Source organism: Setaria italica, chromosome IV (genome assembly GCF_000263155.2).
Source record: "Setaria italica strain Yugu1 chromosome IV, Setaria_italica_v2.0, whole genome shotgun sequence".
Classification (NCBI taxonomy): domain Eukaryota; kingdom Viridiplantae; phylum Streptophyta; class Magnoliopsida; order Poales; family Poaceae; genus Setaria; species Setaria italica.
In genome coordinates this window covers 38,363,691-38,435,209 of record NC_028453.1, presented here as the reverse complement: position 1 = coordinate 38,435,209, position 71,519 = coordinate 38,363,691, and the positions used below count along the sequence as shown (strand labels likewise).

The window sequence follows — 71,519 nt, the reverse complement described above, 5'->3', positions numbered from 1 at the left end:
CTTAAATATATGCTGCACGAGGGGTTCGTCATCGTGTTCAGCCAAACTCTCAACACATATATATCGCAGAAGCTAGAACTTGAGACAAGCAGCTTGCTGGGAGTAATAGAGGTGAAGAAGGCGCTCCAGGCCGGAGAGAAGCATAGGGAGAATGAGAGGGTTCGAGAGGAAAGGAGTCCGGCAGTACAACCGGTCGGAGGTGCCGCGGATGCGGTGGACGGAGGAGCTTCACCGGCAGTTCGTCGAGGCCGTCGAGTGCCTCGGTGGCCAGGACGGTGAGTCTCGAGATACCTTTCTGCGATCTCCTCCACACACGCGTGCATGTACCCATGAAACATGCTTCTTGAGAGCTACAGTAGCTAATAAAATTACTTGCACGCATGGGCGAGTTTTGAGTTTGATCCCATACTTTCTTTCATCTTCTGGAAGGGTGAACAACAGATTAAGGCAGAGATTTTTCTTAATATGATCCATTCATTTCGTGGTTCTTGAGGCTATTAATTTCGAGATCTCCTTAGTTACTCTGTAGGTTGTTAGGCGGGATTTGTCGTTGGTGGACTCCACTGGGCAAAGGAAAAGGAAAACACGTGATATGCGTGCTTGCACCATGAGCATCCATGAGATTATTGTTCTCCATTTATCCCGTAGATATCTTTTAAATCCTGTATATGCAATAATAGCTTTTTGTGAGCAAGAGAGTAGCCAGCGAATAATCTTTAGGATCATTGCAAAAAATATAACTACATACATGTGTGTGTGTGTGTAAACAAAAATGCCAAATACTTTATTTTTCATCTCGTGCCATCCTTTAGTTCTCGATATCGATCTACTGACATGTTGATAACTCTAGGTAGCTGTATAAGTATAACCAACCAAACGAAAACTGATGACGATATTCAATTCATGAAATACATGCACAGTCAACTCAAGTAGTAATTTTCAGATCATATGATCATGTGATCTATGGAATCACAACATTTAATGATCTTGTCATGATTTGTTAGTTCAGAGAGATCATGCATCAAAATCAGTCGAACTGTGTATTGATCTCGTTTTCTTTTGTCATGCAGAAGCAACTCCGAAGCGAATTCTTCAGTTGATGGGCGTGAAAGGAGTCAGCATATCTCATATCAAGAGCCATCTTCAGGTACTTTATTAATTTGACATGATTTTGTTTGTATATGCCAGAATATCGACTAGCATATACAGTGAATGAACCCTTTTCAGCTTCTTTTATGCTAATTCTAGCTATTTGAACAATAACACAACGTTGTTCTTCCAAAAATGAAACGATCAGATGTACAGAAGCTCTAGCAACAGCAGTACCCATCAGTCCAGCCTCCATAAGTCGACATCAACCAGTGATAGCAAGCGCGTCTTCCTGAACCGTGAAGATCACTGCATCTACGCGTCACCGGATGGAAACACACCAGCTTCAGACAGGAACATTTACGCCATGTTCCGTGGTTGCAGTCATTCGTCACCGTACCAAATGTAAGCGTGAAGCACAGATCAATCACTTCGTAATTCTCTAATTGACAGCATCTAGTTTGTAATTCAGTTTTGAAACTAAGTTTGATTTATACTTGCAGACCGTCGCTACAAGAAGTATTCAGAAGCTGGGAACAAAGTAGAGGGCGTGTTCCTTGGGACTCCAACGTGCTGACAATAGAGCAGGTAATGTGAGATAGATGCAGACAAAATTTTACTTAAACAAATGCATCATTGTGTCTTACATGCATGTGCACATTCCCTAGACGAAGGTCCATCTATCGGCTGTATATGCATTAGGTGGCAGGCTGCCGAACTGCCAAACTCTCCATACTGCCGTGTATTGACTGTTAATGCCCTACTTCCTGGTCCGAAGCCCTTGATCTAGATAAAAATGTCTCTGAGCGAATGCTTCCAAAATTGTGATAGTATTAAGTAGCAGGTTAACCTTGATGCCTTGATACTTAACTGTTACACCTCAACTTCTTGCGTTTCAGGCGGTTAGGCCAAGAAGTCACACTACTTGCAACATGATGAAGCCTGAGAAGCAAACGGGCTGCGACCTCACGCTGTCGATCGGCCTGTGGGAGGACGCGAGCAGCGACGCCGACGGCTCGAGCACGATCAGCGAGGAGCTCCCGGCTCCGGCAGCCGGCGCTCGCTGCGTCGCCACCGTGAAGGAGGAGGAGAGCAAGCCGGCTCTGAACCTGGACCTGACCATTTCGTCGTCTTGGCTGGCCTGACGCCGCCGGCCGGCCGGCGCTACACGTGACGACACGCTTACGTACATACGCTCGTGTATAGTTGTACGGACACATGCATGCAGAGGTAGCAGCAGACTGCGTGATCTCAGGCTTCACTAGACTGTATATGGCGTGGTACTGTCTTGATAGGCCGCCCGGATTTTCGTGTCCTTGATCTCCTTTGCCACTCTGTTCTAGTCTTTTCTTTTCTTTTTCTATAGATTTGTAAATTTTTCAGATCCGTTCGATTAGCAATCAGGACTTCAGACGACGATGGGTGAGGAATTTCTGCTATCTTTTTCCTTCTTGGGAGAAGGCGCTGTATACCTGAACTCCTCACCTGTCATCGTCTGAAATGTTCTATTTCTGATCGTGCGATTTGTCTAGACTCTTAGAAAAGGAGTATGCACGTTGTTATTATTGCTAGCTATTTCAGTGAATGACAGAGGACAGATATATATCTTGAATTTACTATTTTCAGTTGCGGCAAATGTCTCCATCCCCCCAATCTTGTGGTGAGGCTGTGACTGTTCCTATTGTGAGATTATGGCTATATCTCATTTGGTGTCTGTTTCTATTGTTTGCTTGAATAATGCTTAATGAACTGTGTGTTCTGACGAAGATTTGGCATGAATTGTGGTGGAAACCAATTAAACACAGAACTGAAGAGACCACAACCAAATTGTCAGTCTCTTATGTTTTCTTCAGCAACTCCGGTTTGCATTTTTTTGAACTTTTGGATCCATGATAGAGAACAAATGTTGGAATAAGATCGACATATAAAAAATAGTAATGACATAATTTTTTTAACACGGTACAAAACAAACACATGCACTCACGCACACTCTACCTCATACAACGCATAATTCTCACTTTGTTTATATAAACATTGTTCATGTTAAACACACCTGTAGATACATATAGCCATTCTAGTATGGATCAATTACTTGCATATATGACGTTAAAGATGGAGGGCATCTAACACCTAACTTATAAGAAAATCAATGAGTAATCACTTCAAAGTATTTCTAGAACTTCCATGTAAGAGAATCAAGGGTTTTATGATACATAGAAGTCTCACTATCGTGGATGTGCTAGCGTGGCGTGCATCTATGGTGGTGTACTGGTGATGTATCATCCTCGTAATAAAAAAGATGACTTCAAAATATTTTGAGCTCCTCATAATAATAAGGACCATTTTTAATTGCTCATGGGAAAGATATAAGAGTCAAACAGATACCGAGACCCTCTCTCAAAGAAGTTCACGAAGGTATGATGCATGTGTTATACGTTCTTAGGAGTGAGTATGCGTACGTATACGTAAGCATCTATATTTGTATTCCAGAAATACAAGTGCAACTATGGACAGCACGAAGGCGACGAGAGTACAAGTGTTGTTGTTCCCATGAATGGCAACTAGACGTACATATAGACTACTGCTCTTGAGTTCCGTCCTAAAATTCAAAAAGTTAAAGGGTGCTTAGTTTGAGAAATCGTCTCATACCAAATGAGCTTAGCTTGAGAAATCGTCTCATCCCAAATGAGGTGACCATTATGGGCTAAATTTTGGTGAGCTGACAAGATTTCTCATGTTGATATTAGTTGCGTCAATTGTGTGGATGGGGCCAAATGCTTTTGCGGGAGCAAGGTAGCCTTTTCGTCTGCATGCATGGGTGTATTAGCCCATATTATTCTCTTTACCTACCGATGGGCTAAATCTCTCTTATCCGTTGCACATGGCCCAGTCACACACATACTCACTGGCGGCTGTGCAGACAAATTCCAGCAGCCCATGGAGCTTAACAAAAATGCAAACGAGCACGGTCAGAGATGCCGCCTACAGAGTAGAGAGTCCTCCGCAAGGAGCTGCGCCCGACTTTTTTTTGTATTTTGGCTCTTTTTCGGAAAAAATCTCACAAATAGGTCCCTGGCGAAACCAATTCCGAAAATGGACCCTCAGCTTGGCGCCAGGTATAACGTCTTGGCGCCAGCCGTCCTGGCGCCAAGGTCCCTACGCTGTGCCTCCGACGTGGCGCCAGGCCCGCTGACGTGGCGCGGAGGCTTGGCGCCAGCCTCAAGCCTCTTAACACAGTACCCGTGCCCTTTTCCTTTTGCGCGACCGTTTGCATTACCCTCGTTTTGAATCGCGCCGCCGCCGCTCTCGGATACCGCCGCCACCGCCGCCGCCGCCCGCCACCTCGGAGTCCACCGCCGCCGCCGGCACCCGCTGCCGGTGCCCGCCCGCCCGCCCGAAGACGCGCGCCCCGTCGCCCGGCGGCCGCTCGCCCGAAGGTCCCCGCGGCCGGCCGAAGGACGCCCGGCGCCGGCCCGCTGCCGCCGCCCTCGCCCGGTGACCGACCGCCCGCCCTCGCCCGAAGGCCGCCCGGCGCCCGCCCGCCGCCGCCACCCTCGCCCGGTGAGCGCCCGCCCGAGGCCGCCCAGCGGTCGGAGCCGCCCCGGCCGGCGCCCCCGCGCGGCCGGGCCCCCGCGGTCGCGCCCCCCCTGCCCTCGTTCGGTGGGCCTTGCCCGCGGCCGCCGGCGCCCGGAGCCACCCGGCCCGACGCCCCCCGCCCGGGCTCCCAAGGCCGCCCCGCGGCCGCCATTGCCCACGGCCGCACCTGCCGGTGGCCCACGCCCAATCGCCCGCATCATCCACGACCGGTCCCCCCGCCCCCACGCCTTGCCGCCGGTGTTCACCGGTGAGGTAAAACTCTAAGAAGAGTTATAGTTAACTAGATAAAATAGTTAGATAGATGAATTAGAATTATATTGTTAGGTAGAATTTAGATAGGTAAGTAGAATTGGTAGATGAAATAGTTAGATACGTAAATTAGAATAGGTAGGTAGAATTGTTAGATATGAAAATTTATCTTTATGAATTGCAATGATAGAAAGACTAGAGGATACTCATGACACTATTTAACTAGATGCATGTCCAATTTTCTTTACGTAGTTAGATGTACAGCTAGTTACATAGTAAACTAGTTATGTGTTAAGCAGTTGTATAGGTACGTACCTAACTAACTATTAGGTTAGTTAGTTGTATGACACAGTTAGTTAGATGTATTTGGTAGTTAGTAGGCAATTGATACTATCTTATTACATACTAGAGATCTTGTACTTAGAATGTTTAATTTATTATGGACTAAATGAATTGTGCGTCGTTATATTGATATACTAGATGGAGAACATAGTGAGCATATATTACGGAGGCACTGTGGAAAGGGATGAATATGGATGTGTTAAGTTTGTTGGCATGCAGTGCGAGGTTGTCATATTTGATGAGAAACCATCGTTTAGTGAGTTGGTTGCAAAGGCTCGGGAGGAGTTACATTGTCATGAAAATGATGAAATCACAGTCGAGGGCATACTTCACCTAGGTTCCCCTCTCAACATTCAAAGGAAGATGGTCCCAATTCGGTGTGCAGGTCAGTGGGAGAAATATGTGAGGACGGTTATGAATGGTCATTCCCCAAGTGTTGAAGTGGTTGTTCGTCCGGTGGGAGTTGATCGAGATCCTCGTCGATTTTCCCGACCAATGGGTCAACGGGCACATTTCGATCCTCCCGTCCCAGAACCTGTTATGGACGTGGATGTTGCACCTACTATTCCCGATGCTGAATCTGCCCCTAATGAAGTAGTTGGACATGGTTGTCAGATTGTTGATGATGTGACGGACTCTCCTAATGAGTTCCTTTTCACTCAGAATGATCCGAGTAAGTGTCTCACCGGTTTCTATTGATAAGAGATAATCCATTCGTTTCCACTTATTCTTTACTCATTTTTGTACTTGATGGCGCAGGAGATATTCCAGAAAATGTGGATATGCCTCTAGTTGATGCGCAAGTGCAATGTGGAGATGGATTGCGTGGCTCTAATAGTGTTGAAATTTTGAATGATGAAGATGCATACGAGATGGGAGTGGATCTTGATTCTGATGATGATCGTCCTGTTGGAGAGATGACAGAGAGTGATATTGAGATGTTCAGGCGTATATTCCCTGGACGTCGTGATCCGATAGTTCACGAGTTTAGCGACATGACTCTTTCCGATCAGGCGTGTGCAGAAGGACGCGATGATGAGCTCCTAGAAGCTCCTGAAGCTGGTCCTAGTATGGTTATTGAGGAGGGTAGGGTATTTAAGGACCTTCCCGCATTGAAGAGATGGTTGCAAACTTTTGCGGTGATACGGAAGAGACCGTACAAAGTGTTGCATTCATATGCGGAGCGCCGTTACACAGTTGTGTGTGACAAGGAACGGTGTCCATGGAGGGTTTGTGCAAGGAAGCATAATATAACCGGGAAGTGGAAGATCACAAAAGTTCTCGGTCCACATAATTGTGCTGACCATGAGCTTACAGTGAGACATCCGTAGCTAACATCTACCCTCATTGCGAAGCGGTTGATGGGAATATTGAAGGAACAACCCAACATGAAAGTGAGAACAATTATAAGAACTGTTGAGGAGATTTACGGAGGATATGTGATAACTTATGGTAAAGCTTGGAGGGCTAAGCAGCGAGCGTGGAGGATGATTTATGGGGATTGGGAGACGGGTACGAGCAGCTGCCAGTGCTTTTTAATGCAATTAAAGCGGTGAATCGAGGTATGCATTATGAGTACATCCCAAAGCCAAATGCTTGGAAGGACGGGAGGCAGATATTCGGGCGTGCGTTCTGGTGCTTCCCCCAGTCTGTGGAAGCCTTTAGGCACTGTCGTCCTATTTTCTCTATTGATGGTACGTTTTTGATTGGCAAATATAGAGGCACACTTCTTATAGCCATATCTTGTGACGCGAACAATATGTTGGTTCCTTTGGCATTTGCATTGGTTGAGAGGGAGAACAACGACAGTTGGGGGTGGTTCTTAAGACTAGTCCGGATACATGTGGTTGGTCCTGGTAGGGAGGTTGGCGTCATATCTGATAGGGACGAGGCATAACATGACTATGGATCAGGTATCCGGAAGAACGAGGCGTGGTAGAGCAACACCATTTCTTGCCGATCCAGAACAGAACGAGTGCGGCAAGTGCGGCAGATTGGGTCATAATTCACGCACTTGCCGTTGGCAGATTAGTGAGGTGCGACTAGTAGCTCTTTTATGTGTTTTATTCATAAAGTTTGTGTTTCTACATTTCTAACTTCATGATTTATTGTTTACTAATCTTATTTCTTTTTGCCTTTTTTGTAGGATGGCGCACTTCCACCTTCTAGACCAGGTGTACGACCAGACCCACCGAGGTCGTCTCATAGCGGCAGGGCAGGTAATAATCTACAATTCATGATTAAAGATTTGCAAGCGTCCACGTCTTGTGTCCTAAGAAATCTTTGACTCGGTTTATTTGCATGCAGGTCCTTCCGCTCCTTCGTTCTAGAGCCCATGATGGGTTTTTGGCGCTGCAGTACGACGACCGCTACACTCCTTTGCTACAGATGGCTGGCCTAGATGTCATCTCGTATCAGGTTCGTCGTGGGATGCCCAAGTTCAATTCAGCGGCTATAACGGCGTTGGTTGACAGGTACTATTACCACTAATCATATTCATTTTGTTATGTCTTTACATGTTATCAAACAATAATCCGGCGAAATGTAGGTGGCGACCCGAGACTCACAGCTTTCACCTCCCGTTCAGAGAGATGACAGTGACCCTACAGGACTGTCAGAAGATGCTGGGTCTGTCGATTCGGGGCCAGCCAGTCACTGGGCCGTGCGTTTCAGAGGGTTGGAGAGCACGAGTCGCAGCCTTCCTGGGGCGAGAGGTTGAGGAGCAGGGGACTCGCACATCTGGAGTGCTAATCTCATGGCTGCGGGAACACTTCGGCTAGTGCCCCCAGGACGCGGATGCTGAGACAGTTGGGCACTACTGCAGGGCGTGGATACTACACCTCTTTGCCTGCGTTCTTTTTCCAGACGCTACAGGTGACACTGCGTCTTGGATGTGGATCCACTGCCTCACTGACTGGCACCAGGCTGGTTTTTACAGCTGGGGATCAGCTGTGTTGTGCTTCCTATACCGACAGCTGTGCGAGGCGTGCCATCGGACTTCGGGCTCCCCGTTAGTTGGTGGGTGTGTCTACCTGTTGCAATTATGGATGTGGTCCCGTCTTCCTGTTGGTCGGCCCGATATTATGCCGCGTCGACCGTTGTTCCCAGGTGAGCCGCCGAGACGACAGCCAACATGGGCATATATTTGGGATCAGGTTAAGGTTAGCCATACGAGGTTGGACCGCGCGTACCTTGATTACATCAACGAGATAGACGCGCTCACTGCTCATAGTGTAAGTGAATTTTTTTTAAACATGCTTTGTAATCTTTTAGTATAACAACTAACGTTTTTTATTCAAATTGTGCAGGTAAATTGGTAGCCTTACGACGGAGACGACCCACTTCCTTTTCCCCTTAGCTTTATGTGTGCGACGGACGATGATGTTTATAGGATGGTGTGCCCTCTTATTTGCTTCTATGCTGTCGAGTACCACCTGCCACATCGAGTAGCACGTCAATTTGGGATGAGGCAGATTTGGCCACCACAGGCGACCTCGACTAGTATGGAGTTACACGAGTAAGTCTTTTCCTATTTCATATATTTCAATACTATTAACTAAATTTTGGCTAACAGTAACGTGTAATGTGACGTGCAGCGTGGATCGAAAGAAGAAAAGGAAGGTCTCCGAGTGGGCCGCGTTCCACCACGCGTACATTCAGGAATGGGACCAGTTTGACGAGAACGTGGACGAGAACAACGAGCTGCACACAAACAGTGCGTACAGGCAATTCCAGAGCTGGTACCAAGGTGCGCCGCGGCACAGGCTGAGGGCAGCGTGGACAGAAGATGACTATGCCGATATCCACTCATCCGACGATGAAGACACGGTGTACGATCAGAGTACTCGTGCAGGAAGGCAGGTGGAGGCAGGACCAATCCTGGATAGGATGGTAAGACAATTGCTTCACTTTCTATGTTCTATGTTAAGTTACTTAGAGATTTAGTTAGTTAGATAAGGACTTAGTGATCATCTGACTTAATCATTTAGTCATTTAGTGACTTAGTCATTTATTGCTTTAGTGACTTAGTCATTTGTTGCAGGGACGTACCCTACAAAGCTCGGTTAGAGATATAGAGCATATCCGTCCACGAGTTAGGGACCCCGAGATTGGGAGCTTCCTAGAGGTAAGTCTCAAATTATTCTTTCTAATACTTTATTAATACGTTACATTCTTCATTTGTGTAACTTGTTTTTACTACTGCAGCGATTGTCAAATCGGCTTCGCCGTGCCGCTGCTCGTTGTGGTTGCAAGACTGCCACGACGCGAGACGTGCACGTTCCATCCCTGCGCGAAGGAGGCGTCGGTACGTCCAGCCAAGGCCCCTCAGGTTCGAAATCAATTGCATCCGAGGAAGTCGATGACGACGACGATGACGACGACGATGAGCAGAGGGCCGAGGAGATTGGCCCGTCTCAGCTCCAGGAGGCTCCCTTGACTCAGCCTACACAGGTTGTAGGGGGCACTAGACTACGTCGTCCACGTTCTCCTTACACTCCAGGCACCGACGCCCTTGGTCACAAGGGTAAGGGTAAGACTAGGAGGCAGTGACGATTCTGATTGCGAACTTTGTATCATATGGACTATTTGTATATATATGGACTTTCATTCTGAACTATTGAGGATTCTATTCTGAATGTGTCATATGCTTGTGTCATATGCTTCTATGCTTCTATGCTTGTATTTATATTCACTATTCATCTCGTAATTTTTTATGGATTGCATCAACAAGTAGGGGAAATTCTGTCGAAATTTCGCTAACAAGTACCATTTTATTTTCTACGGATATTTCAGTAGACTACGAATTCGAAATGCATTACATCGCAAAATGAACATATGTCGTCATTATTACATGACAACATAATAAAAGTCTCACAGTAGAAAATATTGTTCATAAATAAACCATAAAACTAGAACCTAAATATGGCTACTGAGTGCAACGAGGCCACTTTCCCTTCCTTAAGGCATCGGGATTCTCCTCAACCGCTACTTTCGCTCGGCGTGCCCGCTCAAGCTTCTTCTCTCTCTCCTCCCTATTCGCAGCAACCCGCCTCCTTTCCTCCTCTTCTTTGTGCTCCTTTTCCGCAGCCTCCTCTACGAGCCTCTTCTCGTACACCTCCTTCCTCTCTGCATCCCAGCGCATCATATACTCTAAAAACTCCTTGTCTTCAGGATTGATCTCAGTGTCGATCCACTGCTCAAAATCACATAGCAGTGGAGGGGTCTACAACAAATGCAATTGTTATAAAACAAAAAAATTATGGACAATAATTATAAGACAACAACATTTCCTTACCAACATGTTAATGCGACGCTGACGAAGTGTAGGTTCAAACGCAAAGTTGGAACACATCCAATACCTCTGCCTATACGTGGCATGTTCTTCAGACTTGGCTACCTTGCAAGGATTGCCGCAAAAGCACATCGGCACTGGAACACCACTAGGCAGAGGCAATGGATCGAACGCATTTCCGGTCTTCTTTGCGCCATAACTACAATTTTGTTTATTTGGTTCTATGAATCAAACGCACTTAAGAATAAACCTACAATTAAGGTTTTTTCATTTGATCCACAACAATGAGTATATAACATAACTACGGGCGTTGAGATTACCTTAGTTTCTTAGCTTTTCCACGCCTCGGCATCCTACATTTGCATGAAACCCTAAGTTCAAAAATGCAAGAAATATATAGCGAATCGATGTGAAAAAAAGGTACGACGGAGAGAGGATACCTTGCTCTTCAGGATCCACGGATCAAATGAAAGTTTCCTAAGCTACAATGTCGATTCGTAGTCTAGGGCAAAGTAGGGAGAGTAAAAATCCGAGAGAGTGGAGAATAATGAGGAGGAACTCTCGGGCAGGAAGAAGGGGCGGCATATATGGCAGGGGGCTTGGCGCCAGCGGCGGTGGCGCCGAGCCTTGGCGCCACAGATCTTGGCGCCGAGGCTTGGCGCCATGGATCTTGGCGCCGAGCCTCCGCGCCACGTCAGCGGGCCGGCGCCACGTCGGAGGCACTGCGTAGGGACCTTGGCGCCAGGACGGCTGGCGCCAAGACGTTATACCTTGGCGCCAGCCAGCCTGGCGCCAAGCTGAGGATCCATTTTCGGAATTGGTTTCGCCAGAGGCCTATTTGTGAGATTGTTTCGCAAAAAGGGCCAAAATACAAAAAAGTCGGGGAGCTGCGCCGTCCTTCACGTATTGATATTTGTCTACTCACCTGTGTATTTAATCCCTTGAAATATTTAATACCATTTAAGTAACCTCTTGGACAGATTTAAAGGTGGTTTTTGCCACCGTGGCACATTATATGGATGATGATGTGGCTCTAACCCCACGTCATTTTCATATCCCTTCTTTCTCCTCCCTACCTCTCTTAGGTGTAGCACATTCAAGCATGAACCGATAGATGCGTTTGTTAGGTACAAAGAGTAGAGCAATGAGCCATGGGAGCTTGCTACATGCATGGGCTTGTCCATGTGCAAGGTGAGCTGAGGGATGGTGGCAATGAGCTCAGCCGACCATGGCAGTTTGCTCTGGTGTGTGATTTATAAAGACAAAGAAAATCCTTTCTTCTCTCTTTCACAATATGACCCACATGCCATTGCTAGTCACCATCCACATCGCTGCACCGGAGTGGTGAAAACCACCTCCAAAAACCGGCTAGGGCCCGTGGGGTTAGGCCCTATTTGGTTTGCCCTACTAAACTTTAGGGACTAAGTTAGTCCCTTTTATTGGAGGTATGCCCTAGAGGCAATCATAGAGATGATGATATTCCATTTGTATCCATGATTTGTATATTGTGTTCATTGAATATCCATTAAAGGCTACTTGAATTGATTTGCAATTATGTGAATTGTATGTGAAACTCTTTACTTGTATGGTTATTCTAAAGTTGTCCCTAGTCGGTGTTCATGTGAGGACACACATGAATATTAGACTAGCACATGTATTAGTTGATGACTATGTTTCACAAGTCATGGACATGGAGATGTTGAACTAATAATGTGGACACATGTGGAGACATGTGTTAGGACTGACCCAACACGAGAAGTAGTTCTCTCTTTAAACAACATATACGCTTTGTCCTTAGACCTGAGATTGTCGCATGTATTCTAGATGTGGATTGACCTACTTAGGGGCTATCAAACGCTGCACCGTAACAGGGTAGTTATAAAGGTAGCTTTCGGGTTTGTCAAGAAGCATGCTATGAGACATGGTCAATCAAGATGGGATTTGCCCCTCTCTGATTGAGAGTGATATCTCTGGGCCCCTCGAGTGATTGGATCCGAAAATGCATGGCCATGCTACGTACGGTTAGAGTTAACCTACAAAGGGATTCCGAATCACAGGATCGAGAAAGAGCGGTCGGCTTGAAGCTAGACCAAATATCGTGAGGCAAAGGGAATAGCATGTATATTATGTTGTGATGGTTCGTCTGATATGATCTTCGTATGCGTATAGGAGTTGGCACGTCTTGCTAGAGGCCGCTACCGACTATTGGGCCGAGTAAGAGTACTCGGGCCATGTCTATACGTATCCGAACCCATAGGGTCACACACTTAAGGGGCTGGAAGCCCAATTCGGATCTGATCCGAGTTGGATTAGGTTTAGGAGTACTAATGGGCCTCGGATCCAGAGGCCCATCAGGAACCCCTATAAATAGAGGGGTGGGGGCGCCCTAGGGTTACACACCTTTTGGCTGAACACACTTGCCGCGCCTCCCACGCCCTCGCCTGTTGCAACTCGCGGATCTAGCAATCCGGCTTGCGACGCTTCCTCCCTGCACGTGTGGATACCTTGGAGGTGTTGCGCCTGCAGCACTTGGACGAGCCATCGACGAGCCGCCGACGAGCCACGACGAGCCGACGACGAGCCGCGGCACCGGAGGCGATCTTGCTGTGCACGTGGACGAGCTGCTGAGGAGCCGCTGGACGTGATCGACTACGTACGACTACGTTGTTCGACTACGTACGACTACGTGATCGTCTTCACTGCACCGACGCATATCTACATCTTCCGCACCAGTAGTGCGTCGAGTGGTAATCCCGTGATCCTTATACAGCAGTTCTTCCTGGTTATACGCGGTAGAAATTTTGATTTGCGCTAGCGTAGCCTACCTCGTATCCCAACAGTGGTATCAAGAGCCTTAGCTGCTTAGTTTTGGATTCGGGATGTGTGCATATGGAGATATGCGAGTTTTCTGTTTGATCTATGTCCTGATTTCGTGCCCTTGCTGCAATGGTAGTGTAACGACATACTCCTACCGGTCGGTTTCCGCCATCGGAGTTAAGTGATACACGTAAATCCAGTTGCAGTGAGGGAAGATCAATATGATTGGTCGAATCGAGATCCAGGGTCATACGCCAGGCGCATTAGATGTGCAATGGTAGATGGGATCTACTGCCGGGGTCGGGATTTTGCCGTATGCGCATGCTTCGGTAAATCAGCCGTAACTTTTCGGTACGATCTCGGATCGAGGCGATTTCTATACGAAAATTGATCTACAGAAAAAGTTACACGTGAATTTCAACCGCTTTGCCGTTTTCGGCGAAATTAGATTTGCCAAATTCGGCTTGGAAGATGGAGTTTCGGGCCTCCGAAGTTTGGAACGTTAGGACGCCTAACTCTCTTTTGCAGGATGTATCTTGTGATCAGTATGGCCCCCTTGTGTATGTGATGCATGTGTGTAACTAATTCGTGACCTGCGTGTCGCGCGTACGGCAACACGGCAGGAGCCATATGTGTTGTCACTTTATTGTATTTAATGGTCTGCGTACCAATCTGTGATGATCCAAGCAACTATGTAATCTTCATTACTAGATTCTTTACTAGCTATTAGGCGTAATAGCATGCTCTAGTTCTTGGAGGACTCATCACCAGGAGGATGGCGCACATGGAACATGGAGATGGAGATCACCATGGTGAACAGGTTCTATGGAGATGGAGATCACCATAAGAAAAACGGGCCATACTGTGTCACAACTGTGTGAATGCTATTCTGTTTTATGTTTTACTTTCTGCATGCTGTGATGTTAGAAGTAGAACGATCCCTCACAAAGTTTAAGTTAGTATGCCCTCCCAACTAAAACTTGCGCCGTCCCATGTCTTGTACAATCAGTGGTGGGTCTATGAAATTAGGGTGCCACTAGTTTTCCTTGGCTAGACGGGTTTGTGTCGGACACTTACACGCATAAGGGTTGGTTTGCTTAACAAGGTTATCTTAACGGTTAAGGACCTTGGGGCATAAAGGTTGGGCGCCGAGACATAGAGATGTCACCCAACAACAGGAGTCATATGTGACATGATTAGCAAAAGTTGCTTACCGATCTACCTCGTTTGCTAGCGGTGATGCTAAAGCTCACTAGTAGACTTGTTAGTTGTGGATCCTGAATCACTAAGTTTCAATAGAGGGATATTGATTTTAGTGGGAGTAGATTCTGTTAAAATAGTTTAATGTAATTTGCTCTATCATGGATACATTTGTCTTAGTGTATTTTGCATTACTTTTGTTGTAGATTAAATGGCACCTAGCAACACCACCGCATCGTTTGCTTTGCGTTCGGTCCTTGAGAAGGACAAGTTGAATGGAACAAACTACTCGGATTGGATCCGTAACCTGAGAATTGTTCTCAGGGCTGAGAAAAAGGAAGATGTTCTAGACACCCCACTACCACCAGTACCTGCTGATGATGCATCTGCTGCCGTTAAGGCTGCTTACAAGAAGGCATTTGATGCTAATCTTGAGGTAAGCTGCCTTATGCTTGCTTGCATGGAACCCGAGCTGCAGATGCAGTTCGAAACAAATCATGAGGCTTACGATATGATCGTGGCGCTCAAGGACATGTTCCAGACACAGGCTAGGACCGAAAGGTTCAATGTGTCCAAAGCCTTTCTGGAGTGCAAGTTAGCAGAAGGCGCAGCAGTAGGACCACATGTAATCAAGATGGTTGGTTACACTCAGCGATTGGAGAAGCTGGGCTTCCCAATGGGCAAAGAGTTGGCTACTGACTTCATTCTCTCATCTCTTCCGCCTAGCTATGGGAACTTCATCTCGAACTACCATATGCATGGGACGGAGAAGGGTCTGAATGAGCTGTGTGGTATGCTCAAGACAGCAGAGGTAGACATTAAGAAAAGCGCTAGTACCAGCCATGTGATGGCTGTACAGAACAAGCCTACCTTCAAGAAGAAGGGCAATTCTTGGAAGAAGAAGGGTAAGGCTGGAGTGTCCAAGCCAAACCCAGCGCCCAAGGCTAAAGCTGGACCTGCTCCAGATAAAGAGTGCTTTTACTGTCATGAACTTGGTCACTGGAATAGAAACTGCAAGCAGTACCTAGCTTCGTTGAAGAACGGCGGAAGTAAGAGTACTTCTACCTCAGGTACGCTTGTTGTTAATGTTATAGACAACATATTTCTCGCTGATACAGTTATTAATTCTTGGGTATTTGATACCGGATCGGTTGCTCATATTTGCAATTCGATGCAGGGAATGATAAGAAGTAGAAGCGTAGAAAGAGGAGAAGTTGATTTCCGCGTGGGCAATAATGCAAGAGTTGCTGCTTTGACCGTCGGGACGATGCAACTCCACCTCCCGTCAGGATTTATTATGGAGTTGAATAATTGTTATTTTGTTCCTAGTTTAAGTCGAAACATTTTGTCTCCTTCATGTTTGATGAGGGATGGTTATTCATTTGCGAGTGAAAACAATGGTTGTGTGATCTCTAAGAATAATATGTTTATGGCTTTTGCACCCATTGTGAATGGATTATTTGTTTTAAATCTTGATGGTTCACCTGTCTGTAATGTAAGTGCTAAAAGGCCTCGGCCTAATGATTTGAGTCCTACCTACTTGTGGCATTGTCGTTTGGGTCATATAAGTGAAAAGCGCATGAAGAAGCTCCATTCTGATGGACTTCTAACTTCGTTTGATTTTGAATCATACGAGACATGTGAGGCTTGCTTGCTAGGCAAGATGACCAAGACGCCTTTCACAGGATTTCCTGAGAGAGCAGTAGACTTGTTGGAACTCGTACATAGTGATGTATGCGGACCAATGAGCACGACGGCTAGAGGAGGATTCCAATACTTCATAACTTTTACTGATGATTTTAGTAGATATGGCTATGTCTACTTAATGAGGCACAAGTCCGAAACCTTTGAAAAGTTCAAAGAATTTCAGAATGAAGTTGAAAATCAGCGTGGCAAGAAAATTAAGGCCTTACGATCTGATCGTGGAGGCGAGTATTTAAGCCACGAGTTTAGCAATCATCTAAAGAGTTGCGGAATTGTTCCACAACTTACGCCGCCTGGAACACCTCAGAGAAACGGTGTGTCCGAGCGACGTAATCGAACTTTGTTAGACATGGTTCGATCAATGATGAGCCAGTCGGACCTACCGTTGTCATTTTGGGGATACGCTCTAGAAACAGCAGCTTTCACACTAAATAGGGTACCATCTAAATCCGTAGTTAAGACACCATATGAGATATGGACTGGAAAGGTTCCTAGTCTGTCTTTTCTAAAGATTTGGGGATGTGAAGTGTTTGTCAAGCGACTTCAGTCGGACAAGATCACACCCAAGTCGGATAAGTGCATTTTCGTGGGATATCCAAAGGAAACTTTGGGATATTATTTCTACAACCGATCAGAAGGCAAAGTGTTTGTCGCTCGGAACGGGGTTTTTCTAGAGAAAGAGTTTCTCAAAGGAGAAAAGAGTGGAAAGATAGTGCATCTTGAAGAAGTTCAAGATGAGCCAATCGGGCAAGAATCAATGAGTGATGCTAACGTAGCAGAACAAGTTGAGATACCCATGGCAAGAGAAGCACCGCCACAACCACGAAGGTCGGCAAGGCTCCGTGAAATGCGGGAAATATTATTGTTGGACAATGATGAGCCTGCGACATATGCAGAAGCAATGATGGACCCAGACTCCGAAAAATGGCAGAGTGCCATGCAATCCGAAATAGAGTCCATGGGAGACAATCAAGTTTGGAACTTGGTTGACCCGCCTGATGGTGTTAAAGCCATAGAGTGCAAGTGGATCTATAAGAAGAAAAAGGACATGGATGGAAATGTTCACATCTATAAAGCACGACTTGTCGCAAAAGGTTTTCGACAAGTTCAAGGAGTTGACTACGACGAGACCTTCTCGCCCGTAGTGATGCTTAAGTCCATTCGGATTATTCTAGCTATAGCTGCATATTTCGATTATGAGATATGGCAGATGGATGTCAAGACAGCTTTCCTGAATGGAAACCTAGCTGAGGACGTGTATATGATACAGCCCGAGGGTTTTGTCGATCCAAAGAATGCTGGAAAGGTATGCAAGCTTCAGAGATCCATTTATGGATTGAAGCAAGCATCTAGGAGTTGGAACATTCGTTTTGATGAAGTGGTCAAAGGGTTTGACTTCACCAAGAACGAAGAAGAGTCTTGTGTTACAAGAAGGTTAGTGGGAGCTCTGTAGTATTTCTAATCTTATATGTGGATGACATATTGCTGATTGGAAATAACATTCCTATGCTTGAGTCCGTAAAGACTTCACTGAAAAATAGTTTTTCGATGAAGGACTTAGGGGAAGCGGCATATATTCTGGGTATTAAGATCTATAGAGATAGATCGAGAAGGCTTATAGGTTTAAGCCAAGATACTTACATTGACAAAGTGTTGAAGCGGTTCAGCATGGAAGAGGCAAAGAAAGGGTTCTTGCCTATGTCACATGGCATACATCTCAGCAAGACTCAGTGTCCTTCGACTGCTGATGAGCGGGATCGCATGAGTAGAGTACCATATGCCTCGGCTATTGGATCTATCATGTATGCAATGATAAGTACTCGCCCAGATGTTTCATATGCGCTAAGTATGACAAGCAGACACCAATCTGATCCAGGTGAGAGTCACTGGACAGCGGTGAAAAACATTCTTAAGTACTTGAGAAGGACTAAAGATATGTTCCTCGTCTATGGAGGTCAGGAGGAGCTCGTTGTAACAGGTTACACCGATGCTAGTTTCCAAACCGACAGAGATGATTCAAAGTCACAATCAGGATTTGTGTTCACACTGAATGGTGGTGCTGTTAGTTGGAAGAGTTCCAAGCAGGAGACGGTGGCCGATTCTACGACGGAAGCCGAGTACATCGCGGCTTCGGAAGCCGCGAAGGAAGGTGTTTGGATTAGGAATTTCCTCATTGAGCTTGGTGTGTTCCCGAATGCGTCCAGCCCATTGAATCTCTACTGTGATAACAATGGGGCAATTGCGCAAGCAAAGGAGCCAAGGAACCACCAGAAGAACAAACACGTAATGCGGCGATTTCATCTCATTCGAGACTTCATTAACCGGGGTGAGATCAAGATATGCAAAATACACACGGATCTGAACATTTCTGATCCGTTGACAAAACCACTCCCGCAGGCTAAGCATGATGCGCATGTAAGAGCTATGGGTATTAGGTACCTTCTAGATTGATTCTAGTGCAAGTGGGAGACTGTTGGAGGTATGCCCTAGAGGCAATCATAGAGATGATGATATTCCATTTGTATCCATGATTTGTATATTGTGTTCATTGAATATCCATTAAAGGCTACTTGAATTGATTTGCAATTATGTGAATTGTATGTGAAACTCTTTACTTGTATGGTTATTCTAAAGTTGTCCCTAGTCGGTGTTCATGTGAGGACACACATGAATATTAGACTAGCACATGTATTAGTTGATGACTATGTTTCACAAGTCATGGACATGGAGATGTTGAACTAATAATGTGGACACATGTGGAGACATGTGTTAGGACTGACCCAACACGAGAAGTAGTTCTCTCTTTAAACAACATATACGCTTTGTCCTTAGACCTGAGATTGTCGCATGTATTCTAGATGTGGATTGACCTACTTAGGGGCTATCAAACGCTGCACCGTAACAGGGTAGTTATAAAGGTAGCTTTCGGGTTTGTCAAGAAGCATGCTATGAGACATGGTCAATCAAGATGGGATTTGCCCCTCTCTGATTGAGAGTGATATCTCTGGGCCCCTCGAGTGATTGGATCCGAAAATGCATGGCCATGCTACGTACGGTTAAGAGTTAACCTACAAAGGGATTCCGAATCACAGGATCGAGAAAGAGCGGTCGGCTTGAAGCTAGACCAAATATCGTGAGGCAAAGGGAATAGCATGTATATTATGTTGTGATGGTTCGTCTGATATGATCTTCGTATGCGTATAGGAGTTGGCACGTCTTGCTAGAGACCGCTACCGACTATTGGGCCGAGTAAGAGTACTCGGGCCATGTCTATACGTATCCGAACCCATAGGGTCACACACTTAATGGGCTGGAAGCCCAATTCGGATCTGATCCGAGTTGGATTAGGTTTAGGAGTACTAATGGGCCTCGGATCCAGAGGCCCATCAGGAACCCCTATAAATAGAAGGGGTGGGGGGCGCCCTAGGGTTACACACCTTTTGGCTAAACACACTTGCCGCGCCTCCCACGCCCTCGCCTGTTGCAACTCGCGGATCTAGCAATCCGGCTTGCGACGCTTCCTCCCTGCACGTGTGGATACCTTGGAGGTGTTGCGCCTGCAGCACTTGGACGAGCCATCGACGAGCCGCCGACGAGCCACGACGAGCCGACGACGAGCCGCGGCACCGGAGGCGATCTTGCTGTGCACGTGGACGAGCTGCTGAGGAGCCGCTGGACGTGATCGACTACGTACGACTACGTGATCGTCTTCACTGCACCGACGCATATCTACATCTTCCGCACCAGTAGTGCGTCGAGTGGTAATCCCGTGATCCTTATACAGCAGTTCTTCCTGGTTATACGCGGTAGAAATTTTGATTTGCGCTAGCGTAGCCTACCTCGTATCCCAACACCTTTTAGTCCCTAAATTACCAAACAGAGTGACTAAAAGTTACGAAATTTTAGTCCCTAAAGTTTAGCCTTTTAGTCCTTAAGGGGTTGCTTATAGGAACTAAAAGAGACTTTGGATAGAGTGTACCCCTCATTAATGCCCCGTGCTTCCCTCCCCCACCCTACCCCACCCGCCCCGCCGGCCCCCGCCCTCCCCGGCACCCACTGCCCCCGGCCACCCGCCCGCCGTCGCTCCCGGCCCATGCTAAATTTAGTCATGGACTAAAGTTTAATTTAGTACCTAAAGGAACCAAAAATGACCTTAGTTGAATGGTATTGAATACGGTGCATAATACCTTGTTTTATATGTGGGCGTGTTAAGTAGACAGACTTCAATACTCAAGGGAGTCAAGCAGACTTATTCCATTTATATTTTATAAGGATATCTAGTTAGAATAGATAATTCATAGAGATATGTTTTGTTATATATAAAGAAATACAAAAAAACAAGAATTTTTAAAGGTGAACTTATTGATGTAGGCGTGATTACATCTGAGAGGATATCCTTAGTTGGACTATTAGATGATTGCTATACATACACATCGTTGGAAGAATTTAGTGTTAACTCCCTCAAAGCCATAAAAATTAACATGGCTTCCTTGTGTGCCATAGATTTCCATGAACTTCATTCAGTGCCATTGGTTCAAAAATTTATTCTCTCAGTGCCACATGCGTTAAGGAGCTGTTATTTTGTTGTTAAATTGCTAGGGAAAAGACCAACTTGCGTCTCCAATGGAATGAATTATGTACATCTTGACTATTATATTTCTCTTTAGTCTTTACCATTGCACGTTCATCACTCAGACATCTTCTTATATGCTAAAAATATCCAAAATATTTTTTTAGAAAAAGATCCAAAACAATTGAAAACATTTCCCACTAAGAGTTACACCCTACCCCTCACAAAAGATCCAAAATACATTTTTTTATGAATGTATCTTTGTACCGCATGAATGAGATATTAATAGAGTAATCCTTGGTTAATGCGTTATTCTAAGAAAAATGGAGGGAGTACAAGTTGTAAGTTGTGTTTGTTTTGGCAAATCTCTTGCCATCCGCGGGGAAAAAAACAGTATCAATATTGTGTTTGTGATTCATTAAGAAATATTAGTAGTTGTCCTATGAATTGGAAACAAGGGTACCTTATGTATAGTGATTAATTAGAGATTGAATGAACAGCACCTCCTCAGTTAATTGTGCTTGCTGAGTGGTCAAAACTCAAATGTAACGTGCTAAACTCTTCCTGTCGATGGTCTTCTGTCAGAATTCGATGACCAAAAAGTATCATTCAGATGCTCCTCATGTGCAATTGGTGGCGAGCGGGCCACGAATTGGGTCTACTAAAAATCACTTTGGGCCCGCAAATCAGTCCAAGCGGGAAGCGCTCCCGGCCCGACCCAACCCAACAACCGGTTCGTCGTCGTGCTCGACTAGAGAGCTCTCTGGGCCGCAGTTGGACTCTTTCACGAGTCGAGCGAGCGTCTCCCTTCTCTTCTTCTTCGGCGACGGCGCACCCGCTCACTCGCCCGCCGCCTCCCCTCCGGTCAGCTCCCACCCCGTCCGCCTGGGGTTGCCTCCTCCAGACCGGACAACGACGCGCCTCCTCCCTCGTCTGCCGCTTACTCTGAAGAGACCCCAGGAGCATCCGGCGCCGCGCTATCCCGCTCTCCGCCTTGTCTCCCTCCAAATCCTGTCTCGCCGCCGTTCGACAGCCGGAGGGCGGAGGGAGGCGGATAAGTTTCGGAGATGTCGGTGCTCATCGTCACCAGCGTGGGCGACATCGAGGTGGATCTCCACACCGACAAGTGCCCCCTCACCACCAAGAACTTCCTCAAGCTCTGCAAGTAAGCGTTCCCTCGCGTCTAGGGCTTGTTCAATCTCTGGGTCAATACGTAGTTTTGGGGGCAGCACGGTTTTTGGCTGATATTTTGTCTTGGATCAAGCTGTTGAGTTGGCGAATTAGGCGTTGTAGGACCATTGGTTTGATTGTATTTTTAGGGTTGCAATTGGTGTGTGTTGGCTGTAAGTTACTGAAAGTAATTGCTAGTGTGATTCAGACTAATTTACCTGTAGTTTGGTAGGATTCGTAATCCCAAACACCTCCTAGCTGCCTACTGCTTGCTAGTCCTGTTAATTTGTTTTGGAGGGATGCTATTGTAAATTTTGAAATTGTTGTGCTGCAGGCTTACATAATTACTACATGATCACATCTTATATAAGGACAAATTGCAGTTAGGTCAGTTAGGCTACTTGCACCTTTATAGAGCTGATAAAGCCACCGCGATAATTTGCCTAGTGTCCTTGTCATCAATTTCTATGACATTCTGGGGCCTGAATTTAGCATATACTGTGGTTCCTTTCTGTTTTCTTCTGATTCGAATCTTCAATACTAAGTCCATGAATGTGAGATTATCATTTCAGATCATTAGGGTACTTATTCTTTGGTTTTCTTCTTTGACTGACCAGAATGAAGTACTACAATGGGTGTCTGTTCCATAAGGTGGAGAAGGATTTCCTGGCACAAACTGGCGATCCAACTGGAACTGGCACAGGCGGTGATTCTGTGTACAAGTAAGCAATTCTTCTGACTGAAATTTTGAAATGTCTCTTAGTTCATGCCACCAAAGTTTCATCTCTTAATGATATACTGTGGTATCCTTCATCATAGATAGAACTAGTATCTTCAATTGTTACAATGCATGTATAATTTTGATAGAGCCTTTCTTACTTCTTTGTGCCTTTTCATATCTGTATACAGTTGTTGTTAAAGTATCTTACTATTACATAATGTCGAATGTATGCCTCAAAACTATATCTTGTTCTGTCAGATATCTCTATGGTGATCAAGCTCGATTTTTTGATGATGAGATCCGTCCAGAGTTGAGGCATTCAAAAACTGGAACTGTTGCCATGGCAAGTGCTGGTGAAAACTGCAATGCCTCACAGGTGAAATGCCTGCCCAGCTGTCTTAATTGATAATATTTGATGTTTCATTTTTCAGAATCTCATTGCTTGTTTTGACCTTCCATTTATGTGTTTTTTAATGTTTTTAGTTCTACATTACCTTGAGGGATGAGGTGGACTACCTTGATGATAAACACACTGTGTGTAGTACTTGATTCCGTTAACCGATATGTTTTTCTTATGAACCCAGAATTCTTTTGTTTGCAACAATTCATGTGTTTGTTATGTCGACCATAGGTGTTTGGGATGGTTGCTGAAGGTTTTGATACACTGGCAAAAATAAATGAAGCTTATGTTGATGATAAAGGAAGACCATTCAAGGACATAAGGTGGAGTATTATTGATTAATGCCGTAGTTACAACATAAATACCAGAATTCACTTTCTCCAGCATTAGTTTCCTGCCTTGACTTTTTTTTTCATTCCTGGTTGTTGACCTCTCACAACATAATTATTTGCAGAATTAAACATACATATGTCTTAGATGATCCTTTTGATGATCCTCCTCAGCTCGCTGAACTTATTCCAGAAAATTCTCCCACAGGAAAGCCACGTGATGAGGTAGTTTGACTATTCTAATCGTGTTCACTTCAGTATTATGAGCTGATGAGTCAAAATGCTTCAACTTAATCAGAGGCCACGGTTCATTTCATCATTTACTTTCTTCTTGGCTTCTTTATGCTGGCTATCAAGAATTTTGATTTCAAATTGCTGTTGTGGCAGACTGCAGAGTGTTTTTTTCAACCTATTTCTTTTTATTTGTCTGTGTACCTGTCTAGAATTTCGGTTTGAAATTTGGGCATGGTATTTATCGAGTGCATTCATTCCATTTAACATTGAAACCTCCCTTGTTCTACGTATACCAAACGCTATAAAGGAGGTCTTGAATCCACTATTAGTCCTGCAACATGCATATCTCCTGATTGTTCTTTTTCATGGCGAGTGCACAGATTGCAGAGGAGCGCTTAGAGGATAGTTGGGTCCCTTTGGACGAAACAGTGGCTCCTGAAGAACTTGAGGAGATGATCCGCTCTAAAGAGGCGCACACAAATGCAGTAATCCTTGAGAGTGTAAGTCCTGGTTCCAAATCAAAGCCAGCAGCTTATACATTATTAGTTCAGTACTAATATCATGTTTATAACTGGTTAATACTTAATACCTTTTGTCTGTGCAGTTGGCAGATATTCCAGATGCTGAGATTAAACCACCTGATAATGTTTTGTTTGTTTGCAAACTCAATCCAGTAACTCAAGTAATTCCTAATTTCTTCCCTTTAAGTTATCCACTTCATTGGACTTTTTAAAATGTGTTAGCACTGATTTGGTGGAATTATCTACATTTCTTTGGCTCTTGTTCATAGAAATGTCTAGTATTCTACTGCTGTGGCTACATTGCTGATTATTTGAGGCCTTAAGCGTCCATAATTTTTTTGCTGAGTAACTTAACTATTTTGCAGGATGAAGATTTATACACTATTTTTTCTCGTTTTGGAACTGTGACATCGTGAGTGCCTTTTTTAGCACTATTTGTGATTTTGTGTGCATCTACTTGTTTATTCTCATCTTTCAATTTATTCTCAACTCTTGCTTGCAGAGCTGAAATAATTCGTGATTTCAAGACTGGAGATAGCTTATGTTATGCTTTTATTGGTGCGTTTCATCCCTTGAAAACTCTTACGATGTTGACAAGTACTGTATTGCTATTCGGCTAGATCCCTAGTTGCAGTTTGTTTGTTGCATGGGCAGGTGGCTGCCTGAGGCTCCTACCATCCATTTCGTTTGAATTGCTGATTGCATACCCTATGAATAGGCAACAGGAATTGCTGAACGTATGATGGCTATTTAGAGGTTGAGAGAACATCAAGTACTAAACAAAGGGGGAAAATAGTTACTTGCTGATCTGTTTTCTGTTCTCTCTTTTTTTCTAAAGAAAATAATCTGCTCTCCTTAATAGTAGAAAACCTCCCACTTTCTTTCTCAAAGTTCCATTGTAGAACTATATACATGGTGACAATAATAGTTTTGAGAAACTTGCATTCTTCAATATGAAGAAATAAGCACCCAAATTTGAGTCAAAGAGGACTCAGCATGGGTTGTGGGGACACCTCTAAGGCTCTCACCAATTGTTTTTTTCAACTGCAGATAGTGAAAAACTGCATGTAGATTGTAGATTTTTAAATCTGGTGCAAGCCATATTGCTGGATTGTTACAATCTAGGCGCTAGACTGCTGTAATCTGATATTACAATCTGGGCGTTTGATTTGAGCTTCAGATTGTGCAATTGCAAGCTGAAACAAACAGGCCCTGTGCTAGTTTCAGTTCCTAATATGTTCTGACAATATCTGTGAATCCTCCTAGATTCATTATGCTTGACTGAGTGGCCTAATAGACATGCTAAAAATTTATCTTGATGGTCTTCTTTCAGAATTCGAGACAAAGGAGGCTTGTGAACGTGCATATTTCAAGGTCAGTACCTCAGGTTTCCATGTGCATGTGCATTCACTGTACTAGTGTACTCTATCGTTTTGCAGGCATATTTTATTGATTACTCCTCACTAGTCAATTTAACATGATATTAGTGCCATGCCAAAGTTTCGTATACCTTTTTAAGCATATGTGGAGTCTACCTTGTAGTTTCATCGATTTTAGTTAGCCCAGTATGAACAGTGGGTAAAAAAGAGAAGAATGGACTTAACAAAGCTGACGCAATTTGACAGAAGGAAAAAAAAAAGAGGGAGGGTGCAGAAAATTAAAAATGAAAACAGGAAAAACTGTCAACTGAGGAAAGAGGAAAAATGAAACAAACAGCTTGAAAGACTACCGAGCGAAGTTTTGTGCCCAGAGCAGAGTTTGAGATTTGCATTGAACATATTGATTCTCATGTGTTATTTCATTTATGAATAATCCCAAGAGGTCATTGCTTACACTGTGCTATATTTGTAGATGGACAATTGTCTTATTGATGACCGGAGAATCCATGTTGATTTTAGTCAGAGTGTTTCAAAGCTATGGGGTCAATTCAGACAAAGCAAAAGAAATGCGAAGAAAGGTAAAAGGTCCTAAACAATATTTTCCTTGTCCATAATGTTGTTATACCATTTTCATATGTATTGAATGTTATGTTATCTTTAGTATAGTACTAAACCATTCTCTTGGAAAAAATGTTGATACCATTCCTCCTCGTTTCAGATGGGTGTTTCAAGTGTGGTGCCCCTGATCACATAGCCAAGGACTGCGACCAAGATGGTGACCAGAAAAACAAAGGGCAAAACTATGTTCTGAAAGATGAAAATGCACAGCGTGGTGGAAATCACCGTCGAAGGTCACTTCTCTACCCTTCTTTCTCCTGATGCACAAAAATTTTTGAACATCATCTCATACTTTGATAATCCACTGCTTTCTCCTTATGCACAAAAATTTTTGAACATCATCTCATACTTTGATTATCCACTGTCATTATGCAGCTATGATCTAGTCTTTGACGAAGATGATGCTGATTATTCTGATAAGAAAGATCACGAAAATGGCCACAGAAGAAAGATCCAAAGAAATGATGATCGAAGATCAGAGCTTCCACCTCGTGGTGATCGTGATAGGAATAACCGTGAGAGAACTTACAGTGATGAGAAAGGAATCAGGCGTGGTAAAGACGATGATAGGAACAGAGGGGGTCGGAAAAATGATGACTACAGATCTGGTGATCGAAGCTCTAGTAGATATGATGATCGTGATTATAGCAAGCGCCATAGCAGGAACAGAAGCGGAGATGATGAAGATGATTACAGACTAAGGGATAGATCGGATGGTGAGCGGGACCACAGGAAAAGGAGCCCGGAAAGTAGACGTAGAGAAGATGGTGGGCACCGCGAGAGAAACCAACACTCTGATGATAGATCCTATAAGGAGAAGAGGCACAGAGATGGTAGATAGATTTATGTACGACTGTTGGTTTTGTGATGCCTGCTTTACACTGATGTCAACATGTATTCCTTAGCTCAAAATTTTCTGTTTAGTCAATGTAACAGTTTTGAGTGACGTTGAATTTTGTAGCGTCCATGTCTCATTAGACCTTCCTATGTTGTACAGCATTTGCTGGATATTTTGTTGCTGTGCGGACTCAAATTTCCTGTCTAGTTGTACGCTTATTGTATCGTATGATTGGCTGCATAGCAATGTCGTTACTCTCGTATTTTACATTTTTACTGGTTACTCCTTCCATCCCAAATTGTAGGTAGTTTCGGTATTCATAGGTTCATAGTTTTTCTATATCTAGATATAGAGTAAAAACTATATACATATAAAAAGACAAAAAGAGTACATTTGATAATTCTGTTTGTTTCAGTCTTCAGTGCCGCATGTTGAGGAAGGGGGTTGACTTAATTCACGGAGCACGGGGGCTTTAGCACTGAAACGTCAGTGTTTCCTTAATATTTTGTAATTTTTGTGTGTAGGCATATGTATTTATTATTATTCGATATCACACCAAAACAAATCTTATCATGCCACAAGGCCGGCCCAGTAAGGCCATTGGGAGTGCCGTATCTTGCGGCCCACGAGGGATGGCTGTTTGCAGAGCAGCACATGCAAACCCGGGGAATGCTGTTTAGTCCCGCACTGCTTAGCCTGGAGGAGATTAGCCAACAGTCACACGTCTTATAGAGTGGCAGCTGAAACTATAGAACCCAAGCAGCTGCGTGGTGAGCACAAAGCGAACTATTCTTTCGCCTTTTACTAAAGAATACCGTGTGCACGCCACAATAAGCAGCATACTCTAATTTTTGGAGGGTGCTTTCTCCTTGATGAGGAAGCCCCCAACAAACCAAATTTTAAAGATTCGAGGATGTTTGGTTTCTCTTTTGAGTAACAGTTCTTTAACTAGGATAGAAATAGAGATGTTTCAAAACTAGATTGTATTGTTCGAAGTGATTAATTCCGAGGTCGATTGCTTGCCGTGGGTGCAAAGATTGCGACGACGAATAAAAGGATCCAACAAAGCAAAGTGGCGCCAAGGCTGGATCGATCTACGAAACGGCTCTGGCGCTGCCATGCTCCAGTGCTCCTCGCGGACGTCGCACCCAAACTGGTGGATCTCGTGCTCGAGAAGCGACTCCGCAGCAGGACGTACGCTCCGACGCGAGTCTCTCACCGTCTCACGCATCAGCCATCATGACATCGCCGTCGTAGTCCCTTCGGACGCCGATCCACTCGCAGTAGACGTCGATGGGCTCGGTCAGCGCGTCGGCGGCGGCGGAGTAGCTGGCCTCGCACTCGCAGCACGAGGCCTCCGCGACCCTGCGCCTGGGGTCGATCCGGCACTCCACGCTCTCGGCGCGCTTGCAGATCGGGCAGCGGAAGGCCGTGCCCAGCTTCCTCGGCGCCTTCCTCGGCGCCGTCGGGCTCGTCGCCGCCCCACTGGGTCCCGCGTCCGCGAAGCTCTGGGCTCTCAGCAGGAGGCGAGAGAACTAGTCGGAAAGGAGAACGGCACGGGCTGTTGGATTGCGCTGCCTTGCCATCTTCTGCTCCCAAGATTTTGCCTTGACAAATGATCGTGCTACCGCCGCCCGAGAGGAGCCCAGGCTGGGGTTATATGATCGCCTTCGTGTTCGTGTCCGGCTCGAACTCGATAGTGCCCAGTCGGACACCACCATCCATGGCCCCACGTCACTGGCCAGAGCGTTGACTGGACTCCGCGCATCCGGGGCCCACATTGACCCCACCTGCCAGCAACCGGCCTGCGCCAGCGGGCCCAAGAAATGCCCGCCGCCCTCGCCAATCGCCGTGGCGTGTCGCCCAAACCGCCGCAACGACCACCAAGACGGCATCCACGTGCGGTGCGGCTGCGGAGCCGCGTGAACGGCGGGTACCTCCACTCCGACGAGGTGTCGAGGACGGGGCCGGCGTCTCCCTGCGACCGCGCGTCGCTGAACGCCGCGTGGAGGGTCCAGCGCGCCGCGCGCCACGTGAGTGCCTACGTCTTGCTCCAGGGCGCCGCCTACGGAGCACTAGACGGAAGCCGCAGCGGGCGTCGGCGACTCGGCGTCGCGGCCACGGGATCGTCGAGGATTTTCGGGTTGCAAAATATTGGATCACGATTAATATTCACGATTCAAATTATATTAGAGGTCTTATGAAAAATATAGATCTAGTATTTTTCAAAAAAAAACCCTCAAATTTAGATCGTGACTATTAGTCGCAATCCAAACTAGGGTCTAATGTGTAAAATTGTCAAACCAACCAACGCCCCTCGCTGGAGATGCGGGAGGCGGCGAAGGTAGAGGAACGACGACGAGAGCCGCGGTAACCCGCCGATGGTGCAAGCACCACTGCCCCTGCCATGTCGGCAATATTGCGCACTCCGGTGCTTCTGTAAGGACTGGCGCGTCTGGCGCAACGGCGTCGCCGTTGACGAGTACGGCAATCGGGGCACGATGACGCACTCGACGGTCGAGGCCATCCCCGCTGGACCGACGCCGCTAGTCTTTCCAGGTCCTGCTCTAATGAGCTCGCCATCCTATCCCCTTGGCATTCCTCGCACTGATTTGCACGGAGTAGGAAATGGATATTTGAACCCACTAATTCGAACATTGAACTCTGCACTTGGGCGCCAATGAATGAATTCGAACTTCCCAACAAAACAGCCCCTGAACAAACTGCGATGTGTTTCTGAATTTCTATATGCTATTCGTTGATCTGCGTCAGATCATTATATATCTTGTGAAGTTGTAAACAGTTAAGCACGACATTTTCTGGGTGAGCTCTTGTTATCGTCTCGCTTGTGACATCATCGTTTTAGATTATGCATGTCTGAATCATTTTAGCTATCTTAGCCACATCGCAGTTAAGGATGGTTGTCTGAACATTTACTCTAGGCCCTAGTTGAGGTGTCTGAATATTCTTGTATGAAGATCTGAACATTAGGCTTATGAAAATGAACTGTTGCGACAAACTCACTACCCTACATGCTAACTTCCTAATCATCGTGTTCTCTTTGAATTCAGCTAATGAAGAGTTGCGGCATCCAGATGTGACCATAGAGGCACATGTGAGCTGGAGTTGAGACAGCAGCTTCGCAATTCATCTCTTTAGCAATGAAGAGTATCCTCCTTGAATACAACGACATGAGAATTGACCGTTCTTTTTTCTCGTTTGTATAATCTCAGAAAACTTAGCAAAATGCTGCTGGTATGATGTGAAAGTAATACTAGAACAAATTTGGCACAGTAACATTGGTTGCAGTTGTAGTTACAACCTTCGCCTGAACGTCTCTGTTGGGTGATAACAAGAATGTACTAGACGGATGGACGCGCTACAATGCGCTGCTCATAATTTTGTGCTTCATGAATCATAACAAATGACTGATAATATATAGATAGTTGGATTCTAGAATTTGAAATGAAGTATTGGAAATAACATATGTGTATCACATTTTAGAAAAAGAAACAAAAGTGCATTGTATACAAACATATGTTGGATATGTTAAAGGTGCAGAAATAATTTTGATACTAGGGTATTAAGAAGAGAACATCTGGAGAAAAAGTAACGAAAATGTATTGTATACAAATATATGGAGAAGAGCACTTATGGCGACGATGTTGAGGAATGGAGGAAGAAAATGTTTGTCCGGATAAGTCATGTGAGGAACTTATGTTTCTTTTTTTTAATACTACAGCTACTCAATAGTAGTATGTATTGTTGTGAGTAGCAATAGCTATATGGACGGTAATCTGCTGTGATTTTTTCTGCTTCTTGGGCTGTCCCATCCGTTCGGCTATATCTAACCTAGGCCATGTTTAGTTACTTCCAACTCCCAACTTTGACACTATGCAAAAAGAAGATTCCCCATCACATCAAACTTGCGGTACATGCATGGAGTACTAAATGTAGATGAAATTAAAAACTAATTGCACAGTTTTGTTGTACTTTGCGAGACGAATCTTTTGAGCCTAATTAGTCAATATTTGGACAATAATTCACAAATACAAACGAAACGCTACAGTGTGCTACAGTGCTGTAACAGTAATTTGGCACCTCCCAAATTCCCCAACTAAACACGGCCCTAGCAGCTGCTTGCCCGGCTATATCTTACCTAGCAGCTGCTTCACTAAATCAGCTAGTGCATCGCTAAATCGGTTGGCTGCAGCTGCTGTACATGCTGCTGTCTGGCTGCTGCAGCTGCCGGCTGCAGCTAGCGCTACCGAACAAACCCATGATGCCTCGGGAAACATAAAGATGCTCCACGTGTCAGTGTCTTTCCAAAGTTTGCTACAGTGCCTCATGCTCACCTCATTTGCCTAAGCTGGGAGCTTTAATATAAAAAAATGTAGTAATAGATGACTGAAGAATCATGCAATCAAATGCACTGCGCCACCCATCTCTTTGGGCCTAAAGGCAGGTCCAATCTAGACAGGCCGGGCCTGTCTAGAACTGGTATGACTGTCAAAACATTTCCAACCATGATCGTGAAATTTGAGGCGGAGGAGCCCAGGGCCCTCCCGCCGACTTCACTCACACACATCTTAAACAAGACCGGCCCAACAGTGCCCCAACAGGGAATGGTGTGTCCTGCGGGCCACGCGGGAGGGTGTTTGAGAAGCAGCAGCGCATTCCACCCGGGGGGGATGATGTTCGTTTAATCCCACACCGCCGAGCCTCGAGGAGATTAGCCAGCAGTCGCACGTCTTAAACAGCGGCAGCTGCAGGCATCGAACCCAAGCGGCTGCGTGGTGAGCACAAAGCGAACTATTCTTTCGCCTTTTACTAAAGAATACCGTGTGCGCGCCACAAGGAGCAGCGTACTCTAATTTTTGGAGGGTGCTTCCTCCTTGACGAGGAAACGCCCAACAAGTCAGAAATATTGAATGTTTCAAGCATGAGTTACGTCCATAAACTCTTTTGCTTTTGCTGATGGTAATCGTCCAAAATAATGTAAACTCTGCCATTTTGTCCTTGTTTGCTTCATCGTCCTGCATATCCGGTAAACCAGTCGCACGCACGTACGTCATATCAACCTCTCATGATTTGCCTAATTTCGTTGATTGCCACCCCGCTTGATTACCCCCTCTTGAAACTGCATCTCGGCACATCACAATCGCAAGTCACAAGTGTGAACGGAAGAAAATTAGCCATTAAATCGGAATAAAAATATTTTTATTCACGGCTAACATTGCAGAATATGCGCAACAACAGTAGCCTACGCCCACCAACTCTTTTTTTTTTTGATGAAGTACGCACACCAACTTGATCCCATGCATCCCATTAACCTTGAACCACATCCAGGTGGTATATAACGCATGGCAATGGCAAGCTCTCCCCCAAAGGCTCGCAACAATGTCTACAAAGCCGGCCATGGAGCATCTTGTCTCACTCCAAGCTTTCGTTTTCGTTCCATGATACCCTTGACACGAAATGGACTGATCATTGCAGGACAACTTGTGGCCAACTGCTGAGCGTGCCGATGTGTAACCGATCGATCTGTCGATGGAGAAGTGGGAAAGGGTGTGGACGGAGATCTTGTCAAGCTTTCAATTTTCATGGCTCAATTGGTTGGAGGCAGCAATGGATATGCCCACACCAACAGCCCTTTGAATAGGGAGCAGTTGCAGGGGACGGCATATCATCTTTGGTTCCTTCAGTTTCAGGGGCCAAAAGGAATGGCATTTTTTTAGATGCACTTTTCTTGCTTGAGGATGAAATTAACATGTCTCTGCATACAGATGCTGATGTGGAACAAGTGGGTAAAGTGTAAGTGTTCTTGAAAAAAAAGGCATGACTCATGTACTGTTTTGTTGAAGTAGAGAACAAGGTAAAATGACCCAGGAAAAGAGAGCCCAAAATATGTACTTCTGACATTGATTTGCTTATCCTCCTATGCCCCTGTTTCTTTCCCTTCTTTCAGAGTTACATCAGTAAGCCAGCACCAGTGAAGAAATCAACAACTATTTTGGGCTCATCTATCACTCAGGAAAAACTGGAAAAGGCACGCACTGTGTTATGTTCTTCCTGCTGAAAGTTGAGAGATGAATAGCACAAACATTGTTGCTTGCATTGTTGATGCAAGGGTAGTTACTGATGTCTTTCCAAGCAGGAAACAAGGTAACCCTTTTCTCCAGCACCATTTACAGTATCTAGATGCAAATGCTGAAATCACTCTGTAACTGACTCCCCCGGTTGCAGTTACCGGAGCCTTCAAACAATATCACCAACCGTAACAGAAGGCATGGGCAAAACGTCCATGACTACCCAAAGCTGGCATCATCTTGGATGTTTTTATCAGCGTGACGCGTGCCCACAACCTACGTGGACTGAGTTGAGTAGTTGCCACTCATTCGTGAGCACACTTCCAGTTCAGCCACGGACACTGATGCAACATTGTGTCACGTCCACTGTCCACACCCTGTTTTTGCCCACTGCTAGACCATGCATTTTCTGCTGAAAACTTGATCGAAATTCCTAAACGTCATATAAGGAGTATGTACTGTTACAAAGTTAGCTGCAATCTGCTGACCGGTGGTTCGTAGGAATGAAATGTGATACGTACGGTGGTTGCGGGCGCAGTACTACTGACGCACAACTTGGTACCCACAACAGACGGTATGAATACCGATCAAGGACAATAATTAGTTGCAAATGCTGGGTGCGAGAACCATATGCATCTAGATCAATGATTTGCCAAGATTTCACCTTTGCCAATCTACATACTGCTACTTCTCTAAACCCTAATTAACACAGAAGACAAATTAAAACGGCAACGCTCATCTGCGTAGCGTATCTGGTAGAGCAGCCGAAAGTCAGAAGCCAAAACAAACATATTATCTATGATCTCATAGACTAATAGATAAAAATTTTCTTAGCAATTTCTTGTGGCTCAAAATACATGTCATTCCATCTCGAAAGGTAAATGAAAGGCTACAATATGCAAGAAAATATAAATCTGACTCGAACAATGTAGCTACATGGATTAGCTCAAAACAAATGCGAAGGCTAGAATGACTTGCGTGCTTGATATAACTATGGAAAAATGTCTCAAGAACATAGATATATCGCGAACAATAGAATGGCGTACACCAATTGTATATACTAACAAAAAATGAAGATATTCTTGAGATAAAGATAAATTAACATACAAAAGAGTCCATACTTCCTCTTAAATCATAAATAAATCCATCTAGATTCGTCCTAAGTCAAACTCATTAAACATTGAAGTACTACCTCCGTATCAAAATATTTGTCGTTGTTGATTTTTGGTCACAACGTTTGATCATTCATCTTATTAAAAAATTATATAATTATCATTTATTTTGTTTGTGGCTTACTTTACCATCATATGTTTTTTAAGCACGATTTATCTTTTCGCATATTTGCAATAAATTTTTGAATAAGACGAATGATCAAATGTTGTAAGAAAAAGTCAACAACGACAAATATTTTGATATGGAGGGAGTATTTAGAAGTGGAGTACTAGTGTACCACATATAATGATATAAATGACATGCATCCGTAGGGGCAAGCAAGAAATATCACAAATACTACTTGCAAAATATTTTGATATTTTCTGGACCGATAATTGAGTAATTGTTCCAGGATCCACAACAATGTATCAATAATAAATGACCAAATCAAATGAAAGGGGCAATAAATTAATCCAGATTTGTCCAGTGACCAAATTAATGTGTCTGCACAAGCCCAAACTTTCCCGTCACAATTTCAGCAGCATTCAATTCGGGAGCATGGTCGTAGATTCTCTCTAATTTGTGGAATCCAAATTTGGTTCCTCGATCATTTATCTGCAAGCTGTCTTTTGCTCCCTTGTAGTGTTTCTTTTATGGTCGAAAAAATCCATACGGGTCATCCTACATTCATCAAACATTTTCCTATTATTAAATTATGGTTTGATGTGTGACGGCGGGTCGAGATATGCTGACAAAATCGAGTGTAGCTTTTATGATTTCCATGCAAGCTAAAGCGAAAACATATTATAGCCATATGGGAAGATTCTAGAAAGAGAATGTTTTCACATACGGAAAAAAATTAAACATCTTGACACGTTTACACTCTACTCTGAGCAATCTCTTGGCGCAAAGGATGTGGTGTCTCGTCATGGTGAAATTTTACTGATCCCATCACCTCCTGAGCCTCTAAGTCCTATAAAATTAATTGTGTAATGGCACATCAAAACTCATACGAGATTTCATCCAAACAACAATCATCTGAGATGCTTGGACTTGAAGAAATCTTGGACGGTCAAATCGACCTACCTCAACCGTAATGCATGGGTGAGATGAAGTACGTTGCATGTATATAGCAGCATTGTTTTACAAGTGTCTGCGACAATATCACCAGCCGTGTTAACTCTAAACTCATTGAAATAAACAAGTAGGAATGGAAATAAAATGAAGATATCAGATGAGCCGGGGAAATAAAATATATGATTGAGATTTAATAGAATAAATCAGCAAAGTCAACTCGCTGGCAAGCCATATAATGACACCAGCATTCTTCCTCAATGATCTAAACTGGATACAAATACAACATCCAACAAATGGGATATCCAAATCTTTGCACTTCATTAAGGCATCATAAATACTGCCAATCCTGCCTTAGAATAATACTTCAAATCCTCAACATCTGTTCTTTCAAAGAAAAAAACCATGATAGTCCTTCAACATTAATAAGAATACTTTCTAGTCTAGCACAGGTAATTTCACATCAAAGATAGGTGTGCTTCACCAAAATCAAGGTTAAAGGATGATGAGGAAGACAAGGAAAGCAGGTGTTAGCTAGCTATAGTGACACCAAAAGAGGAGCGGTCAGTTCCCCAATTTTCGTAAAACAATAAGGGTAAGTACATTGGTGTTGTCTAACAGGCAGTCTCATGCATTGACATGTAATATTAAGACGACCCAACAAACAATATGTACAATAGGTTATCTTTTTATGTACAAATAATATTATGAGTTGTATGGCAATCACAACTCATACATGGTAGAACAATGGTATGGTAGAACAATGGTAGAGTAGTTGTCTCATAGCTCTAAAATAAAGCTTATGAGGCTGTTGTTTTGCGAAACAACGACATCCTTCTCTCTCCTCACCCTCTCTCCTCCACATCACCAAAAATCCTACGTGGCACTGCATGAAACGACCTATAAGACTGTTAAGGTGTAGCAATGTATTTGCTCTAACCATGGTTGGTTAGCCGCGGGGTGTCCCACTGAAACTTGTGCGTGCGTGTCTGAACACATACAGGAGGTATATAGCGCGAGAGGCCGGAGAGAGCGAAGGCCCTCCATTTGTAGCCCTCTCTCTTTTCGTGAAGCCACCACGTTTTCCCTCCGCCTTAACTGCTTCGCTCCTCCTTCCGCACTGGCCCCTCTCTCCCTCCCCGCACTGGCCTCTCTCTCCTCTCCTCTCCCACCCTTCCTCCATCGCCGGCGTGCACGCAGCAAGACTCCTCCCGGCGGCAGCCCACGCCGGAATTGAGGGCCGATCGATCGAGTCCTAGCTCCGGCCATCTTGTCTCGGCGTCGCTCCGCCGGGTTCGGGGAGATGGATGTGGAGGGCGGCGGCCTGCCGGCGGTGCAGTCGACGGCGAGGAGGACGAGCTCATCATGGGTAAGTTTCAGTTGCATGAAATTTCTCCGTTTCGGTTTGGAGAGCCTATCTTCGTGTGTCATTTGTCGAAGTCTTGGAGGAAGGAGTGGGCTTTGGTCTCGGTAATTATTAGGGGCTGATTCCGCAATGCAACTGACGGTTCTTGGTGAGTTCAGTTTGAGTGTTTAGTTTCTTTGATGCAGTTTTCTTTCCCTTTTTTCTGCAAAAGTGATGAACCTCTAGTCTCGGCTAACTTCTGATGCTACTGCGGAATTCGGAGGCACAACTTGTTGCATAATTCTTCTTGAGTTTAAGTTGCGGATGTTGCGTTTTCCTGGTCCAAGAATTGATCTGAGATGATGAAGAAAAGGTTGCAGGCTAAGTTCTAAAAATGCCACTTATTCTCGTTCTGAATCTAGGTGGCGGTTTAGGCTCCTTGTATTAATTTCCTTAGCCTTGGATTCTGGGTTGACTTTGCTGTAAAAGTAATGTTGTCTCGAGCCATGTTTATATCTGATATCTCATCCGCAGTCCATGAGCTGGAGCCCAAAGATGAGATGGCAAATGTCAACAGCTTTGCTTAATATCTTCGATCAACCCATTTTTGCAGTCGTACGTATGTTTATTGGAAGTGTATGCATGTAGTTTTGTCACTTCGGTCTATCTGAAGCACTTTTTTGGTCCAACTTAATTTGTACTGTTCTGTTGCTTTGAATGCTTTCTTGCTTACTACCTGTACCTGTATGTAGTTCGTCAAAAAAAGAATTTGAAATTGCATTTACTGTTTGTGTTACTAGATTAATATTTGCCCTATAGATGTTACGAATGGTAAAAAAATTACTACAAAATTACATTGATCCTGTTGGTGCAGGGACTTCAGAAAGCTACGCTTTTACTGGCATACCAGAGCTTCGGGGTCGTGTATGGCGACCTCTGCATCTCACCTGTCTATGTGTACAAGAACACCTTTTCTGGCAAGCTGCGTCTGCATGAGGAGGACGAGGAGATCCTTGGGGTGCTGTCTCTCGTCTTCTGGAGCCTCACTCTCATACCCCTCCTCAAGTACATCATCCTTGTTCTTGGAGCAGATGACAATGGAGAAGGTACTCTTGTTTTCAGCAATATTTTTGGTCAGGTCATCGTTTCTATTGTCATGCTGAAAACATTTTTTCAAAAAAAAACATTTTTTGGCAACCTAACATGCTGACAACAATTGCTATAGGAGTCAAGGGAGGGCTGTATGCATGTTACTGGATGCTGACAAACTATCTCAATTTGTTGGCAACGTGCTGTATCTGCAGGTGGGACATTTGCATTGTACTCGTTAATGTGCAGGCGCTCCAGGATGGGGCTCCTGAACAACATACATCAGGGACCTTTATCAGCATACAGCCAGAAGGAACCTCGTGAAGAGCTAAAGAGCAGTTTGGCTATAAAAGGTTTCTTCGAGAAGCATTTCTCGCTTCGCATTGTGCTGCTGCTGTTCGTCCTGATGGGTACTAGTATGGTTATTGGGGACGGTGTCTTCACCCCAACAATGTCAGGTAAAGAACCTTGCGCTTTTGAGTTCATCGAAATGGTTTGCCTGGAACTGCAGTTTTAACGTGTTTAGGAATAAGAGTTCTGCTTAGTTCAAGTAGATCATGAAAATCTCTTGCGTGTAATTTTTCCCTGTGTAATTTTTCTAATAGTCAGTCTGCTCCTCTTTTTCCGGGGAAAAGTTTAGTAACCTAAGCCCATCAAATATTTCTGCAACTGACAAAGATTGTATCTTTTTCTGCAGTTCTATCAGCGGTTTCTGGCCTCAGAATTAAGTTTCCAGAACTACATGAAAGTAAGCGGCTGCTTATTCAATGCTTATATGGAGTTAAATTTACCAGGTTACTTGTTAATCTTTGGCAATTTTCATGACTAACTACAATTAATTGACTCCTTTTTGTGTTGTTGTACAGATTACACTGTGCTTTTTGCATGTTTTGTTTTAATTGGCCTTTTTGCACTGCAACACTGCGGAACACACCGTGTTGGGTTCCTATTTGCTCCAATTTTGCTTGCTTGGCTCGCTTGCATTGGTGGTATTGGTATATACAACATTTTCAAGTGGAACCCTAGTGTCATCCGTGCTCTGTCCCCGTACTACATATACAACTTCTTCAGGAAGGCCGGCAGGGACGGCTGGAGCTCACTTGGAGGAATTGTTCTTTGCATCACAGGTTCACATCTTCTATCCATTTCTGTATCACTAAGCACTTTGTTTAATTAGCTGTAACAGGTTGAAGTTATAGCTGTGCTTGGGCATTTCTAAGGCTGCTAGAATTTCAGGTGCTGAGGCAATGTTTGCTGATCTTGGGCATTTCTCAAAGCTTTCACTAAGGGTAAATACAACATTATCTTCTCTTTTATGATGATAGTATAGCTTTACTAGCTGGATGCGTCAGTTTCCCGTTGTTAACTGTGGCAAACATCTTTACTGAATCCTTTTTGTTGCTTTGTGATGGCAGCTTGGATTCACAATAGTTGTGTATCCATGTTTAGTCCTGGCTTACATGGGTGAGGCTGCTTATCTATCTAAACATAGGGAGGATCTCCAAAGTAGCTTTTACAAAGCTCTACCAGGTGAGGTGGTAATGTTTTGCCAGATAGACTGAATTTTCTGCTGATTAATATATCGTTCTTTTTCCAAAATATAGCATTACATTATTCTGACATTTTTAGTTACTTAACCGTTGAGATATGACATTTTGTATATTTTGTTTTTACATATAGATAGTGTTTGGTAAAAATAATGTACCAATAATCATAATATCTGATAATAAATTCCAAATGTAAGATGAAGGGGTGCAACTGTGAAAGTGGGATACCCTTTGTTAAGATATTTAATGGTAAGATTTTTAAATAAATAATGGTATAAGAAATTTTAACACGACAATAGGTTTAGTGGCAGCATATTAAATAACCCATGGCCAGAATAGATCAAACAATGACGAAGCAAGAGAAACAAACTTCACCCAAAACCATAAGAAAATAGAAAAACATTCAGAAAAAAACATTACAAAGGAGCGGTGATGGCGACTATCGAGAAGCCCGAGGTCGTCGTCGATGGCAGCTTGGAGAATGATGGTGGAGATGGTGATGGAGACTCTGCATCCTCACCTGCGGGTCTTTTATAGGGATTTGAGAAGGTTCTATAGGGTGCTCTGCATGATGGACCAAATTTGTTGAGGCAAAGAAGCTGAACAGACAATCCTACGGTTATTTATGCACTAACATGAGATGGGCCTTTAATAGGCCCATATCTAATGTTGCGGGTCCAATTGCAGCCCATTTGAACATGACAAGGAAAAAATGCACAATAATCATTTTTTCTAAAAAAATAAATATCTAGCCTTTTAAAAGGAAAAAAAGAAAACTAGAGAGTAGAATGCATAAACAAACTATAATTGTACCAAAATGACCTTCATTAAAAGAACAAAAATGCATGCATGCCCTTGAAAAGCATTCACATGCATGTATCAATTGATTATGTTGGATTTGTGGCACCATCGCTATAGAATGCGGATGTCAACTCTTTGTCATTGATTTGCCGGTGGAAGACACCTACAGTCAAAGAAGGGCCTCATTTGGCGGGAACAACAAATGGTGGGTTGGATTGAAGATAAGTATAATAACTGCCATTGGCAAAAAAATTGCAAAATTGGAGTGCAATGGCAGTGGACTTGAGAGAGATTGCGAGTAGAGTTAAAGGGTCACCATGCTGACAAGACATATTCATGCATCAACAAGTGATGTCATGTGCAAGTGACATATCTCTAGTGCTTACATCTACGAATGACATTCGTTATGGACTTCATGGAGGCAAACAGAAAGATAAGTATGCACAAGTAACACCATTATTATTCCATCACCAAAGTCGCCAAGACAAGCTCTTCTTTCTAGATGATCGACTAAGATGGCACTAGCCCTTTGTGGCTAGATGATCCTCCTCGCATCTCACACAACTTGGCTTAGTGTCTCTGTGAAAATTATTGCCTACTCGACCATGCTCTGGATGCCAAGCTCACCAATGTAGCTTTCCTCGGGGGCATCAATCTCACCGACTCGTATGATAACTGGTAAATTGTTTGGGGTTCACATAAGAGTTTTAGTACTACGAGTGTCTATGTTGGACTTTCATATAAGTCAATGGAGAACCCAAGTGCCTCCTACATTTTGTCGACGCGTGCACCATTAGAGATCAAGTTCTTTACCTAGCTCCTACGCAATAATTTCTTGAACACTAGGGCCCACCTTTTGCCCAAGATCATCATGAAGCTAGATGACCCATCTAGTCTGAGATGCCATAGTTTCTAGAAACCTTGAAGCATTTCTTCCTCTTTTGCTCTACCTTTATCACCTTCAAGTCATTTCTTTCTATATCCTTGTGTCACTCCTTCTGTCTTGGAGGTTTCCTTCCCCTACATCATCATGATCTTGGCTTGAAGAGTGTGGATTGCTCACAATGCAAGTAACTTGTCTTTGACAACTAGATCGGTGATGTTCCAATCTATGTAGCTGGCAAGATTTATTCTCTTATATATTCCAACATGTAATTTCTCCCCGGTATGCCGGGATGCACATTTGTAACTTTGTGTACTTGGTATCGAACTATCGGTCGTTGTTAGATCAATAATTGTGATTCAAGTGGGGATCCTCCTCCCTCCTCTAGAATTCTAAACAAGAAGGAGAGGATACGAAAGCCTAATTATGTGAAGGGGTCTTTGTGCGAGGAGTAAAGACGTATTTTGTAAGTTGATCGATGTTGCATTCGGTTCTATACCCCCCTCCCCAAATGCACGCATCGTTTTTAGTATCCAATGATGATGGCCACTGAGGTCCACCCCCCCCCCCTCCACGAATAGCTTTCAACATAAATGATGATCCATTAGGCTACTATCACCTTCGATGTTCAAAGTTGCTAGCCAACCTTCTCCTAGATCAATGACCCCACCAAGCAAAGGTCATGGTTCGTCAAGGTATTTATACCGAGATTTACATGGCACTTGGTACCATGTCTTGTTACTCAGGAGGATTGACTTCATCCAAGCACCACCTTACCTATCATTAAATCAATCGTATTGAGGAGATGCCTACGACTACTCGCCCAAAACTCATGGTAATCTCTTCTATATTGGGGAAGGGAGGAGAATACGTGCGGACATGGGACCCATCTCTAAAGTAAGGGTTCGATTCCATGCTCTGCCACTCTCAATAAAATTTTGAGGGCAAGCATCATCCAAGCGTATCACAGAGAAATGTGGGGCTATTCTAGCCTCTAGCTCCTCATCTCTCCTATATTGCCATATATGAGGTTACGGAGATGCGTAAGACTATACCTTGAACAATATGTAGTGCTCAGTTGGACATCTCAAAAATAGTATTTTTGGCTAGGCTTCTTATGCCAGATTAGATGTAAACATTACTATGGGAGATTTTCTTCCATTGTTTGTGCGATCATCGTGATTTGGTAAAGGCTACAATGTGAATAGAACCTCTCCCTTGAAATTGCATTTGACTGAATGATAGTAATGGCTACAACATGAACATGACTTCTCCCTTCAAAAATCATGAACCCACTAATTGGTTACTTCTTGCTAGAATATATATGGGCTCATTGTGTAAATGGTGCCCTTTGGACAATTGTTTCCTTAATTAGCCTCCAACCAATATATTCTTATTTTCTAGGACTTTTTGAATGAAAATTCAAGTGGGGACTCTCTTTATTTGTTTTATTTCAAAAACTTATCTTCTTACCTCTATAGTTAGAGAAAGACATCTGATGTTAAATTCTAAGGTATATCAAAGTGTTATAATCAGTTAGTCATATAAGTTTATCCAACCACTTTCCCTCCTAGTTCCATAGCCATTAATGCATACCTTGTATTGCAATTGACGACTCAAGGTAAGAAAATCCACTACATGGTATGGAGGGAAAGGGTATAACAGATCTAGTAATGTGAGACCCTGTAATCGACACATGTGAACTCATACATGTCATCTATAAGTCGTATGTCGCTTATCGGTAATCAAGATCATCAAGAAAATTATTGTTGTGGAGCCTTAGCTCCGTCCAAGTAAGCATTTTGTTGGGAACCATCAAAAGTCAATTTAAAATTTCTAGAAATGTAATGCAAAATTCTCTACTACAATATTCGCATTCAGTGTATATCAAGCTTTGTGATCCTTCAAGAGTTGATCCTATACTAATGATAACTTGTCTACTAAACATATCCGGATATTGTGACTCAGCTAAAAATGATAACTTGTCTACTAAACATATCCGGAGGCTCTTGTTCCATTCTAGATCAGCGCAATTGGATTTTGGCCCTTTGGGTCACCTATGACCCAAGAAACAGAAAGTTGCACCCCTACTTATCAATTTATCATACATGTCATCAAAGGTATGAACGGTTTCTTGGAAAATGTAAAGAAATTGTGTTTAACAAACCCACAGGAAAAAAAAAACTAGAGCATTTAGAAGGAAATACGATTGAGAACAAGGTTAGCCATGCAAAGGGGTTTGTGGATCTAAACTCTCAGGTTCAGGTATATATGAAGGTCAATTGTTTCAATGTATTAGGGCATATTTTCTTTCTCATAATTTGAAAATGTTAGTTGTTACTTCTAACCATTGTTTCAATGTATTAGGGCATATTTTCTTTTGCTACTTCTAACCATTTACAGTGTGCCTGGTTAGCTGAAAGCACATTAATATTTCCTATTAATTTTCTGCTTCTCATTTGTGTTCCCTTTCCCCTTTTCAGACACAGTGTTTTGGCCTGTTCTGATCATCGCTACACTAGCCACAGTTGTTGGGAGCCAAGCCATCATCTCAGCTACGTTTTCGATCATAAGCCAGTGCAGGGCCTTGGGGTGCTTCCCGCGGATTAAGGTCGTGCACACATCAAGCCAAGTCCACGGCCAGATCTACATACCGGAGGTGAACTGGGTTCTCATGTTCTTGTGCCTGGCCGTCACGGTCGGATTCCGCGATACCGAAATGATTGGAAACGCCTATGGTATGAATTTTCTTGAATTGTTTGAAATGCAGAAGTGTACAATCCATAGTATTTTCCATGCTGCTTGCCTCAGGCAATATGATTTTCAGCTTAGCTTGAACTAATGGATCCATGTCTGATTTGTTCCAGGTCTTTCTGTGATCCTGGTGATGTTTGCAACCACATGCCTGATGTTCCTCGTCATCACCACCGTGTGGAATCGGAATGTCCTACTGGCAGGGCTCTTCACCCTCGGCTTCGGATCCATCGAGCTCACGTACCTGTCGGCGTGCCTCGCCAAGGTCCCCCATGGCGGCTGGCTCCCCCTGCTGCTGTCGCTGGTCACGCTCCTGACCATGTCGACGTGGCACTACGGCACGAAGAAGAAGGAGGAGTACGAGCTCCAGAACAAGGTCTGCCTGGACCGGTTCCTCAGCCTGAGCTCCGGCATGGGCCTCGTGCGCGTCCCGGGCGTCGGCTTCATCTACTCCAGCGCCGTCAACGGCGTGCCCCCCATGTTCGCGCACTTCGTCACCAACTTCCCGGCGTTCCACCGGGTGCTCATCTTCGTGTCGATCCAGACGCTGACGGTGCCCAAGGTCTCGCCGGACGAGCGCTTTCTGGTCGGGCGGGTTGGCCCGCCGGCCAACCGGCTGTTCCGGTGCGTGGTTCGGTACGGCTACAAGGAAGGGCGGTGGGACCACTTCAACTTCGAGAACCAGCTGCTGATGAAGGTGGTGGAGTTCCTCCAGCTGCAGCCGCAGGAGGACGCCGCCGAGCCGCCGTCCGACTCCGGCGAGCTGTCGGTGATCCCCGCGTCGCCGCGCACGCATCACCAGCTGGCCGACGCGGGCACGGCGTCGTCGGCGTCGTACAGCGGCGGCTCGTCCTGCGAGATCGACGCCGGCGTGATGAGCAGGAGGGTCCGGTTCGAGGAGCCGTGGTCCGGCGGCGAGGAGGGGGATGCGGCGGCGGAGAGGAACGGCGAGGTGAAGACGCTGATGGAGGAGCGGGAGTCCGGTGTGTCGTACATGATCGGGCACACCTGCGTGGAGGCCCACGAGTCGTCCCCCGCGGTGAAGAAGTTCGCCATCAACGTCGTGTACGGCTTCCTACGGCGCAACTCGCGGAGGCCCGCCGCTGAGCTCGGCGTCCCGCACACCTCCCTCATCGAGGTGGGCATGACGTACAGGGTGTGAGCGAGCGACTGACCGGCACCTCGGCGGCCTCGCCGGTGAGCGCTAGGGTAGTTGCTGGAACCTGAAAACCGTAGCTGCAGACAGTAGCTTGTAGAGGTAGCGTGTGTGGAAGAATGAAGAAGAAGAACCGAACTGGCAGCCGGACAACTGGACCTGGTACTCGCAGTCGCCGATCGAGCTGAAATGAATTAACAACTTGGTTCTTACTGATATAAGAGCATGCATTGCATTAGATCATTTGTTCTAATGTGGATTCGTGGGATGGATGGATGGATGCCGTGTAACTCTAGAAACTTGGGCTGAAATGGTCTGCTATGGGGCTCGAATGGGCTGTCCATTTCTGCCTGGTCACAGAGCCCCCTTCTTCATCAGTGTTCATCTTCAAAACCAAGCTGCATAACTGCATTTGCCTCGAAAACTCACTTGCGTCCAAAACTCACTTGCGTCCTACTAGCAAAATTCATAGCTGCATAACTGCATCAGTGTTCATCTTACGGCCTCCAAAACTCACTTGCGTCCTAGTAGCAAAACCAAGCTGCATAATTGCATTTGCCTCGAAAACGCCGTGCTGCTGCTGCAGCAGATAACGCCACTGTTCACTACTGCATCTCCCCATTTCTGCTCGACTGCTCCCATCCTATCCAAAAATCTCACCGTATCAGGCAAAGGCCATCACCAACAGTGCCGCCGCGTCACCCTGTCTGTCGCGCTCGCGCAGCACGACGACGTCGTCCTCGACGTAACCTCACGCGCCAGTCCCGGTGGTGGTAGCCGGATACGGCAGCGGTGCACCACCCGACCCGAGCCTCCAGCTCCAGGCCGACGACACGGCACCGCGCGTCGACATGTACAGCGCCATGTGGTGCCACCGGCCGCGACGTGCCCTGCGAGCAGGAGCCCCGAGCGCCATCGTCGCCCGCGCGCTTTGCTTGCCGGCCCGGGGCCTCGCCTCGGCCTCGTCGTTTGGGCAACCCGACACGCGTGCGGCGGGCGATGTGGCCTTCACTACCTGCACATGCGCGGCGATTCAGGTCTCAGAGCGCTCCAGGCGTGGATGCGAGCGACGCCGCAGGCACAAGCCGTGCGCAGGTCCTTATCGCCTCCGCCAGGAAGCAGCTCCCAGGCAGCTTTCACTAGCTCGTCCATAAACCAGTTGCGACCTGCAAATTGCAATGCAGATTAAGTTTCGTTTCGCTTTATTGTGTGGTGTTCAGGACATCTACATCACGGGCACGCACATTTTGTTCTCACTTCTTCTGAAAGGGAGTTGGAGAGGCATTTTCAGCATGTGACGATGCATTGAAGCCGGTTGACTCGCGCAGCTGAATTAAAACCCGAAAAGATGAGCTGGTGTCTCAGCACCGGCATGTGCAGCGTAGCACGTCGCCAAGAATTTCTGCCTCCCAAATAGCATAATGAATCATGCTAATTCTTCTCTGCCGCAGTGCTGCCATTTCGGTTTTCTGGTGCGATATCCTGGCGGCGGACGCTGCTTTCACACACACGGAATAGTACCTAGATCACCGTCGCCGGAATTTCAATTTTCAAATGTGCAGATTAGACAGCACATGCATGTACAATAATGAGCAGACGATCTATGTCATAACTGCATCTGATGGCTTTCAGAATTCTGACAGAACGATTCCAAGGAGAGATTGTGGCGATGCCTGGATTTTTTGAACATTAGCAATGCCTGAATTGGTTGCTGTGATTGGAGCACAAGTAAGCTTGGGCTGAATCTTCCCCAAGCAAGGCACGCAACGCAGCTTCGCCTCCGTGAGCTCAGCCACAGTGAGGCGCCGCACTGGCCGAGATACCAAGCACATGGCGCTGCGCCCGTCGTTTGACGAAGTGTCCGGGCCACAAACCCCTCCTTTCCGCTGGCGATATTGTATCCTCAAATGGAGATTTCAGGGGGGGTCGATTCCTACGCCTTTCTTTAATCTTTTCCCTCCTTTTGCGTAGCTAATGGAGCAACGGGGAAAGATTTGATAGCGAAATTCGGCGAGGGAATTTTTTTTCTAAAAAAAAGAGCACTGTTTCAGAATGGATCCGTGCTGTTTCCGGCTGGAAAGTACAACGGCATATCATGGATGCGGGGTTTTTTTTTTTCAATCGATGGTTTCTTCACGCCCGACGGTTCCTTTACTGACAGCACCAATTACTGGTGAAATTCATGGCTCGTTTTCAGTTTCTGGTGTTTCGTTGTCAGCGTCTACCGCTTAGCTGGAGGGTGGCAAAAATTGTCAACTCGTCTCCGGTAGAACATCCACGTTTTTAAGAATAAAAAAAATTCTCGCACGAGACGCGCATTTTCCCCTGAACGCAGCACCTCTGAATTCCGGTAGAAATGATCAAATCAGATGTGAGTAAGCTCGGCTCGGCTAGTTCCAGAATCCAGCCGGTCGGACTGGTGCCCGCTCGTCATCTTTTTTTTCTAGTTGTATTAAGAAGAAATAGAACGCTAATCGGGCTCTTGCAAACGGTACAAGATTTCACTTCTTAGATACCTAGATGGAGACTCAACACAACCAGAGAAACAAAACAAAGCAAGGAAGATCCAGGGTAGAATTGAGCCAGCTGCATGACCAGGCGGCAGACAGCGCCTTAGCACACCATAGGAGCGCTCGTCATCTGCGTGATAAACCAGACGCTGACGACCGATTGCTCGCGCATCGCCGCGTGCACTGCCGGCCGGTTCTCGCAGCTGTACAGCGGGAAGAAGATGCCATTCCAGTGCCGGCACGGCCTCTGCTTTCCCCTGCTCGGCGCCACTGTTCGTCAGCATCTGGTTCTTCGCGAGCTCGGCCACCAACAGCGCTCGAGATCCTACTACACGATGCGCTGATAGACAGGGCAATCACAGACTACTGACCGGTTGTTTTGCTTCAGTTAACCAGCATGCTTGCGATCTTGGGCGACAATGGGAAATGTAGCACAAGAGGATTTCATAAATCTTTCGAAAAACACAGTATTGTACGTTACAGTGCATCTCCATTCTCCGGATCTTGGAACATGACAAGAGAATTTGTGGCAATTTGCACTGGGAATTTCCTCGGTCTCAGTCACGAGATCAGCAACCTTGCGGCTTACTACATTGTATTGTTAAGATCTCAAAACCCCTAGGAGAAACAACAAGGCAGGTGCTCCCACTTCCACTACCACTCCATTACAACCACCACTAGAGCTAGGAGCCAGGCTGCCAGAGCTAGATCTAGACGAGCACCCAAAAACACGGGAGGGAGAAGATGAAAAAAGAGGAAAAATTCCCCCTAATTCCTACCAGACAGCAGGAACTAAAACCGTCGAGCTGCAGGAGAAAATGCGGCGAAATCCCCGTTGTGCCCCCCGTTCTCCCTATGTACAAGGCCTCCAACGCAGGGGCAAATCAGTAAGAAGACAAGGCAGCGCCGGTTACCGGCGGGGCCAAATCTCAATTACGCCCTCCGCGAACATCCCCCCACGGACGGCAAGGGGCGGCGGGGGGTGCCGCCGATGCGGCGGCGTCTAGTAGTAGTAGACCGCCGCCTCGTCGTCGGCGTAGTCGGCGGCGGTGGAGGAGGAGAGCTGGATGAGGAGGTCGCGGAAGTCGGCGACGGCGCAGGGGATGCGGAGCGCGCCGGGGTGGCCGTACCCGTACTCCTGCGCGGCGCGGCGTAGGAGCGCCGCGAAGGCCGGGCGGCCGAGGAGCTCGGCGCGCACGGCGTAGCGCTCCACGGGGCCGCCCTCCTCGCCGACGCAGACGGGGACGTGGCCCTCGGGGACGCGCGCGCCGCCGCCCAGGAGCCGCGCGCCGGAAACCGACGCGGCGGCCTTGGAGAGCGGCTGGTACGCGCCGGCGGAGGCGGCGGCGGCGCAGGCGTCCGCCGCGGCCACGCGGGAGAGCCGACGGAGCAGGCGCTTCATGCTGGCGGAACGGAGAGTGCTGAACAGGAGGAGGAGGCGGCGGCGGCGGCGGCGGGTTGTTGTTGGCGAGAGGGCGCTTGGGTTGGGGGAGCGGAGAGGGACACACCACAGCAGAGCACAGCACACAATGAGTGTACATGTGGCTGCTCGCCTCCATTTATAAACGGCGCAGGAGCAGAATGCAGACGGGAGTTATGGAATTTGCTTGCAAGGTCTTTTTGTGATTATTTTTCCCCACTCATTTTCTATTTTTCCCACTTTGCGGAATTCTTCCCTCAGGGTGGGCTGGCTTCGGGGCCACTTGATACTCCCCCTCACTAAAATATTTCCAGGCTCCGGGGACACTTGATTCTCCACCCCAAAACACATCTATGCTTTTGGCACACGTATTAGTTACTAGTAAAGTACGTGCGGCACGTACTTGTTTTCAGAAAAAATATTTAGTAAAAATACTTAACTCCTAACATAATTTAAATTGTTTCATCCACTTTAGGAAGCTTAATTCGAAAATTCATCCAAATAGAAAGTATAAGATTCATTTAATGGTTTTTCAAAGGCTTGTGTATTAGTTTTTTAAAATGAATTATAACTTCCATTAAACAACAACGGATCCAGGCGTATCACCGGTTACTAATTCGTATATAAACTTCAGGACCTTGTTCAGTACCTCTCAAAATCAGAGTATCTATTGCCACAAAACCCCAATCCTATTCATCTCCTTGGGAGAAAAAAAACAGCTACATCAATATTGATCTGTTATGTTCCCTCATCCAGTGGACTCCATTTAGCTTGGGTCTGAGTCTGTTTTCTCTCAATATTGATCAGACTTCAGTTTTCCAAATTCTAGCAGGTGATATGTGTCGGTGTTTAGACCCGGCAACCTACCGAGGGGATATCCGAGGTAGTGTTTTATGCTTGGGGCTCACCGAGATCAGGAACTCGATGGTGAACTCGAACACACGATTTAGACAGGTTCGAGCCGCTTATATCGCGTAATACCCTACGTCCTATGTGTTGGTTGTGTTGTATTGATTTAACTTGTTTGGAGGGGGTCCCTGCCTCGCCTTGTATTGACGGGGGCAGGGTTATAGGTCGGTTATTTACAAAAATACTAGTCAGATTCGACTAGAGAGTCCTACTCTAATTGCTACGAGTAGTTTTCTAATCCTCGACTAGTTCCTTTCCTCCATGTAGACCGTCCTGCACCGTAGTCTCCATTTCTGACACGTGTACGTCTCGGTGTACAGCCATGTATTGTAGGACTGTATTGTAGATCGATTCGCACGATGGCTTGAGCGCTAGCTTATGGGAATCAATCCGACTAGTGGGAGAAATCGAGTTCTATATGGACTCGTCCCCTGCGCCTCGGAATAGGTCGAAAATTTTATTGAATTTTTTGACAAAATCCTCCAAAGCTTGGTGATGAAGGTTGATGTCGTACTGCTTCTCCTCTGGGACCGGCGCAATGTGGCGGTGGAAGTTTTCGGCGCCGTCTGCGACGCAAACCCAGGAGCTAAAGACGAATGTCACACCTGCTTCGAATGTGACAGTGGGCTTGATGATGACTTGAGCCATCAGATTCGCTAGTGGATTCTCGGCGAGAGCCCCTACTTGACGCGCTAGCTGTCGGTGTTTAAACCCGACAACCTACCGAGAGGGTACCCGAGGTAGTGTTTTATGCTTGGGGCTCACAAAGATCAGGAACTTGATGGTGAACTCGAACACATTATTTAGATAGGTTTGGGTCGCTTATGTCGCGTAATACCCTACATCCTGTATGTTGGTTGTGTTGTATTGATTTAACTTGTTTGGAGGGGTCCCTGCCTCGCCTTATATTGCCGGGGCCAGGGTTACAAGTTAGTTGTTTACAAGAATACTAGTCGGTTTCGACTAGAGAGGTCTACTCTAATTGTTACGACTACTCTAATTGTTACGAGTAGTTTTCTAATCCTCAACTAGTTCTTGTCCTCCATGTAGATCACGCCGTCCTGCACCGTAGTCTCCAGGTCTGACACATCTTGGTGTACAGCCCCGTATTGTAGGACTGTCCAAATCTCCTGGTGGGTCCATAGATGTATGGCCGACAATATGTTACTCAGGAACTCTACAAATTCTCTCCCTAGTATTGCTTTATTTCTTGCCGATCACCATCTCCAAAGGAAGATACTTACTTTCAGTTGCAGATCCCAGATCCCACCAAGTCACAGAGCACATGTTAATATTCAGTTAATGCCAAGATAGTGTCTGAAATAGAACTACATTTCCCGGATCTTCAAATCTTCAAATTTATCTATGTATTACCTCTGCATTATTTGCTTATCAGCTACAATGATGACTTCCAAACCTGAAATGAAAAGTTGTAGTATCTGAATCACCAAGCCGGTCCATATTACCACATGGAAAAATTTGCACGTACAAGCCTCATGCAAGTCTCTACATGGCTATACGCTCATACATCAGTATGCTAGTTGTTCAAATACCACACAAAGTAGCAATCAGTTGGTAAGTATTTTTTTAATGTAATTTCACATTAGTATGAATCTGGAGGTGCTTCGCAACAAATAATCACTATATTAATTTATTTTCTTTGCCTCAACTGCGTAGCAGAATAATCATCTAGAATGATGCATGTCCTAACTTTACTAGAGAAATAGAAAAATAGACTGACATGATCTTACCAGATTGACAATTTTCACAATCTCAAAGATGTATTACAGCACATCATGCATGTAAAACCAATTGCAAGGTCATACTTACCCTGGTGTGGGCATGCACCGAGCGCATAGAGAGGAGCTGTAATAAACCCTATAATAAGTCAAACAAGGAGGGCCCTGGCTATGGTTGTGAGAAAAGGTTCACCGACGAGGAGGCTAATGTGCCTGCAACCTTCAGGAAATATAATCAAGAAGATAGGAATGGCAACCAATCGCACCAACACAATTACATTGCAGAAGCTCATAAATGATTTATCGAGTCATTGATCAATTACAACAGGCATAGAAATACATAAAAAAATATTTATAAGAATTATTCTAATGTAAAGTATTGTCACAGTGTGCCAAACCACAGTCATATATATTTTTGCAGGAGTATATAGCCTAATTCTTCTATATCCCTCTCAGGTAAAATCATGGAACGAAAGGGGAACTTTCAGATGCTCACACGCGTTTAACTGAAAAAACAAATTGTTGATCATTTACTGTTAGAAAAAGCAAACAAGGGTGTGGACGCATGCAGTGTGTCTTGTTATCAGTAGAGCTGTGATACTCAAAGTTCAGCTCACCGCATTTTGAAAAAAAAAATTCAGAGAAGGAAAACACAGATGAAAAAAAAAATAGGAACGGTGGCTCAACTTTCCTCTCCTTGTGAGACGAGAGGGATGAGATCATGAGACTTAATCGATCTAATGGTGGTTTATTACACTAATCATCTGTGGTAGTGAGGAGACACAAAACATTATTTGGGTGTCAAACTAAGCATGTGCTCATCAGAGGAACTAGTACTGATCTTTTCATGATTTCGTCCATGCCGCCTCATACACACGACACGAGCTCATCGTAGCAACCATGAACGCCGCAGCCAGAAGTCAGCCGTGATCGTAGAAAGTTAGCAGGACGATGGCCAATGACGTCGAAAAAGGTGCTGAAAATAAAAAACATTCGAATTATAAACTGTAGAAAGGCTAAACAAAAGGACATTGAGAATAGCTTGGAGGGCCTTGCCTTGCCTTCAATTTACTGCGATGTCGGCCTGCTCTTTGCCGATGTGCCACCAAGGTGAACTTGGAGGCATCTATGTGCATTGGGGTAGGATTGGCAAGCCGGACGTGGAGGTCTATGTCTTGGAGGCGTCAACCGGCAATGGCTGCCAATTATCACCGAATACGGCTTGGAGGCACACAACAATAGCTGCCCAAAAGGAGATGTCGTTCTCGATGTGATTCAAGTAGAAGAAAACAATATTATGACGTGATTCACCAATCAGAAGGAAAAGGAAACAACTTGACAGGATTTCAAGCAAAGGGAAACAACATGAATAAGCTTCCTTTTCTAGTTATCGTAATTAACATGCATAGGTTTAGATGTAGGAAGATCTTGCGGAGGAAAAATGATGAATGAAAAATCTGGATGCAAAATTAACGGGGTGGGATGAGGTGGGTACGCAGGAGGGTAGAATTCTTTTACGGTGAAAAAAGAAATGGCATAAAGTAAGAACCATTTTAGAAAGTATTGTTTTTACCCTTCCTCAAAACTTTGGTACCCCTCCAGACCTGTCAAGTGGGTCCTCTGTGAGGGGTACGGGAGTATAACTCTAAGTGAGAAGTGTTTTCAATTGTTTTGGATCTTTATAGGTTAGTTCTTCACACTAAATATTGCCAAATCTTTGGGAATTTTTTTTCCAAATATTGTTCACAATTCAAAGGAAAGTGAATGTTTCAATGTCTGGTCAAACGGTTTGTCGATAGACATACACTAACTGCGTGTGACTGACTGTAGCAAAAGGGGAAGAATTAACTGCGGGTACGAGTGCGGGTACTGTTGGAGTCACCGGCAGGTACACACACCGGGGGCACCGCATGGTCCGCATCATCGCAGAAAGCCGGTGGGGGGTGGACCTGGCCCGGCCACCCGGTTTGGCTCCGGCCGGAGGACCCCGACCGATCGGCCGGGCCCGCAGCCTGCCCGCGTGCGCGACCGCGCCCGGCTCGGCCGCGTCCGTAGTCCGCTCTCGTACGGTTCCGGCCGCGGCGAGAGGTTCGGGTTGGAGTGCGGGCGTCGCTGTCGCCGGGCCCACCACTGACCTGGCACATGGAGGAGAGAGAGAGAGAGAGAGAGAGAGAGAGAGTGGGATCACTGATCAGCCCCTTGTCTTTCTTTTTTGCAGGGATCAGCGAGGGCATATCCGTACGCACAGTGTGTTCAGCGGTGGTTTTTATACGGTAGCGTTTGACATGGTCGTTGCTTTAAATTCCGGAAATTAATCCATTGTTTTGATACTTTCCAACATAATGTACATGATTTCAAAATATATATAGATAGCAATAGCGAAATAAAAACGTGACATATCAACACACACTAACAATATCTGGAGCATTTCGACGTGGATGCCCAGCAGGCAGCAATGTGCTTGGTGCGCCGAACCGATGTGCCCGGGCGACGTGTTGCTGCGCCAGCGGCGGCGGCGGCGGCGATGCCACCAAACACGTCCTACTGCGATGGCAACGCATCAGACGCGACGTGCCGTGTGTGAGCGCAAGGCAAATATGCGACCCCATGATCCATATGCGGATTGATGACCGGCGATCCAGTACCAGGTGGCAATCGCCCTCCACTTTCCGGAGGAGGCTCCTTTTTCCCGAAACGGCGAGGCGGGGCGTTAGGAACTCGGCGATCCATAAGATTCGAGCTCCACGGGCTGGCAGCATGGCACCGGTGGAGTACGGGTGTCACGCGATGCCGAGCCCTAGCTCGGATCGATCGATCTCGGCCGGCGGGGGCGGCTGCCTAAACGTACTAGGACAGTAGGACGGGTGCGTGTAGTTGGTGATATGATTCGTCACACATCATGCGCACCAGTACGTATGGAATGGCACCTACTCCGTACGCAGTACGTATGTTGACTCGTTCGGGGGATAGGAACGTTGGAGCGTATGTAGGAGTAGTATGTACGGCTCATCAACCTGCGACGCTCGGCGCGAAGTTAGGCTACGCGCGCCATGGCCACGGACTCCTCATTTTCAAGCATGTGTCCATTAGCAGCTTAGGATAGCAGAGACCAGAGTCCACAGAGCTAGCGCGATTCATGCATGCAAACGCACATGGCCTGCCGCGCGCGCCACGAAGCGAAGATAGATCGACTGATCGATCAGAGAGCGGTGGACAAACTCTGGCGCTGCACCTGCACGAGCACATATCTAGTGTACAGGTGTAGCTAGAGTAGCTAGCATATCGGATTCGGCAACAGTGTGTGCATGGCTGTGACCATGACAAAGGTGCGCGTACGTGCATGCCTCAACAGTGAACTCTAACACAAGTTGCTGACTGCTGACCCTGCCTAACTTGACTCGACCAGTGACTCGGGAGTAGCTGCAACCTGCCCTTCAACTCAGCAACCTCTTATATAAAACGAAAGGAAGGATCAACAACAACCAACGCCCGTTAAAAAACCAAGAGTTACTCCCGTACGGAATTTACTTTTACCTTCCAAGTTACTCCTAGCAGTAGCAGAGGTCTACGACAAAACTAATGCTGCGCTTTGCGCAGGTTAAAAAACTGTACCGTGACAAGCCACCACCTTTTTGGCGTCGAGCGCGCAGGTGCGCCCGTGTCCGTACAGGTGCCGGACGGCAACATGGCATGCGGACACGACGAGCAGCTCTCCAGTGCTCCACCGATGCGCGTGCAAAATAATGGCAACTACTCCTACTTCCTACCCGCCTCTTTTGTCCCCAGGTCGCGGCAACTTTTTCTTTTAGCTCTAGACGGAGGACGGTGCCCGCCTTTGTCGCCCGTCGCTCCACGCCCACAGCAAGACGAACGCCACCACATCTCCAACCGTTCACTTCTTTGCCGGAAAACGCCGCAGATTCCGGCAGCGACGAGCAAGTGCGACGAATGATATAGCTCGTGGTAGCTTGACTTGACCGGGAAAGAGGGAGAGGGAGAGATGGGTGCGGTGACGGTCACGGGCGCGCGGCGAGGGTAAAAACCGAGAAGGATCGCGCGATCCAGGCCCGCATGATGGCACCACGTGGTGTGCCCTCTGCCTTTGGGTCCGGACAAGTGCAGCCGCGCGCAGCGAGCACGAGCGCTCGGCCAGGCACGGCAAGTATCCATGTGAAGTCCTGAAACCTCGACCGGGGGCCTGGCAACAATTTGAAGCACGAACCCGGCGCTAGCCCCGAGGCGCGTCATGGGCGTTTTGATGCGTCCAAGATTTTTCGTCGGGGGCACTCGGATACTCCTACGCCGCAGGCCTTCCCTGCCGTGCTGCGCCGGTCGAGCACGTACAGGGTCGCCCCACCCTACGACTTGGGCTAGTTATAGGTGCCCCTATCTAGCGTACGTACGGTTCTCTCCACTAGTATACTCTTGGTCAGTACCGTACGTGCAGGACCGGCCACAAGTGCTCCTACTGTAGGAGACCTCGTCGACGTCTCGGCCCATGCTGAATACGTACTCCTTTCTTGTCAATACGTACTCTACGGATACTAATACGTATCCGATACGATACGCCACCAAAACGGCTTTTCTGAGGCGGATCCTCCCGTGTCAGGGCTCTGGCTCCCTGCACGTAGGAAAGGTAACTAGTGTCTCTGCCAACCGTGCATCGACGTGACCTGCGCCGGATTTCCTTTGAGGGAACGGATCGATTCCCACGCGCAGGCCTTTCCGCCTTCGCCGGTTTCGCCCAGAAAGCGCGCCCCGGGCACGCACGCGCCTCCTTGTCAGAGAGGTCTGCCTCTCTGTCGTGCGCTGCTCCTCCTACGACCGCAAAGCCGGGGGCAAAAGGGCGGACCCGGCACGAGTGAATGGGGGGTGGATTCACCGCGACCGTCCACCTGTGCACGGTGCGACCGCGCGGCCATGTGGGATGCGCCCCACTACCGGGCTCCGGCAAATCGGTGGCTGACACCATGGCCCCACTAACGGCACTACCGGCAATGGCCAGCCTCGAGTGTTCAAACCACTATACGTGTACCAGAACATTTCACAGGCACTAGCGTAGCCGCGCACAATAGGTACATTGCGCGTGTAGCCTCTCAGGGCTACTCGCTTACTCCTGCTCGAACCAAGTTTTGTTTCCCCCGTTGGATCGAGGTGGGCCACCAGCCAGGCAGCCACAGCCAACTTGGGACTGTTGGGACAGAAACAGTGTGCCGTGCACGTACGTGCAGCAGGGTACATCGGGCATGCGTACTCGAGGATGCTGCCGCGCTCGGTCTTGGCCATTGGGCCTTGGGGGGCATGGTATCATCACCGTCGCGACACATTTATGAGCCCGCCGTGTTAACCGCGGTGTGGTCGGGGTGGAGTTAACTGGAGGATCGGAGCACGCAGGCAGCGCGCGGCCTCGCGTTGTTTTCCACGCGCCGCTGCCGGCCGGCCGCGCCTGTCCGCCGCGCGGCCGACCGCTCAAGCGCGCGCCGGCACCGGCACGCAAGCGTTTCGGCGCGCCCCGGCAACTTGGATGTGTCGCCCGGGCCTGAACAAAGCTCTCGGGGTCTCGCGCCGATGCGTCCTGGTCGGTACCAGCGGCTTGGATGGGCATGTCCTGATCGTGATCGTCGATGCATGCATGCATGCATCCTTTGTTGTACAGTACCCCGTCGATCGAGGTCGGATTTCACCGGTTCAATGCCATGCATCGAGGTTCCGGCGCCGGTGGCCGGTGACCGGTGGCTATGGGAGCCTAGTACGAAGAGTGATGATAGAACTAGCACGGTGGAAAAGTAAATATTAGTTCAAGTTGGAGAGAGTCATATCTCTCGAATATTCAATCGGGACTAATCTTTCGGGACTAAAGGTCCCCCTCTTTAGTTCCGGTAGGTAATAACATACCAACCGGGACTAAAGACTTTTTTTTTTACCATGAATTCTTTTTCATATTAATGCTAATTGTTGTTTCACTTATATATATACACACCTATACGTATACACCCTTAGCGTACACTACTTATACGTATACACTCGCATTGTATGCATGTCGTATATATATTTCAAGATAGTATACACATAATATTAATTTTAACTACTATATATACAATTCTTAGTATATTATACACTTCAAACTAATATTAATACAAATACTATAAAGATAGTAATTTGTCCTCGTAATTCTTAGGATCCTCGCGTCGTGGTGTTGCTCAGTTCGGCTACTGAATGTCCATCGTAATAAAATTTTTCTTTGGGATTTATCACCTCGTCCACCAGAAATACTATGAGTGCTTCTTGGATTGCCAAAATCCTTTCCTTCTCCAAGAGTTCTTCGCGAATCTGCCACATCTGTAATTTTCAAATATGTGAATATTACACCAACAATTCAATAAAAGGAGCTAGAAAATTATTAATAATTAATAGGTTTATTTTACGTACAGTCACATGGTCCGATAGGATATTGTTTCTCACGAAATGGTGTATGTGCTCACAGACGTAGTATCCATATAAATTATTCCCTAGTTCCTGTCTCACGCACTTTAGTGGAAAAAAATAAGTTATGAAATATTCGTGTGGTAAAATATACAAAATGTGCAAACTTCATGCATACCGAAAAAGTTGTATTGAATGCAAGTTTTTCTTTGAAATCACCACGGTGATACTTACAAAATCGTTTCCATTCGCTATGAATTAAAATAATGAATATGATACATTGTTAGGTGAAAATTTAGGAAACAAACTTGTGCATAGAGATAAAGATCCAGAATTATTACAAGTTAAGCATGTCTTGAATGTCTTGGTACTCGTCCTTTGGTTTCCTCAGCGAATCAAACACAATAACGTTGCTTTGATCAATCATAATTATTAGGAGAACTCAGTGGTAACTGTGTACATAAATGTTCATATTAGAACTAACTAATATTAATTAAATAAGGAAAAGAAAATGAAAATAGATGGTACCCACACTTACTTAAAGTTGTAAGGCAGTAATATGTATTGCTTGTAATTCTGTTGCTCCAAGAATTTGTATATTGCGTCCAATGTAAAGTTTGGTTGATCCTGTATCTACTTTTGGTTAACAAGCATTGGGTCCATGAAGCCAACGTTGAAGTAGGATTCTTGGCGGCACCTCTGAATTTGCATCCTGCATAAAATGAAAGACAAAGTTAGTGGGATAACACACACAATAATAAGCTGAGACAAAATTAACATCTAATAACCACACATTTACAGAACCCAGGAACTGATAAGAGAGACATCAAGGGCATCTTGATGACACACTTCATAAATATCCTTGAATTCCAACCACAACAGTTTCTCACCTTCACCGAAAAAATCAATCGGTTTAACAAGAAGAACGAACATGACCCTGTCCTTGATCGACTGCTCCATGTACCACTGATGGAATTCATACATCTTAATTGTGAGCTTTTGTACCAATTCAGACCTGACTAGAGGCTTGCCTAACTCAAAGGACCATTTAGATACAGTCTTTTTTTGGATGTGGTGGTTCGTCTTACCCTAGAACTTTAGCAAGCGAGAGACCTATCTATACCATAAATTTAACGATCTTGATTTGTTGTTCTAAAGGCAAAGTTGCTATTTGTTGAGCTTCTTGATGTACTTGTTGATCTTCCTGCCCGAGCTGGGGGACAGTACGACTAGACGACGACTCTCCTTATTTCTTCTTCTGCGAAGACTTAACTAATGAACGATCATAGTTCAATAGTAACATCTTGTTGACTTCTTTTTTCATGCTAGATCTACCGACTTAGGCTCCAACTCCTTCGGGCCAGTCAATAGTTGCTGGTACGATACCTCGATCAATTAGGTCTTGTTCCATCTTTCTCCATTTGGGAATCGCACTCGTGTAACCACCTTGCCCTAGATGATGATGGTACTCCTTCTTTTGGGCATTGCCTGACTTGACACAAACCTAGTTCGCACTATCTTCACTCCTCTTGTATTTCAAAAATGAGTCCAATGATCTCTTAACTTTGGCCAGTCATTAAAATCTGGAGTTCGGCCCTTCTTGATATAGTTGGTATCCTGATTCTTCTTGAAGGTCGGAAATTGGGTTGCCATCTTCTTAGCTTCCAGTTCACGACTTTTTCATCAACACCATCAGGAAGTGTGAAGTATTTTTTGACATCTGCCCACAACATATCTTTCTATGTCTACGGGAGCACGCATGGATCATCTTTTTTACTGGACTTCCATTCTCCAATGCTGATGGGCACGTTGTCCCTTACAATAGCCCCGCATTGACTCACAAACTTTCTAGCAACTTTTTCAGGAGCAATTGGCAGGTCCTCTTATGTCACTTCTGTGACGTGAAGCTTTCCCTCCATTATGTTTGTACGACCTCGCGGCTTCTTTTCCTTCATCGATTCAGTGGGCTAAAAGTTCAAGATTCGTTAATTAACATCGTAATAATCAATATGAAGTTATAGAAGGGGTAAAACAATAAAAATGATATATACCTCGCCAGAATCTTCGATCACGGCAATGTCTTGTTCCACATTGTCATCAACACCGTGCTCGTGCTCATCATTGCCATCACCGAACATGTTGACATGTCCGCCTGGCTACCCTCATCCTCGGTGTAGGTTCTTGGAACATTTGAACCACTACCGTCAGCAATAATCTGCTCCATTATATACCTTTCATCCTCTTCATCTCTCATCTTAACTAATAAAAGACATTAGTTGTACACACATGTAATCATAGATACATTAAATTAAAGATTGTCCCAAGTAGTACAGTAAATGTATATACAGGAAATCATACAACAACCATGAAATCGTACAAAACTTATCATGTATAGAATCATATATATTCATAGACACATGATTGAAAATATACACTTAAAACCATACAATAAAACTTGTACAATTTATTACAAGAAACTTACATGAAATTAAATATTACAAATATTTACATGAAATAAATACACATGAAACCATACATTGTACTAATTTTCTATAATTTCCTAAGCATTTATACTAAATTATACTAATTTCAAAACATTTCTAGTAATCTACTAAATTATACTAATTTCCTAAGTATTTATAATAAATTATACTAATTTCTACTAAGTTATACTAATTTTCGAAGCATTTCAACTAATCTACTAAATTATACTAATTTCCAAAGCATTTATCCTAAAATATACTAACTTCTACTAAATTATACTAATTTAAAGCATTTCCACTAATCTACTAAATGACACTAATTTATACTATTTTCTACTAACTTCACCTCATTTATGCTCAATTATACTAATGTCTACTCATTTCTACTATTTGCTACTAATTTCTACTAATTTTCTATTAAATTTCCAATTAAAAGAATCCTAGTTTGGGTTAGGAAGCCGGGGGCTTGCGCCAGCGCTACCGCGCGTGTACGTCTTCGTGAGGCGCCGGAGACCGGGAGGCGCGCGGCGACGACGAGGAGGCCGGGGACACGGATGGCGCGCGCGGCGAGCCGCTAGGCGACGACGAGGAGCTGCGGGCTCGACGACCGGGGAAGAGGTCGGCGGTGATGGCACTGAGCCGTGTGCGGAGGCCGGCCTGCAGCGCTGAAGAGAGGGCGGCGCTAGCGGTGGAGGGGTCGCACCGGGGTGTCGGGTCGGGGTCGTGCTGGCGATGGTAGCGCGGGAGTGGCGCAGCCGGGCCGAGGTGGAGGACGACTGAGATGGTGCGCACGGGCGCCGGGGCGGACGACGACGGAGAGCCATGGGGAGTGGCGGCGGTGGAGGAGGACGAGGCAGCGCGACATGTTGATGGGGGCCAGCGGCGGACACAGTGGTTAGGGAGGAGACACGGCGGCCGGGGCGGAGCTGATGAGAAAGGCGGCAGATCAGGGAGTGAAGTGAGAAGGAAGAAGGGGGCGGAAATAAGATATTTATGCCCCCTTTAGTCTCGGGTGGAGTTGCCAACCGTGACTAATGGGGACCTTTAGTTTCAGTTGGTAATACCATCCGGGAGACGAAAAAGGCCCCTTTAGTCCTTCCTTTTCGTTTCCCACTGGTGCTGCAATTGGTTTTGTAGTTTTAATTTATATATGTTTTAAGTTGTCTTGTACGGGTGTTGTTAAAGAAAAATATAAAATTTACATATTTTGAACATGCAAATATATATTAAATTAGCAAGTATATTTAAAATAAGTTTGAACCAGTCATTAATTCTATACTTAGTTTATTAAGTTTCTAAAATATTTAATGCATCAATCGATCAACAAACTCTTCAATTAAATAATTTTAACGCGCAAAAATACAATTGATATATGTGGTCAAGCCAACATTGTTATATTGATCGAATAAAGCCTCACCATAGAGAATTACAATATAATTGAAAGGTTCTGATAACCATAAAGCATTACATAAAGGTGCACTATATATAGTGAATTCCAATATAACGTTAAAAAACTTTTTCTTGACGAAAATTCCTTGGTCATGATCGCAGTGTAAGTACGGAGCCTCTTCTTTGGCTAGCATCATGCTTGGGTCAACTTCGATAGCGAATGGAGGCATGCCATGAAAATGATGATACTCATCTGACTCGTCTGTTTTGTCCTCGACTCCCACAATTTTTCTTTACCTGGATGAACAATGTGGCACTTTGGCTCCCATAGTTTTTTTTTATCTTCTGAATTTCTTTTGGATTTGCTAGGCATGTCCTTCACATAGAAAACTTGATGCACATCATTGGCAAGGACGAATAGTTCATCATTGTATCTAGTCTTGGTCAGGTCCACTATTGTCATTCCATACTGCTCTTTTGTTACGCCACCTCCAGTCAGCTTCACCCATTGGCAACAAACTAGAGGGATGTTCAGCAGTTCATATTCGAGTTTCCAGATCTCCTCTATGAAACCATAATACGAGTCCTTACTCTCATTGCTGTTCATGGCATCTATACGGACACCACTATTTTGATTGGTGCTTTTTTGATCTTGGGTTCTCGTGTAAAATGTATAACTATTTATCTCCTAACCTTGGAATTTCACGATTGTGCTAGAAGGTCCCCTACCTAACCAAGCGAGTTGTTAGTGAATTGCGGAGTTACCCATAAGGTGTTAAGGCAACCAACAAGGAAAAGTATCCATGTGATGACGTATAATACAGGCATCGGATTTTGTCGGGTATTAGAAAAATAGAATCCGCTTGTGTTCCTCGATATAAGGAGCAACAAAGGATGATTGTTACAGAACCGTGAAGTGTGCTTTATGCAACAAATCACTAGCATTGCTCAAACTTTATTTTCTTCCAGGGGTGCCCTTTCCCCGTAGCCTCCCCTCATGATGTGATAGTGGAACCCCAATCGAATTAATTGAGTCAATAAAATCAACACAAAACTCAATGACCTCCTCTGTTCCATATCCCTTGGCGATGCTTCCTTCTGGATGGGCACGATTAAGAATATAGTTTTTTAGACTGACATGAACCTCTCAAAAGGCCACATATTGTGCAGAATACTAGACCGATAATAGTAATCTCTTTGACTAGGTGAACCAGGTGGTGCGTCATAATATTGAAGAAGGATGGTGGAAATAACAACTCAAAGTTGACAAGATATTGTACAACATCATTCTGTAGTTTTAGTAGCTTGGTTGGATTGATTGCCTTCTGCGAAATCGCATTCAAAAACATGCATAGTTTTACGAGCGCCAATCGTACATTATCTAATAGAATACCCCTCAGTGCAATTGGAAGCAACTGGGTCATCAACATGTGGTAGTCATGGGCCTTTAGATTTATTAAGTTCTTTTCTTTCATATTTATTATTCCCTTTATATTTGAGAAGTACCCAAACAGAAGCTTGATACTGCATGCAGTCAAACATGTTATCCTTATCTTCCTTGCTGAGAGTGTAGCTGACAGGATGTAAGTAGTGTTATCCTTTGTCTCTCTTTTATGGATGTAGGTCATCTCATTGCTTCATACATTTCATGACCTATCATGCTTCCAATGTATCTTTTGAGTTCCCATAGCAAACCAGGAAGCCTAGCATGTTCACGCAAAAATTCTTCGTCAGGTGCATCACGTCAATTGCGTTGCAGACCTCTAGGATTTCCCAATAAGGTAAATTTCAAAATATAGACTTCTTGCTCCACATGGGTGCCCGTCCGTTATCGTCGTTCAGAACAAGTTCGCTACCAAGACCCTTTCCAAAGCCTATCCTTACATCCTTTATCATCTCAAATACACGCTTTTCATTACGATGTGCAGGTTTTTTACGATGGTCTTGCACCCCTTTGAAATGTATCCCTTTCTTTCTTCACGGGTCGTTAGCAGGAAGAAATCGACGGTGACCCATATCCACGACCTGCCTACTGTATTTCAGATACATGCTGTCTGTGTCATCTAAACAATGGGTGCAGGCCCGATATCCTTTTTTGTCTATCCTGAAAGGTTACTCAGCGCAGGCAATCATTGATGGTTATGAACAACAATGCTCGTAGGTCAAAGCTCTCTTATTTATCCTCATCCTACACACGTACACATTTTTCCTTCCAGAGCAAAAAAAGTTCATCAACCAACGGTCTTAGGTATACGTCAATGTTGTTGCCGGGTTGTTTTGGACCTTCGATAAGCACCAGCATCATAATGAACTTTCGTTTCATGCACAACCAAGGAGGAAGGTTGAACATATATAGGGTCACAGGTCAAGTACTCACCGAATGGATCGAATCCATCAATACTTATACCAAACCTTATGTTCCTTGCATCACTTTCAAAATCCAGAAATATTCTAAAAATTGATCTCCAATGAGCCCCATCAACGGGGTGTCTTAGCATGTCATCTAACTTACGTTTTTCTTTGTGCCATCGCATCAACTTAGCATTCGTCTTCTTTCTGAACAAACGCTTCAAACGTGGTATTATAGGGAAATACCACATCACCATCACGGGAACTCTCTTCTTGGGAGGCTGTCCCTCAACATCACCAAGATCATCTCACTTGTTCTTATACCGCAGCACTCTGCACACAGGACAAGCATTCAATTTCATATTCATCACCACGATAGAGGATACAGTCATTAGGGCATGCGTCTATCTTCTAAACCTCCAATCCTAGAGGGCAAACAACCTGTTTAGCTTCATATGTTATGGACGACAATTCATATTCTCAGGAAGCATGTTTTTTACAATTTTCAATATCCCCTGAAATACCTTATCGGACACACCATTTTTTATCTTCCATTGCAGCATTTTCAGTGCGGTACCTAGTTTTTTATGCCCCTGCTTGCAATCTGGGTACAACAATTTTTTATGATCATCTATCATACGCTGCAACTTTTCTGATTCCTGACCAAGATCATCAATAGTGCCATCTTCTACAAACTCTTCATCAGCCTCGCCCATTGTAGTATCTGCAAAACCTTGGCCTGCAGTTCAGTTTGGAATGTTGTTATCATCCTCCTCTTCTTTATCATCTTTCATTATAATCCTTTCACCGTGCTTGGTCCAAACTAAATAGCTAGGCATGAAACCGTATCTAAACAAGTAGCTATAAAGAGTCCCCAGGAAGAGCAGTCCTTCTTGTTACTGCATTGGAAGCATGGACAACATATGAATCCCTTCTCTAGCTTGTTGGCTTTGGCCACTTCGAGAAAATATTGCAAGCCATCAACGAACTCCTTGGTCCGTCTGTCCGCGTTGTACATCCATTGCCGGTCCATCTGCATTGTATAACATGAAAAATGGACATAAGTCTTCATATTAGATAAAGAACTTGATCAATATTGATAATTTACACCAATCAACCTTAAGAAAGATAAAAATAATTCATATGAAAATTACACCAATCAACCTTCATAATTCACTAGGTTGACAAAAAGAAAAATGTTGTTACAATTCTGGAACAAGACAATAAAGATATACACACACACTAAAGATTACAAACCTTCCATAATGGACTTCACGTAGTCAATAATCCTAAAATAATGGTACAACATAGCATAATGTTTGCCCTCCAAGCCATCTCTGCATATGACTCAACCTTATCCGAAGTCTATGGAGAGTCACCTCCGCTCCTCCAGTGCTAAAAACTAATAGTAGAATAGAAGATCTTCGAGTCCACATACTCTAGCTGAATATCATAAAGGAATCTTGAAATAATTATCCAAACATCTTTTAGAGCAAGTGCCACATTTTTATAATAGAAGTATGGTGGCACAATAGCCTGTCCAGACAAAAGACCTGTTCACTGAACATGGTCCATTTTGGCAAGCCAAAATCAACAAAAACCGATGGGTCAAGGTCAGTGAACAAATCACTGCCTGAACATGGTCCATTTTGAAGTTCACTATAGAGCGTATATAGTCCTTAGTGTATCTTTGTTGTCCTGTTCCGCAATTCTACCATTAAGTTGATCGGTGTAATTTTCATGTCATTCTAATTTAACATGCAAACTATCCAAAAAATTGTAGCAATGACCAAATTCTATTTCTTACACCTACAATTTATTTACCTTTGTTTTATTGCAATGACTAAATATTAAAAACACATTTAGTCTATTTTTTCCAATACCTAATGCTGATCAAGATATTTATCTAATATGAATCATATATAACAAGCAAGCTATCCATCAAATTCTAGCTCAAAAATATGTATAAATAAAAAATCATCTCCATTCTCCCTCATTCTTAAAAACTCATTTTTCTCTATCTCTAAAGCATAAAACGAAGCATAATAACAATAAATGAAGGTTGATGAAGTAGCTAATCTTTACAACACTTTGGATGAGCGAAATCCTCAAGAAATTGAAGGAAAAAAAACGGGCAGCATCTCCCTAAACTTGCTTGGTCGCCATGGAGAAGGAACCCGAAACTCTCGGTCTGAGTGGCTCGGGCTCGGGGAGGAAAAAGCTGACTTTTATATGCGAGGCGTTTAGTTCCAGTTGGTAACACCAACCGAGACTAAAGGCCACCCATTTAGTCTCAGTTGGTAACACCAACCGGGACTAAACGCCTAACCAGAATCCATCGTCTTTACTAGTCGTTACAATCGGGACTAAAGCTCCTGTCGTTGGTGGTGGTCATTTGACTCAGGACTAAAGCTCCTTCAGTTCCGAATCAAAAATCGTCGAGAAGTATTAGGCTGGATGGAAGATATATTCTCCACCATTGTAGTCAACCCGGCCGTTTCGATTTTGTCGTAGGGATTTTAAATTGTATGTCCGGTGCGAATAGGATTAGGAGGACGGAGGGGTAGAAAACCCCTCTCCCTCTCTGTTTTTTTTCCCGTGGAAGTGGCCATATTTGTGTCGCTGCGAGGAGAAACAGTGGCTTGCACGTTTGCTTGACAAACCGTTGAGAGTTCCAGATTACTCTATGCACCGTTCCAGCTACTTCCCTACTTGAATTAGCATATAATCTATACCAAATACGGCTGACGCGTATGCATAATTTCCCGAATCGTTTTGCACCGAATATGTTAATCATCAGGAAACAATCGAGTCAATGGAAAACGGACGTTTTCGTCACTCGCATCTTGACCAAATAAACAAATGCAGTAGGGGCAAATCATCCCCCCCCCCCCCACCCCCACCCTAAATTTATTTAAATCGGAGCTCGAAATTTCCTTGCTTAAATGAGCATATGTACATATACAAATACGCTAGACGCGTATGCTTAATTTCCCTACTCGTTTTGCGCGGAATCTGTATGATTGTTCGGGTCTCCAGCTCTCAATGCAGCCACGACGTCCCGGTAAAAATCCAAGACCTGTGCCACTGTAACGATGCATATTGCATAGAAGCAAGACATATCAAGAATTACGGTAGGGGCAAATTATATTTCAATTCGAATCTGAACGGGATAGCCATTCTCCAGTTCTAAAGAATATAGGCAAGTTGCTAATCCGTCTGCGCGTATATACGCTGGCCGGTGGCGCGTAGCCAGCTCGCCGTGGCGGTTACGCGCCGCGTACGTCCGTCCCGGACACCGGGGGAATATACCCTCCTGGGAGACCCGTACGGAGCTGGTGCGCGTGCCGAGCGCCCGCACATGGTGGTGGGGTGGGGGACCCAGCTGCTGACCTGACCTGTCACGGCGTGCCCACCCTTGGATGGGTGGATTAACAATTGCGTTCGTCAGATGGAGGGGATCGCCGCTCGCCGGCACGAACGCAAAAGTACCTCCTGCTGCGACTGCGACGGCGACTCTTCTGCGCAGCAGCGTACGGGCGACCGGTGCCGACCAAGGGAAAAAAAAACTGTCGCGCCGGTGGTGGGGCCCGGTTACCGTACAGTTCGGAATCACGGGCCGTCCTGGCTGCGTCCCCCGTCGTGGGGTTGATTCCGTTTCGTGCCGTTTGCCTCCAATCCTCCATGATTGAGGTGGTGGTGGTCGTCGTGTGCCGTCATGGTGTGGCTGGTTTGGTCCACGGTTTTGGGGTTCCGGCTGGGACACTCCCCACCAAAGCTGCGTGCTCGTTTTTGTTTTTTGTTTACACAAAATTTTAGGTGCACCACGTGATGCATGTATGGAATAATGTATTAATTGGGATGACCTCATTCTGGATGAGTCGGTACAATTCACTCAACCAAACAAAATGATCATTATTATTTTAAATCATTTAATACATGAATCAAATAATACAAACAACCAAACACACCTGCTGTACGTACTGTACTATAAACAAGTCGTCCCAGTGGCAGTTGCGAACGAACGGGCCGTTATCAGTCGTCGATTGTGACGATCTGCCGCGGACGGTGGTGCGTGTTCTCGTGACACACTCAGCAGCAGATTTCCCGAGGTCCAAATCACCTGACGCCACGCGCGGCGCCCCCACGACGTCGACGGAAACTGCCATGCCGAGCAGGTGGCCCGGTGATGACCGATGACTGGTGAGGCGCGATCGATGGGTTTGGCCTAGAAAACTCGGCTCTGGAGACGAAGGAGAAACCCCCGGTCTCTCCACGCAACTAGGAGTACGCAGGAGGACGCAATGGTTTGTCCTCACGTCAACCCAACGTGCTACGACCTGCAGCTACTCCGGCCGGTATACCCGGTGCCCCGTCCAGCAGGGGATCTACAATGAGTGATGATCTGAGCATCATCACGCATCACGCAGATGTCAGTGTGAACCCAAGCTTATGTGTACATAATTAATGATTCCATAAAATGATCCAGGCAACCACAACCAACAGTCCTTTTTTCTTTCCATTTTTGTGGAAGAACGCCCTCAAGAGAATTATGAACAGATCTTGCACGGATGGATCGATCAGCTAGAATTTTCCCAAAGAGGACGAGAATTAAGACCAATTCGATTATATTACATTAGTCAAACCATTAGCCAATCATCGATCGTCGCACTAGCAGTCTCATTAGTCACGGGGTTTCAGCTGCTGCTTCTTCTTCTTCCATGGAGACCGAAGAAATGGTTTGGCCGTTGCTTTCTTGACGTGAGTGCACGGGCATCAAGTTGCACTCTTGCACGTACGTACGTACGAACGATTTATCGTCCCCGTTCGCAACCAGTCAACTGTCAACCAGTGGTACGGTGCAGCTTGCAACCAGTGAAGAAATTGGCCGGATGATAGCGGACCGGTTTTTCCCCACCACGTTTTTCGGAGACTCCACCTAGTCACTAGTCACTAGGCCCGAATATGAGGTCGATCTTGGTCTTGGACGTCCAGATCTGAAGCGCATGCTATGCAAAAAACCTCTCGCACGAACTTTCGTGGTACGGCGAGGTCCGTACGGGGCGGCTACGGCGTCCATGCGTACGGAGAAATTCCTGCCTCTGTCAGTGTCAGCCAGCCAGCCAGTGACAACAATGTAAATGGCGCCGTGGAATATACCGTACCTTCACTGGCTTAACTAAAACGGAGCTAGCAGCCTAGCACGGTGTCGTCTAAAAGGAGCCTAGTAGTTCCCATCCCAAACGACATTGATAGTTTCTCGCTTGCTTGCTGAGAGTGTGTTTGGATACGAGTGCTAAACTTTAGCAGGATCACATCAGATGTTCGGATGCTTATTAGAAGGACTAAACATGAACTAATTACAAAACTAATTACAAAGATGGAGTCTAATTCGCGAGACGAATCTATGAAGATTAACTAATCCATTATTAGCAAATGGTTACTGTAGCACCACATTGTCAAATCATGGACTAATTAGGCTTAATAGATTCGTCTCGCGAATTAGGCTCCATCTATGCAATTAGTTTTGTAATTGGACTATATTTAATACTTCTAATTAGTATCAAAATATCCGATATGATAAATGCTAAAGTTTAGCACAGTGTTCCCAAACATTCCCTGATTGTAGGATCCTCTTCTCCAACTGAAGAAAGTTTACGAGCATTGCGAGCACTTCCATTCAGCAGGGGCGAAGCCAGCCTCGTCGTTCGCCGGTGTCATGATCATTTGCTACCGGTGTCATTAGCGTTGTGAACAGTATTTTGAACAGTGTTTTCCACTAAATTTTCTAACATCCGTCGGTGTCAGCTGACACCAACAACAGGCTGTAGCTTCGCCCCTGCCATTCAGTACCCTGTACCAACCATATGGTAACGGGTTCATGGCTTCGATCATGTACTGCTTGGTGCAATCATCGTCACCGTCGCCAGTGAGGTGGCGCTGACAGGGATCCGCCCAGCAACCCCGCGGGCGTTGACAGGGACCGGCGGCAGGAGTTCCAATGTACTACTGTAGCATGCAATCTGCAATCGCTTGCTGCGGCTGAGGATCGTGTCAGCTGACGCGGCAGGACGTTAACACGACTAGCTAGTCAACAAAACCGCCTGGCAGTCACACATGCAGATCGAAACAGCACGGTGTCAGCCGCCCATAACACGCATACACACTGCTAGTGCCGGTTGTAATAATGCAAAGCGCTGTCACTGGCCCCGCGGCTCCGAGCTTGCTCCATGGGAACACACCAACACGGACGCGGACACGGCCACCAGTTGGGTTTCTCCCCGCAGAGGCCCACGCCGCCGCACCTCCGGCCACCGCGTGAGCCGCCGGGCAGATCAACCAATCCAATCATGCGCGCATTCCGTTCCGTCAGCGAACGTAATCATCATGCATGTAGTTGCAGCAGCAGCAACACGCACGATAACTAATCTCCCCAGGGCAGGCTTCGCTTCTCCTGACGATGGTCTGGGACGGAAAGCGAGTGGCCAAGCAGTGGCTGCCCCAGTGTCCCGAATCAAGAACCAAGGCCTTGTTTAGTTGGGGAATTTGGGAGGTGCCAAATTACTGTTACAGCACTGTAGCACACTGTAGCGTTTCGTTTGTATTTGTGAATTATTGTCCAAATATTGACTAATTAGGCTCAAAAGATTCGTCTCGCAAAGTACAACAAAACTGTGCAATTAGTTTTTAATTTCATCTACATTTAGTACTCCATGCATGTACCGCAAGTTTGATGTGATGGGGAATCTTCTTTTTGCATAGTGTCAAAGTTGGAAGTTGGGAGTAACTAAACATGGCCCAACTTAACGCGGCTGGACGGACAGTTGTGGCTGCGCTTGCACATGGTCCAACCCGGAGGGGCTCTCCAGTCTTTTCTTGCCCCCCCCCCCCCCCCAAGTTCTTTTTTTTGGCTTGCGCAAAAAGATATAACAATGGCTCACTCGGTAAGCAGTGGGTGGCGCATGATTTGGGTAGATTCTCTCTAAGCTCTATGGGTTGTATGGATGGTGCTCGTTTGGGAGAACCGGGATTCTTCAGGTGGTGTGAAGGTAACTTTGCAGTTGTGCAGTCCGACGAACAGCCGTTACATGACACAAGAAAAAAAAGAGTGTCTACCCATCACCCGAGTATTTTAGAGCTCCCCGTCACTCGATTTTTCTGCCCTCTTTGCCCTTTTTTTTACTGCCCCCCCCCCCCCGCGTGCCTCTACCCGTCCGACGGGACCCTAGCTCGCTCGTGCCGACCGCCTTCCTGCCCTACCTGCCGCTGCCTCCCGCCGCCGTCGCCGCCATCGTCGTTCCCCCCACCCTAGCACCGCCCAACCGCCGTCCACCAC

At 45.6% G+C, this 71,519-nt stretch overlaps 4 protein-coding genes across 5 annotated transcripts in view; 3 read left to right on the top strand and 1 right to left on the bottom strand.

The window, feature by feature from the left end:
* LOC101769616 overlaps positions 1–2,720 on the top strand; it is a 2,841-nt gene extending 121 nt beyond the window's left edge. The window contains exons 1-5 of the mRNA XM_004966244.4: positions 1–275; positions 1,071–1,147; positions 1,298–1,494; positions 1,593–1,677; positions 1,989–2,720. The exon at positions 1–275 is cut by the window's left edge and continues 121 nt beyond it. Of these exons, the coding sequence (XP_004966301.1) occupies positions 152–275; positions 1,071–1,147; positions 1,298–1,494; positions 1,593–1,677; positions 1,989–2,234 (729 nt within the window). The 5' untranslated portion in view covers positions 1–151 and the 3' untranslated portion in view covers positions 2,235–2,720. The remainder of the gene's footprint in view (positions 276–1,070; positions 1,148–1,297; positions 1,495–1,592; positions 1,678–1,988) is intronic.
* An 18,924-nt stretch (positions 2,721–21,644) lies between these two features.
* On the top strand, positions 21,645–27,311 carry LOC101768937 (peptidyl-prolyl cis-trans isomerase CYP59). 2 transcript variants are annotated; one of them, XM_004966242.3, is made up of 14 exons: positions 21,645–22,026; positions 22,649–22,753; positions 23,011–23,128; positions 23,236–23,286; positions 23,384–23,475; positions 23,607–23,706; positions 24,096–24,215; positions 24,320–24,397; positions 24,602–24,648; positions 24,739–24,794; positions 25,570–25,610; positions 26,088–26,193; positions 26,334–26,466; positions 26,609–27,311. In XM_004966242.3, exons 1-14 carry the CDS (start codon positions 21,929–21,931, stop codon positions 27,072–27,074), a joined length of 1,611 nt encoding a protein of 536 aa, XP_004966299.1. In that variant the 5' UTR covers positions 21,645–21,928; the 3' UTR covers positions 27,075–27,311. The 2 variants fall into 2 exon arrangements, with proteins under 2 accessions (XP_004966299.1, XP_004966300.1); XM_004966243.3 differs by lacking the exon at positions 23,236–23,286.
* A 9,140-nt stretch (positions 27,312–36,451) lies between these two features.
* Positions 36,452–45,175, top strand: LOC101765688 (probable potassium transporter 13). The gene is made up of 9 exons (XM_004967205.3): positions 36,452–36,755; positions 37,606–37,837; positions 38,036–38,278; positions 38,518–38,568; positions 38,687–38,947; positions 39,057–39,109; positions 39,236–39,350; positions 43,535–43,789; positions 43,919–45,175. The coding sequence occupies exons 1-9, from the start codon at positions 36,690–36,692 to the stop codon at positions 44,965–44,967; spliced, it is 2,325 nt and encodes a 774-aa protein (XP_004967262.1). The 5' UTR covers positions 36,452–36,689; the 3' UTR covers positions 44,968–45,175.
* A 2,723-nt stretch (positions 45,176–47,898) lies between these two features.
* Positions 47,899–49,031, bottom strand: LOC101768539 (auxin-responsive protein SAUR40). Its single transcript, XM_004966241.2, has one exon. It carries the CDS (start codon positions 48,871–48,873, stop codon positions 48,475–48,477), a length of 399 nt encoding a protein of 132 aa, XP_004966298.1. The 5' UTR covers positions 48,874–49,031; the 3' UTR covers positions 47,899–48,474.
* Positions 49,032–71,519: the final 22,488 nt, after the last annotated feature.

Excerpts from the sequence above, each read along its gene's own strand:
- LOC101768937 (XM_004966242.3), top strand. The coding sequence starts at position 21,929 with ATGTCGGTGCTCATCGTCACCAGCGTGGGCGACATCGAGGTGGATCTC. Across the intron at positions 24,216-24,319 it reads ATGCAGTAATCCTTGAGAGT|TTGGCAGATATTCCAGATGC; the intron begins GTAAGTCCTGGT and ends TTGTCTGTGCAG. Across the intron at positions 24,398-24,601 it reads AACTCAATCCAGTAACTCAA|GATGAAGATTTATACACTAT; the intron begins GTAATTCCTAAT and ends ACTATTTTGCAG.
- LOC101765688 (XM_004967205.3), top strand. The coding sequence starts at position 36,690 with ATGGATGTGGAGGGCGGCGGCCTGCCGGCGGTGCAGTCGACGGCGAGG. Across the intron at positions 37,838-38,035 it reads AGCAGATGACAATGGAGAAG|GTGGGACATTTGCATTGTAC; the intron begins GTACTCTTGTTT and ends CTGTATCTGCAG. Across the intron at positions 39,351-43,534 it reads CTTTTACAAAGCTCTACCAG|ACACAGTGTTTTGGCCTGTT; the intron begins GTGAGGTGGTAA and ends TCCCCTTTTCAG.
- LOC101768539 (XM_004966241.2), bottom strand. The coding sequence starts at position 48,873 with ATGAAGCGCCTGCTCCGTCGGCTCTCCCGCGTGGCCGCGGCGGACGCC.